General features: G+C 33.6%; 2 protein-coding genes across 2 annotated transcripts; both read left to right on the top strand.

Moving 5' to 3' along the window:
• Positions 1–3,130: 3,130 nt before the first annotated feature.
• LOC129221538 (zinc finger protein OZF-like) lies at positions 3,131–8,218 on the top strand. The gene is made up of 3 exons (XM_054856070.1): positions 3,131–3,134; positions 6,627–6,983; positions 7,842–8,218. Exons 1-3 carry the CDS (start codon positions 3,131–3,133, stop codon positions 8,216–8,218), a joined length of 738 nt encoding a protein of 245 aa, XP_054712045.1.
• Positions 8,219–29,138: 20,920 nt separating this feature from the next.
• Positions 29,139–61,402, top strand: LOC129229829 (succinate dehydrogenase [ubiquinone] cytochrome b small subunit, mitochondrial-like). Its single transcript, XM_054864206.1, has 4 exons — positions 29,139–29,297; positions 34,876–35,019; positions 40,520–40,658; positions 61,072–61,402. Exons 1-4 carry the CDS (start codon positions 29,258–29,260, stop codon positions 61,247–61,249), a joined length of 501 nt encoding a protein of 166 aa, XP_054720181.1. The 5' UTR covers positions 29,139–29,257; the 3' UTR covers positions 61,250–61,402.
• Positions 61,403–72,089: the final 10,687 nt, after the last annotated feature.

The following is a 72,089-nucleotide window of genomic DNA, read 5'->3' as shown; positions in this document are numbered from 1 at the left end:
CTAATGACTGAACCTTGCAAATAATAACTTGTACACTTATTTCCATGCCCTAAATGTAGCACTTGACATTTCCCAACATTAACAGCCATACCCCATTTTTCAGCTCACTCCGTAATATGATCTAGATCCTCTTGCAGCTGATTTGCTTGTTCTTCATTTTCTACAGTCCCCATAACTTTGACATCATCAGCAAAACAATTCATGTTCCCAGAAATATTTTTGTGAATATCGTTCATAAAAACAATGAACAAAACAGGCCCTAACACTGATCCTTGAGGAACCCCGCTTAAAACCTCACTCCAATTAGAATAATTTCCCCTTACAACTACCCTTTGTTTCCTTCCGGTCAGCCAGTTTTTTACCCAAATGAAAGTTTTCCCTCCTATTCCTATATCAGCTAATTTGCTAAGTAGAGCAACATGCGGTACCTTATCGAAAGCTTTTTGAAAATCAATGTAAACAACATCTACAGGCTTCTTATTGTCCAAAGCCATGGTAACTTTGTCATAGAAACGTAATAAATTAGTTGCACAAGATTTACCTTTCCTAAAACCGTACTGAAAACTAGTCAATAGATTATTAGTCTCTAGAAAATTTACTATCTTAATTTTCATCAATGTTTCAAAAATTTTGCAAATCACCGAAGTTAGACTCACAGGTCTATAATTTCCCGCACTCCCTTTAGACCCTTTCTTGAAGAGCGGTGTAATGTTAGCCAGCTTCCACTTCTCTGGCACTGTCCCCGAATTATAAGAAGCAGTGAAAATGTTTGCGATTACATCTGCTAATTCCTCTGCACATTCAACTAAAATTTTCGGATAAATATTATCTGGCCCCGGAGCCTTAGTCTCTTTAATTTTTTTCAAATGAAGTAAAACGTCATCCCTGGAAAATACAAAGTACTCAAGCTGTACTATAGCTTGTGTCTTGTTGGTGTCAACTGTTGAGATACAATTATCGTTAAAAACACTCGAAAAAAAGTTATTAAGAACATTAGCAATATCACTATCGTCCTGAATTAAAATTCCGTGCTCATCAACCAGTGGCCCAATATGACTATTTCGAACTTTCCCCGAATTAGCGTATGCAAAAAACCTCTTGGGATTCCTGTTTATGTTATGTGCCAGTCTTTGCTCCAACTCTCTTTTCTGAATCCGTACCAAATACTTAAATTTACGCCTTGCCTTACAATATTGGAGCCTATCTGCACTGTGACCTGTTTCTCTAAACCTATGAAAAGCAGCTTGCTTGTAATTTAGAGAGTCTTTAGTTTCCCTGGAGAACCACATTGGCCAAATTTTAGTGTTGACACCCTTTCTCCTAAAAGGAACATGATCCCTAACCGTATTCGCTAGATTTTCCTTAAACTCTGCCCACTGAAGATTCACATCGCTATTGTCCAATCCAGAAGAAAAAACTGCTTTCAAACTCTGCCGAAGTGCCACAAAGTCAGTATTTCTGAAATTGGGCACAAACCTAAAATTCTCTACTTTGTGCATATCAAATTTAATCCCAAACCTAATACTGTTGTGGTCACTATCTCCAATGTGTTCCCCTACACATAACCCCTGAACAGAGCCTTCCATGTCGCAGAAAACTAGATCTAAAATCGCGTCCTGTCGAGTACCCTGAGTTATAATTTGATCTAAGAAACAGTCACCAATTACTTTCAAAAAATCCTCTTCTCTGCTATTACTATGGTAAAAATTATTCCAATCAATTCCTGGAAAATTAAAATCTCCCATTATGATGACTGACCCCTTGCTAGAAATGTCACTAATAATACTAAACATCTGTTCGTCTTGACCCTGGCTTAAGTTGGGTGTCCTATAAATATTCCCCAAACGCAGTTTTTTGCCCTTATTACTAATCAACTCCAGCCAAATCATATCAATCTCATTAGGTTTATCATTAATTACCAATTCATTGCAAATTAAAGTGTCTCTGACATAAAATAAAACCCCACCACCTCTTTTACCTACTCTATCTTGTCTAAACAAATTATACCCAGCAATAGATAATAAATCCTCATCACTTTCGGTAACCCATGTCTCAGTAACTCCAATAATATCCAACCTCTCGTCTATAATTATGCTTTTCAATTCTTCCATCTTGTTCCTAATACTACGAGCATTTGTATAAAAACCTTAAGTAAGCCCATCTTACTTTTATTTAATGCTGCACGATTGTTTGAATCCCAAGTGTTAAAATCTTTTCTCTTATTAGCCACCCTATTTCCGTTTCTACTAAAATCCCGATAGTTAGTACCCTTTCGAATTCTGCTCCTTAAACCATGCCCCCCATTCCAACTTAGTTTTTTGATTCTGAAGCCTCTAAAACCAAACCACTAACCATTTTGACCCCTGTAGAGCTCAGATGTAGGACATACCTAGCAATCCAATCTCGTTTACATCTACTCCACACATCAATAAACCTGATACTACGCTTAACGCAAATTTCCTTGAGTACCAGGTTCATACACCTAGCCCGTTGGTTTAACCAACTCCTATGCACTCCATTTCTCTCTTTTCCCTTAAAATAAATAGTACTGTTGACTTCTCTGGGAAACTTGTATAATAATGCGTTAGTAGGATTTATTGGTAGAAAATACAAAAGTGTTGTTTTTTAAATTTCAATGGGGGTAGTTTCCAAAATTTTAGAAGTATTTTTTTCTAAAAGAGCATGCTTAAAAACATAGGATCTGACCGTTTTTTTAAATAATTTGACTGAGTTTAATATCAAAAAAAAAATATTTTAAATAGGTGTAGCTTTCATTGTTTACGTTTCTTCCGATGACATCACAAATGATGAAATGCCCTTCACAGAGCTCAATATGTAATCCACATCTTTACTCATGTGTACTGGCAACGATATGGTTGATATCAAGCGTAGAGTGCAATATTTAATTCACTTTTTGATTACTATAAAGTGGAAATGCTGTAAACGGGTGTGCCAAAGTACATCATTTGTGACGTCATAAAGACCAGGTCTTATTTTCAGAATCGGATATTTAAAAAAATTAAGCGTTGGGAAAATGAAAGTTTTTGCTCGCTCCATGTTATTTTTTTTTCGCTTATTCTATCAATTTCAGTGACTAAAAGTAGTACTTTTGACTGAAAGAAACAACACCATGGGTAATAAATGTGATTAAAGTATTTCAACATGCATTAATCAGAGAACATACATTGTATTTATCATTAATACACTCAGTAGTAGTTTGCTGCCTTTTTACTTCAAGAAAAAAAAAGGGGCCCACAAGAATTATATTCGCCACTGCGGTGACAAGTTATTCAACTCAGTGATTCATGTCTACTAGCTGCGTTGCCCGGCTTTGCACAGACCACCTCGAAGATAAAAGTTACATCAAGTGATGCGTGTTTAACACTCAGGCTTAAACAAAAAAAAGTAAAATTTTGCAGCAGATTGCGGAAAAATAACCAAAAAGTAAACGTTTTAAATCCCCCGATTACAGGAAAAGCATTTTAAAAAAAAGCAAGAATTTTACTTGTTCATGTAAGGAAAAAAAAGGGAACAGATCTTTCGTCTCAATGATTTCCTTCACGGTATAAATTTTAATAAAAGCATTATTGCGGAAAGTTGAGATGAAGCACTGAATAATAATTTGAATGGAGGAAAGTCTTCAAAAAATAAGGATTTTATGTCGAAATCTGTCGTAATTAATAGTTTTTAATTGATATCTTCACTAATTATTATCAGAAGATTATGTTAAGTAGCCAAACATAAAGACGGGAAGATTACGAATCCATTGATACCTGGTTCAATGGTCAATTCACTGTGATTCATTAGAAGAAATTTGGACATAGATGACTACATAGATACATAGTTACATACGCTCAGTTTTTAATTATATAAGATAGTTTGCCTTACCCCAAACATAACAATAAATTGTGGATCTTTATTTAGCTTCTAATATTACCACCTTTAGAAATTATGTCTATTTTTGTTATGTGTTTATATATATATTTTTTTCTTCCAGATGCAAATATTTTGCCAGTATCTTGCTACAGTGACTCTTCTTTTCTTTGCCTTGATGTCCAAAGAAGAAATAGTTCTGGTGTGGAGCAAGAAAGGTCAAGTCCCAAAATGTTCCAGTGTGAATATTGCAGAAAATCCTTTAGTCTCAACTCTTGCTTGAGGACACATTTAAGAGTTCACACTGGTGAAAGACCATTTGTTTGTAAAATTTGTGGGAAAAGATTTAGCCAGAAAGGAAATTTAGGTGCTCACTTGACTATTCATACTGGGAAAAAGAACTTCGACTGTGAGCATTGTGGAAAGCAATTCAATCGCAAAGATAGACTGCGTTATCATATATTGATGAAACATAACAAGTGAAACTTGACTAATGAATAATATTTCAATATTGTGCAAGAATGAAAAGGTTCTTAAAATGTCATAAACGTTTTAAATCTTTGTAGCTTTTTAACTTACTGTTTAAAACCTTTACAAACTTTGTTGTTTGAATCTAAATGAAGGATGACATCTGAAACTAGCACAGTTACGTAAATTTCAAAACTATTTGAACTAAATGCCTTCTCTCGGATGCTGTGCTAACAGCAAAAATGCAAACAAGGAGTAATTCATGGTAAGATATTATGCTCAGTTACTTACTCAGAATTAAAGATTAGAAATCTTTTGTCAATTTATAAGGGATGAAAACAAGAATTAACCTGACTGGATATTCTATTTTCACATCTTCTCTGAATTGAAATGTTGTCATTTAAAAGTTTTTTTCTAAACCCACATATTCAGCACAGTATTATTTTGTAATTTCAAACACTTTTAAGTCATGTTTTAAAACAGCAAACAACTGTTTTATTGCTTTCTCTCTTAATTTCTCACATGTCCTGGAGTGTTTTTTTCCCTATGGAAAATTTGAGCAAAAACAAAAAAAAAAAAAATAATAATAATTAACTGTACGGAGCAAAATTTAGTAAATAAAATGGTTGCCAGATCTATAGGGCATTGTACATTATAAGAAAATTTAGTCACCTTATAATTAATACAGACACATTAAAATGGTGAGATTTACCCATTCCCCACTGTCTCAAGGATGATTGCACTCCACAGAAAGTGTCAATTCTTTGTTATTTTCAATTCAGAAATTTCAATATATCCATGATCATCTCAACATCTATGTGTGGGATTTATATTTCTCCTCAAAAAAAGTTAAAATAAACAGATCAATGTTGCAACTTTAGTCACTGAACTGTTTTCAGGAGAAATTTTTATTAGAAAGGATACTGAAACTTCTGTGGTCTGACAATGGCAGTTACTGTGGATGCAGAGTTGCTGGTGTTATTTCTTTCTTCAAAACTGAGTTTCTCTTCACCCGGTAGATTTCAATAGCATTCAGAAGAATTATAAACTGTAAACATTTATTTATATACACATAGCTATTTACAAAACGTTACAATTCACAATACGTCAAAATACTATTATTTCTTCTCAACATGGTGAATTCCCTTGATTCAACCAAATATAAAATCCGACTCCAATCACTACGTTCCAAAGATATTAATTTTTTAAAACTCAAAATATTTCTTACTGTTGCCACACGGGCAAAACGTGCAAAGATAAACTTTTAAAAGACGGGAAATTAAAACAAAGGCTTGCCACAGCTGGGGAGTCACAAAAGATTTTTTTAATTTTTTTGTAAAATTGAACAAAAGATTAAAAATTCAAAAAAATCTAAAATTTAAAAAGAAATGGCAATTTTAAAATAGAGTGGTACCTTGTTAATTCAAACCTGCTTAAAACAAATTACTACTTAGGCCATCTACATTTGCAACCGCCTTTCTATCATATTTATGTAAAGATGACTTAATTTTAAAGCTCCCTTTGAGTTCCTTACAACATTGTTTGATTATTATATTCAAGAATCTGTCTCAAGGTTGCCTTAATAAGGGCTCCCAAAATGTACATTTCAAGCGTTATTTTAAAGAAAAATAAGTATTCAGTATATTGGTATGTTGTAGGGATGTGTCGTTCATGAACAAAAGGGTCAAAGGGAATGACTCCGTAAAATGAACAGCCCTATACAATCTCTTTAAAAATGAACGACCGTCCTTTTGAATGCTAAATAGTTTTGAACATTGTTTTGGTGTGTTCTTTTGTTCATTTTTACTTGCATTGGTCTTTGCGTCTTACTGCGCAAATAAACATAGCTTTGTTTCTCTGCTCTACTTTATAATGAAGCAATTGACATCACTTGCTCTAGAACTTTTTGTCACAATCTTGTTTACACTGGTAAGTTAATGAATTAAGATTTTTGTTTTTATAGCCTAGGTTCCAAGTTTTTTTAAAAATATTTTTAGTTTAATGAATTTATAATTTGTTAATTAAATAACTTTTTTGTGAATGGAGTTGTTCAAATGAATGAGTTAAAAGAAATGAACGATCCTCTGATGAACGAATCATTAACGACAATGGCCCATGCCTAGTATATTGTAGAAACCGATGGCAAGCCTCAGTTTAAAAAAAAAAAAAATCAATGGGTAAATAAATATGATAGCTTCTGATGAAATATTTGCAGAACATTGTTTGATAAACACTAAACATTGTTTATTTTAGTAAGATTGTTAACTTTATCCTTTTTTTTTCAGATGTAAGACAGTTAAAGGAATCATGTAAAGCATCTTCATGTGATACAGCTCTATATAAAAGTATCCATAAAAGGCAACTTGTTGTTCCAAGAGAAAATTTCTTAGGACTCAAAATATTTCGTTGTAATTACTGCGGCAAAGCTTTTGGGTCCAATTCGGCTTTACGAATTCATTCGCTGATTCATACAGGTGAAAAACCATTTGTGTGTGACATTTGTAACAAGGCCTTTAATCAAAAAAGTAACTTGGTCAAGCATTCTGCAATTCATGTTGGCATAAAAGAATTTTCTTGTCAATATTGTGGAAAAGTGTTCACTCAGAAAGATACATTAAGACTTCATATTGCAAAATTTCATGGTGATTAAACATTATCCTTACTGTGTTATGTAAATACTGTTACAAAGCAAAAGACTATTTCAGCATAAACTATTACTTAAATATATAAAATAACCATATTGTCTTTTTGTGTAATTTTATTGTGATGTAATAACTTTTTTTCTGGAAATGTTATAGGAATAATGTATTTATCTCAATAACTTGATTTGTTAAAGTTATGTCTGAGATCAATAAAAGTTGAACGCGTCGTTACAATTGATTTCAACTGACTTTGTTACTACTTTTATTTCCATGAGCAAATAGAAAAATAGACCTTGAATGTCTTTGAAACATGAGGAGAATGTTTATAATCATTGCTCATAATTTCATGTCATATCAAAATAAACCTAATGTTGATTTCCTTTGACAACTGCTCTTATGAAATTAACTGCACAATTGCCTTGTGTGGAAAATGAGTTATTTGAAATTAGGTAATAAAACTACAAAAAGGAGCTCAAAGAGCAATCATTTTGCTTGTAGACAGTGCTAACGTTTTTTTTTTCTCCTCTCATGAATGTTTGGTTTTATTTCGATTTGTCCCAATATACATAGGTTTATTTGCTTGCCTACTTCTCTCCATAAACAAAATTATTTCTTACTTATTTCTTATTTTCAGGGTTTTTTTTTTTTAATTTATTACAAAACTTATTTATTTTGTTATTGGCCATTGCTAACGTACCTTGCAAGGTGTGTTGCAAGTTCATATCTCAATCCTGAAATAAATTACCTTATTAAATATCAATAAAGGCCTTAAGCCTGCTGATATTGTGCACCTAATTTTTGTTTTAAATTTAGAAATATCTTTTGGTACTCATATATAGGATTTTTGTTTCTTTTCAGTCCTCATATCTCCATCTGTGCAAGTCTACTCTGATGAATCTTCAAATTTTAGCATCACCAGTGAAAGATATATCAGTATTTCACATAGTGCAAAGGAATTATCTCCAAAAACTTTTTGCTGTGATATTTGTGGTAAAGTATTTACAGTGAAAACTCGCTTGAAAGTTCATCGTCTTACGCATACTGGTGAAAAACCTTTCGTTTGTCAATTTTGTGGAAGAAAATTTACTCAGAAAGGAAATCTGAAAACCCATTTATCTCTTCATACGGGAGAAAAAAAATTTAACTGCTGCTATTGTAGGAAGTCATTTAATCGTAAAGATAGCTTGGTGCTACATATACATCAAGATCATAAAGAAATCAGCAAAATTGGATGATTATATAATATGCATTTTCCAAGTAGAGGTGGAGTGGATAACATTCTAGATATTGTTGACACTATTTTTACTAACTATCAAAAAAAATATTTTTCTAAATGGGTTATGAAAAATCACGGTAAATTAGAGACACCACATTGAATTTCTGTGAACTTGAACCATCCAGAAAGAAATAATAAATTCTGAACAATTGTGATTTTACTCAATTAAAATTGCAAGTAGTTTGCCTTATCATCTGATAATATACAAGCAATTTCTCAGTTGTTTAAAAAACTTTCGATTTTTAATCGGTTTAATAAATTATTACTCTTTTCAGACTCAACATTGAGCCAACTCTTCAAAAGCACTGCAGCAGAAGGGGAGGCTTAATTTTCTACATGTCTTGCACTTTCTAATCTTCAGGTCTTCACGAGGAGTGAGTTTCTTTTCAAAAGGCAAAGAGTTATCTTCAGTTATCATTACATTCTACAAAAGTATCTGTCATTCGACATCTTCTACAATCTCCACAAATCAAACAGTTGAGCAGTTACTGACATTTCGTGACTTGTAAGCATTCTTCGATGGCAACATCAGAGCCTTTTAAAGTTTCTTCAAAAACAATATTTTCCTAATCATTTTTTATTATCCTCCTCAATAGAAGTAAATATGTTAGGCAAGGCAAGGAGATAACAAGCAGTCCAGCATCACCTACCAATTCTGTTACTGGCTTGGATTAATTTTCAGGGATCGATTCAGATGCAAATTGGGTCTGCTTTGCAGCCCCTTCACAGAATTCTATATCCTAAAAGCGACATTTTTTCACAATTTTGTATCTTAAAAGTGCACCTTTTACAACTTCATTTGTCAAAATAGTTCTTTCATCACTTTTAAGCTCAATCAGTTCATCTGAAAGCAAAATATCCGTAAAAAAATTTCTTGCTTCTAAGTCATTCCCAGTTAGAGATGTAAAATTTCCGAAAATTTTGAAGTGGGAAAAAAAACGGTTTTTTATCGGGTTTTTTTTGGGAAAAAGAGGAAAAATTGATTTTTTTACAAATAAGAATAGGATCTCTTAATAGCTCTGTGTTTCTTGGAACATATAAAGGGTTGACAGAAATACACATAAAGGTAAGTTTAATTAGAAAAAGAAAAAAAAACTTTTGTTTTATAACTAAGAGCTTTCTTGGTCAAACCCCAGAAAACAGTCAAGTCGTCGTTCAACCATTATAATTGGGTAAACTGTGTCTAATCATAACAATTATATTTTCTATTTTAGACTGCCTTTGAAACTTGAAATAATAACTGTAATTTTTGACTTTTAAATATGATTGATATTGTTTGAAAGAAAAATAAGTATGACTTCCCTTCCTTACAATGTAACTTTACTGTCTAAAAGTAAAAGTTATTGAGTTTTGATTTTTTCCAATTTAGTCTAAGTCCAAATCAAAACTAAATTGGTTTTTCTTTTTATTTCTTACAGAAAACCCAAACGAAAACTGCGTAATGGTTTCTAAAGCTGAACCAAAACTTAAACTAGAGTTTTAGTTTACTCATACGGTCCTGCTAAGCACAGCAGTAAAAGTAGTCATAGCTGCACTTTTGAACAAAACTAAGTTATTATAACCAAGTTTTTCTCTGTTTCGTATTTTACTTAATAAATAAAATGTTTTGGGGTTAAGAACTATTTTTTAAAAAAATTCTGAAAAAAAAGAAAAGACATCAGAATCAAATAGATGGAAGAACCAAACATAAAATATCTCAGCTTGAGCTCAACTAAAGATTCCACTTTTGAGCTTAGCACGGCAATATACAGGGTGCAGCCAAAAAAAAAAAAAACCTTGGACAAAAGATTGCATCATCAAATGGGAATAAAGTAATTTCATTTTAATGAGTATCGTGTTTACTTTTGTTTCTCACTTTATTATAAGAAAATAATTTACAATATATCTCCTAGTTAATGTATTGTTTTTTGGTTTTCTTACAATTTTAAGCAAAAGACCTGCTATTAGTTGTTTAACCAAGTAGAACAACAGTTCGTTTTTGCTTGTTGTGTCTCGGCAAACTGTATTTGATGCGGTGTGCTGCTTTAAGTGGCTTGGAAATGTTAGAATGTTAGTCAATGTCCTGAAAGTTTCCAAAAACGAACAGTGAACATTTCAGTTAATTGTCAGGTCATCCAAAAGTGAGAAATGAAGTCTTTTTGTTTCCACGAGAGAAGTCCGTAAGATGGGAATTAGTGACCGATACGTGCAACTAAGGGCAAAAACAGCTCAAACAGAAATTTTACGAGTTTCAAAAAGTTTAGCATTCATATGGCTCCAAAGATGCCAGAAACTTTTGAGATGTTATAAATCGTTAGGCAATTCTAATTTGCAACTATAGAGCTCTAATACACTACCTTGTGTTGATTAACAATACTACCAAAACAGGTAAAACATTCCGTTAAACGTGTTTTCCTTGAAGTAAATTACAGGCTTCAGACAGTTTATGGTGTAATATAATTTCAGAGGAATAGAAAAGAAAGCTTCCTACAAACACGATAAAAAATTACTGTCATTCACTAAGCTTTAAAGCAAGTTATAAGTTACGGTATTTGTTTGTTTTACCTTTTTCATCCACCATTAGGCAGTGGCTGAAGCGCCCCCTATAGTTTATTGGAGTTGCGAATAATAATTATCTATTTATATAAAATCAATATAAATGAAACAAGATTGATAATAGATAAGCAAAGAGCTTACCTTCATTTGTTCATCTGTTGTTCACGTTGAGCCTTCTCTCTATAATCATTTTATATTTCTTTTAATTGTATAGGGTTGTCATCGTTACGTGCTTTATGTAGTCACTGCTCAATAATTTAACTAATAAAGAAGTTAAATACATTTATTAGCCAACGTTACATCACATATCTACATACTACGGTGGTTCGAGAGAGACTGACTGTTTTACAATATGGATGCAAACACGGAACAAAAATGAATAAGTTTTGGTTTGGATTTGAAAGTTTGCATTTCAGCTTACAATTTTGGTTTGTGTTTAGCAAGGTTCCTCTTCAGTTCACTTCAGAAATAACTATTGGAATGTCATTTCTAATATGAGACGGGTCACAAGTCCGTGCTGGAAGAAATACCTTTCACTGATTTGCCGTTCAACCAGCTCATAAGCCCCAGAACAATAGCATTTGGTCTGTAGACACTCCATGCACCTTAGAAAATGTTAAACATTGCCAAAATCCAAAGTCAGACTTTTCCTGTGATGAAATCAGCACAAGAGACAAAAAAAACTCTGGATTTTTGTTGATGAGATCCATAAAATGAATCAAAAAGTGTACCAGAAGAACATTTTAGAAACTGTTGTTCTTCTGTGGACCTAAGGGCATTTCAGCACAGCAATGTAGACTGGACATTTCAATTTGACTCCACACCAGTTCATACGGCCAAAAAGACGAGTGGTGCAAGGCGCATTGTTTTTGACATGTGTTCATCCTTAGAATGGACGCTCTACTCGCTAGACCTCGATCCTATTTATTATTACACTGTATGGTGTGTTTTAGTGTCAAAGGTCCTGCTTTAGAGTCAAAGCCTGTTTCAGAGTCCCTTAACTACACATAAGTATGGACTCTCTGAACCAATAAATTTATAGGGAATGGGATTGATTAAAGGACTTGCGGCCCTTGAATGAAAATTTCATAAGCAATTGCACCTCTATTACTTCGAAAGGTGGCCAGTTTGAAACCAATTAATTTATTGATTGTTAAAGGTCTTCTCATAGTATTATGTCTTGTGTTTTGTTAATTTGTTGATTTTAATAAAGTTACAAGGAAAAGTGCCAGGGGGTTTTGTAGCACCCAGCGCATTTGGTCCTCACAGTTAGCAGAAACATAATTCTGTGATTAAAGTTATGCTTTCTTGTTTTATGAGGAAGGAAAATAAATTCTTCCCTAAGGATATTGGTTTAATTGTTTTTTCAAAAAGTATTAAATGTTTTTTGATCTATTTGCAAATTATATTGTCATAGAACAACTTGCATTACCAAAGTTAGACAGTATTTTAACATACAAGGAGGGAGTGGGGGGAGGAAATAGCATCAGAATTCAAGTATGAGAAATTTCTAAGCACTTTTAGCTGAAAATTTTAATTAAAATTTTCTGAAATTTTGAAACAATTTATTTTTTTTAATTTTTCCGGAGTGGAAATAAATTCCTTTGGAAAAAACGTTTTTTTTTTTCCGAAATTTTTCGGTTTTTTCCAACTGTTTTCATCTCTATTAACAGTGAAGATTAGATTTGTGATAGCAAAATGTAATATATATACAATATTATAGGACTTTTCTCACAAGACATATGTAAAAGAAAATTGCCCAAGCAATAGAAAATGTTAACCTAAAAATGAAAACCTGGATCGACCCCTGATTTTATATGAGCCAACTGATGATTGAAATTGTTAGAAACTGTATGTTGCCCACTTCCTCCTCTAGACGGCGCTGTCGCCAAACCAGGAACTTTAATTCCTTATTAGAATTTAACTCTCACTTCTCTCTTACTGCTTATACTGTAAACATGTAGCGCTGTAGTATATGTATTAAATTTGTGTTTCTTAGTTTAGAAGAAGTTATGGTTTTAATGTGTTCGTGAATATACATCTATGGGTATCAGTCATTTAGCGGAAGATTCCTCCAACATATAATTTGGACTATAGATATACAAAACAGATGAAGAACATATGATAAGGTAAGCTGCATGCTTCCTTAACTGCATTCATTAAGATGGCTTTCTAAGAACGAGTTAATAGACATTTCATGTTTATTTAATTCTAATAGATTATGAGACTGAAAGTCTATAAATAAATGCAGCATTAACTATTTAGATAAAAATAAGTTATATTCATATATTGTTTTGCATCTAGTTGAATTATCTATAAAATGTCTCTGCTAAAAGATAACAACCCTCAAATCACTAAGCTAAATAATTCCAATTACTCCATATGGAAGTTTAGAATGGAAATGATATTGATTAAAGAAGATTTAATTGATTTAGTAGAAGGTGAACCACCCGAATCACCAGATAACAAGTACTTAAAAAGAGACCGCCAGGCGCGAGCACTAATAAATCTTTTTATTGAAGATTCTCAAGTAATTCACATTAAATATGAAACCACCGCAAGAAATACTTGGCAAAAATTAAAATCTATTCACGAAAGAGTCAATTTATCAAATAAGCTATTCTTGTTGCGAAAGTTATATGCGACGAAGATGTGCGAGGGAGGAGACATGAATAAACATGTTGCCGAAATTCTCGAATTAATTGATAAACTTAAAGCAGTAGGAAAAGACATAAAAGATGATGAAATAGCCGCTTTACTATTGGTATCTGTCCCAAAATCGTACGATAATTTAATAACCGCTTTAGAAGCAAGACCGGAAACAGAGCTAACTTCCGAGTTGATAAAAAACAAATTAATCGATGAATATAATAGAAGAAAGGAACAAGATGTGTCAGAGAATAGTTTTACGCAAGCATTCAAATCTAATATGTCATTGATGAATAAGAAGCCGAATAATGTCGGAAAATTCTGCACTTATTGCAAGAAAAATAATCATACAAGAGATACATGTTATCATCTTAAAAATAAAAATAAACTCAATCGCAAAAATAAATTTTCACAAGAAGAATCGAAAGTAAAACGCAATAACGAAAGATCTTCAGTTTGCATGAAAGTAAAAAATAAAGATCAATTGCATTCAACCGAGATGAGTAATCCGCGAAATTCCGTCTCAACGCCCACGCGTTATGAAAAAGAAACCAATAAATTAGACGGACAAGGAAGTAGTAGCTACATCGCACGCTCGGAAAAAATCCCAGCAATTAATACCGAGATATGTCTATCTTCAATGATAAACACCGCTGAATACCCATTTTACATTGATTCGGGATGCACATCGCATCTAATTAAAGAAAAGGAACTGTTTTCATCACTCGTAATTAATGATGATCCTGTTAAAGTTATAATCGCTGATGGGAGAATCCTACACTCGCAAGGAATAGGCGAAGTTAAAATTACAACGAAAACAGGAAGCGGAGTATTTGACATAACCTTGAAGAATGTATATTTTATTCCTGAACTTGAAAGCAATTTATTATCAGTTAAATGTATGACTGAAAAAGGATTTCTAGTGCATTTCGAAAGAAAAAAATGTTATGTTAGAAAAAATGGCATTATTTACTTAGAAGCAATTTCTTTAAATAATAGTCTGTACGAAGTGATTTTTAACGAAGATATTAAAGTAAACTACGTATCAAACTGCCAGAATAATAATTGTATAACTCTATGGCATAAAAGGTTAGGACATAGAAACACCCAAGCAATAAAACAGTTGGTGAAAGAAAATTTGGCCGATGGAATTCAAATTGATAGTTGTGAACAGATCAAGGACTGCCGTACTTGCATAGAAAATAAACTAAGTGAGTTCCCATATCCTAAAGAATCTAAACACAGAGAAAAAGAGTTAATGACCCTCGTCCACTCTGACTTATGCGGACCACTTCAAGATGCAAGCGTTGGTGGAAAACTTTATTTCCTCACTTTTATTGACGATTTCTCCCGCTTTACAATGATTTACCTTCTTACAAGAAAGAGTGAAGTCTTATCTAAACTGAAGGAATACATTGCAGTAACAAAGAATAAATTTGGGAAATCGATGAAGATTTTAAGAACGGACAATGGCGGAGAGTACACAGGAAAAGAATGTGAAGAATTCCTTAAAGAACAGGGAATAGAACACCAATTAACGGTACCGTACTGTCATCAGTCAAATGGGGTCAGTGAAAGAAAGAACAGATCTTTGACAGAAATGACAAGATGTCTTCTTTCAGAAGCCAAATTACCAAATCGTTTTTGGGGTGAAGCAGTCTTAACAGCCAACTACCTACAAAACAGGTTGCCAACCAAAGCTAACAAAAAGACACCGTACGAGCTATGGACCGGAAGAAAACCCGATCTATCAAACATAAGAACATTTGGATCAAAAGCCTATGCTTATGTCAACAAATCTAAACGAAGAAAATTAGATAAAACATCTGTAGAAGGAATTTTCATTGGATATGATAATCGAAGCAAAGGATACAGAATATTAACTTCTGACCAGAAGGTAATAATATCAAGAACTGTCAGATTTGTTGAAGATAATCGAGATGAGGTAGAAACACCAGTTATTTCTGCAAGGAAAGAAGAAGAGAGTACAGAAAATGATCTGGAAGAAGAAAATACAGAAACCGATGTGGAAGATGAAACTATTGAAGAGGACTCTTCAACGACACCTCTACGAAGATCCGAAAGAAGCACAAAAGGCATACCACCAGAAAGATTATGCTATTACTCCAATACTGATATCAATTATACACCAAAGAGTTGGAAAGAAGTTCAAGACTTGCCAGAAAAGCAAAGAGAAAAATGGATCCAAGCCACAAAAGAAGAAATGAAATCTTTGTATGAAAACAACACATGGGAGTTAGTCGATTTGCCAGTTGGGAAGAGAGCAATTGGATGTAAATGGACTTTCAAAACAAAATTAAACTCCAAGGGCGAAATAGAACGATGGAAATCTAGGTTAGTTGCATTAGGATATAGCCAAAAATTTGGTGAAGATTTTGAACTGACATTCGCACCAGTTGTAAAATATACAACAATTAGAGCATTTTTCTCATTAGCAGCATACAAAGGTCTGAAGATAAAGCATATTGACATCAAAACAGCATTTCTATATGGAGACTTAAAAGAAGATATCTACATGAAACAACCAGAAGGATATGTAGATCCGAAACAAAAGGATAAAGTGTGTAAACTAAAGAAAGCCATATATGGATTAAAGCAAGCAGCAAAAGCATGGAACGAAAAGATTGGAGAAGTATTACTGAAATACTCTTTTGAACAAAGTAAATGCGATCCCTGCTTATTTATTCACAAAAGCAAACAGTTGTACATAATACTTTATGTAGATGATATCCTAATTGCCGGAAAGAAAGAAAAAGAAGAAAACATGAATTGGATAACTAACATGCTGAGAAAACATTTCGAAGTAAAAGACCTAGGAGAAGCAAACTACTATCTAGGAATAAATGTTGAAAAGAAAGAAGATGGAAGCTATTGTCTAAGCCAAATGAACAAAATAGAAGAAATAATTGAGAAATTTAACTTAAGAGATTCAAAACCAACCTATACACCAATGGAAACTGGATACTTAAAGTTAGAAGGAGAAGATGACTTACTACCAGATAATACAGAATATAGACAAGCAATCGGAGCCCTACTATACATATCAAGTGTAACAAGACCCGATATATCACTAGCAGTAAACTTGCTAAGTAGAAGAAACGAAAAACCAAGACAACGAGATTGGAATGCAGTACAACGAGTCATCCGATACCTGAAAACAACAAAATATATAAAGCTAACAATTAGCAAAGATGAACCAATTCTGACTGCATATGCAGATGCAGATTGGGGAAATGATTTGACAACAAGAAAGTCGACAGGGGGAAATGTCTTCAAAATCGGAAAAAATTGCATCGCATGGAATTCCAAAAGGCAAAATTGCGTTGCTATGTCATCAACAGAAGCAGAATATATATCAGCAGCAAACGCAGCTCAAGAGTTACAATGGCTGATCAAACTCACTGATGATCTGGGACTTTCTCAGAAACTGCCCATCACATTATTTGAAGACAACATTTCCTGTATAAAATTATCACAGACAGATAGAAACAACTGTAGGACAAAAGCAATAGACGTGAAATATCATCTGTTGAGAGACCTTCAAGAAAAAGGAGTGTTAAAGGTCATATATCTACCAAGCCAAGAAATGGTTGCAGATGCCTTTACAAAGCCTCTAGCAAAACCTCTATTTGAGAAATTTCGCTTAGAACTTGGACTAATGTAGTGTTCAACACACAAGGGGGAATGTTAGAAACTGTATGTTGCCCACTTCCTCCTCTAGACGGCGCTGTCGCCAAACCAGGAACTTTAATTCCTTATTAGAATTTAACTCTCACTTCTCTCTTACTGCTTATACTGTAAACATGTAGCGCTGTAGTATATGTATTAAATTTGTGTTTCTTAGTTTAGAAGAAGTTATGGTTTTAATGTGTTCGTGAATATACATCTATGGGTATCAGTCATTTAGCGGAAGATTCCTCCAACATATAATTTGGACTATAGATATACAAAACAGATGAAGAACATATGATAAGGTAAGCTGCATGCTTCCTTAACTGCATTCATTAAGATGGCTTTCTAAGAACGAGTTAATAGACATTTCATGTTTATTTAATTCTAATAGAAATCAATGTATTGAATTTTTTGAGTTTAATATTTTTTAAATAAGTAATAATCTTTCTTTCAATTGAATAAGGCATTTTCATGTTTCTGTTGAGCTCTTTTTCACCCCAAACCAATGAAATGATGGATTTACTATACAATAACTGCTGCCCTCTTTTTTCAGATTCAAGAACTTTACCTGAAACACCATCATCAGCTATAACTTCCCTTCACTCTAATTTCCAACGTCATAATTTTGTCTCAATAGTAGAAAAAGAATCTCAGAGACTTAGGTTGAATCAGTGCAACTATTGCGGTAAACTGTTTGGTGCTAAATCTGCCTTACGAATTCATCTATTAACACATACTGGGGAAAGACCGTTTGTATGCAATATTTGTGGTAAATCATTTAATCAGAAAAGTAATCTGGCTGTGCATTCAACTATACATACTGGAAGAAAGTTTCAGTGCCAAAAGTGTGGGAGACAGTTTCTTCGTAAAGATCGATTTACATCTCATTTGTGCTGCAGAATATGATTTGTGTAAAACATGTGAATTTACACTTTGATTTAATATTTGCAATCTTCTAATTTATGCATATTTTTTGTGATATTATTCATTTATTAATTTTTATTTCTTAATATCATTGATTTCATAGAAGTTATATTTTAATTGAAAAAAAAAATACATTTTATTTAAAAAATTATGATGACTAATGAAATTTTAGCAGGGCAGGCCCATCATTTAATGGGATCAGGAAGGGGCAATTTATCCACCCTAGCTTTGAAAAATTAATATATGTTTTTGCCTATAAGTGGCTGTGGTTTTTGTTGTTTTTCGGTATAATTTGTATCGAGCATATACCCTTGGATCCATCCTAGTAAAATTCAAAATGACAGGCCTGCAACAGGTTGTGTGTATTCTTTAATTTTCAGTTCTTTTTAAGAGTGTAACGTAGAAATTAAATGCTTTGCCTGTTCAGTTTATCAGATGCCTCTTGTGTTAAACCATGAGATCATGTAATAAGGTAATGTTTGTTTCCAGTATCTTTCATCATATTTTACTTTCACAAGAGTATTTAAATTAAATTTGAACAGGTTAAAATTATTTTTCGTCTTGGACGTCGTAAAATTCCTTGTTTTAATTTTCCACATGTGAATGTCTTTAGCTTTCTTCGCTGCACATCTGAAGAATCATGTTCCAAATTCATCTCAAATTTCCATATGCACAGCAGTGCTGAACGCTCTCTTATGTCCAAAATGCTTACTGATCAAGATTGTGAGGTGAAATTTTAGGAAAATAGTCGAACCGTTCGGGAAATTAACCAAAAATATCCAACCTGCAGGAAAACTGCTCTGCCTTCTAAATAATTGCTATAATGCTAAAATACATACAAGGCACTTCCTGTGTTTTATATGTGCAAATTTTATTGATTCTATTTTTGAATGTTTTAATACTTTTCTAAGTTTAGTATTTGAATGACTGCTTTAGTATTCCTTTTAAATCTTCTGATCAATAAATTTTACGTTTCTTAGTATTATCATGCTATGTATGATCAATATTAAGCAAAGTATAGGTCGGGTTGGCTACTGCTTTGGAATTTTTTCTAGCCAAGTGAAATCAAAAATGGCAATAATTAGCCAAACCTGGCAACCCTGTTATTGATTGGTTTATTTGCAATTCCCCTATACACTCAAAACAAACATGGTACAGTAAAACCTGAAAAGTTGACCGCTTTTTTCAGCTACAGAATTCACAATCCTGTATCATATAAATCAACCTTTCTAAGTCGACCACTTGTTTAAGTTGATCACTAAAGTAATGTATCACAAGTGGTCTACTTACACAGGTTTCACTGTACAAGTTTTTTTTAAGTACCTGTCGCCGTGTCTCGTAGCATTAGCAACAAAGTCTCTCTTACTTCATTGATCTTAAAAATACTCAATTTCTATAATTCTATACCCAATATAATTATAAATATATTAAATGAATAAAACCATGTATCTTTTTTTTTATTTATTTATTTACATTAAAATGTATAGATGATTGTATACCAGGGAGTTTTCCATGATTCATTCTTTGTAATGTATGTGAAATGTTTGTTTTGTGTAAGTTTAGCAAAGTGCAATAATAAAGTACTTTCAGATGTTTTCAAACTTGTTGCTAACTTCAAATTGTTGCTGTTTTTGAAACCTACATCAGCACTTTCAAGAAAAAATCTGTTTTTAAAGATATTATCTGAAAATATACTCTTAAGTAATTCTGGCAGCTTAATTCTTATGTAATTGATGTAGTAGCCTTCAATTTAAAAATGAAACATAACCTTGGAATAGATCCTAGTGCGATTAGCAAGCTATTCCTTAATTCTCAAGTATGATTAGCATCAGGGGCTAAAATTCAGAGTAGGATTTGAAACCATCATTTCCCTGATCCCATCCTTGAAAATATTCCAGGTGTGAGACATTAGAGAGAAATTACAACCCACAATATTTTTCAATATTGGAATCAACAAAAGGTTGTAATACTCTCACAATATTTGCTTTCTCTCTGTCTTAGTAATTGATACACTTTAAACATTTGAAGAATAAACTCCCCCTTCTCTAAAAAATTGAATTTTAGCCCCTGAGCAATTTATGAACTCTGCCTAATCGATGGTCCCAATAAAATTTTATGCTGCAGTTTATCTGAAGTTAAATTTTAATGAACTTTATGTATGACATTTTTCTCTGACATTCTTCCTCTAGATTTGCTGAAATAATAAATTTTTCTTTTAGATGGAGCATCGCTGCACTCAACATTTTTGAATTTCATTCATGGCTTATGGGGAATTCCATCGGCTGAATTGGAAAATAAGGAATTAAATGATGGGAGAAATTGTAAATTTGATCTATGTGGTGAAAATACGCCATTTAACAGTTCCTCTAAGAAGCGATCAGAAAGAGCTTACCCTTGCAACGAATGCGACAAGAAATTTTACCAGAGAGGACACTTGGAAGACCATATCCGCATACACACTGGAGAAAAACCATTTTTCTGTAAACTTTGTCCAAAAAAATTTAATAAGTTTTGCCATCTGAAAACTCATTTGCGTGTTCACACTGGTGAGCAACCGTACAAATGTGATTTTTGCGGGAAAAGATTTAATAGAAAAGATAACTTAAATGCTCACTTGCGCACAAAAGGTCATCAAACCTCTCAACAATTGAGTGATTCTTCATGATAGGAACTTTTTTTTAAAAAATAATAAGACTTGGCCATTTTCCACCTTTTAATGAATTCATTCCATTTTTAGTTTGTCATTTTGTTCTTGTTTTGTGTTATTTTTTCATGTGAAAACTTTTTTTAAGTTCTTGATTATTATTGCTTTGTTGCTTGATTTCACTATTTTGTTGCTTGATTGCAAGACCAATGTTGTTGGCATTTTAGAGTGTAGACTTTAAACCAACTAACTCAATATACAGTCGGACCTCCATATATCGAAGTAGCTAATTGCCGGAAAAAATTTGATACATAGAAATTTCTATGTATAGAAACGATCTTAGTTTATCATAAAAATCTCCTAAAACATCAAAATTAAAAGTAATTTTCGCCAACTGTAATACCATTTCATGTTTTTGAGTGAAAGTTTATATAAGTTTCAGTACTTTTCTTACGACTTTCCGATTTCTTCTTGCAGAAATACTAAATTTACCAGAAATGACATTTTTTGCGCCTTCATACATTATTCTTCAGAAATTCAACTTGGCTGCAACATTAGGGAATTTTCGTTTTGACAATGCAATCAAGAGAAAAGTAAAAAATCAATCTACTTAACTTGAATAATTTTTACTGAAGCCAAAAAGACCAAAAATGACAATCGACCGACAATAAGGATAACTTGAAACTGATTTTACTGTAAAGTTGCCAATTTGAAATAAACTATAGGGAATTTAAGAACTCCAGAATGGAACAACGAGCTATCTACACAGTGCTCAACCCCAGATTGCTTGTGAGTTTCGTAGTAATTTTTAGTACACATAATTTTCTCTCCTAACCTTCATTTTTCATGAGAAAAACAGTAAAGTGGGGGGAAAATCTACAAATGTCTCAAAGTTTTTTTTGATTTATAGAGATTTTTTCGATATATAGAAACAATTTTTCTATGTAATGGACATGGAAATATGCTGGGATTTGGATATATAGAAAATTTCGATATGTGGGAGTTCAATATATGGAGGCTTGACTGTACTATCAAAAATGTTTTTTTCTTAATTGAGTTCTTATTTCAAGCTGAAACAGTCAAACCAACAGATAACACCAACTGTTGCATACCAATAGAAAAAATTTTTGTTTTTAAACCCGCTAACTACACAAGATGCCTAACATGTTTTTATTGCCCAAGTAACCTACCATGGGATTAGCTGGATTACAGTCTAAGCCATCAATTTGTTGTTGTGTATGTGTATTGTAAATGTTTAAGAGCTACTTTTAACTTGGTTTCCTATGTATCTCTTATATTTTTGTCTTCATAAAAAAAAATAATAATAATTAAATTCAAAGTTTTTAATTCATTGACTATTGAATTGGAATTTATTTTTTTATTTTATTTTATTTATTTATTTTTGCATTTTATTCCATCCATTTTCTTTATATCTGCTTCTTCCACTTATTAAAGTCTGGCAAAGTTATTTACTGCTTCAGTGTTAATGTACATTTTTCATCAAGGGAGAAAGCAATTGGATCAAATTTGCCATAGTAGCATATCCTTTACTAGCAGTATAATTCATCAATCTTGTATACACACACAGGCTGGGTGTCCCAAAAATGTTGTGACAAACTTTCAGAGGAGGTATATAACTTTGAAAGGAACAATAAATAGATTGAAACTCATAGCCGGAAGCATCGGGAAAGTGGTAGCAGAAGTATATCTGAAAGCGCACAAAAGAGTGGGTACTGAAAAAACAATAGTACAAATAGTGTATACAATGAATGAAACAGTTCATACTGTTACAACAGCATTGCCTGGTTTTTTCCACCCCAAACAAGATATCATTTTGTCTTACTTTTTTCAGTACAATAAAAATTCTTAATTAAAAATGCTGAATTTAAAATTAAATAAAATGTTGATTCTTTTTACTTAAGGAACATTTTTTAAATTAAAATAGAACACATACATTAGTGTATGACACAATTGTAAGTGAAGTATCTTTAAAAAAAAAATGGAAAAGAGAATACAAACCTTTTTATGGTATGATGTTTATTTTTAAAACAAATAAAATATTAGTATTAATTTAAAATGCATTTAATAACAATTAGGAGCTTTTGCTGTAAATTTTATCATTGTGTACAGTCAAATGAATGCATTTTCAAAATTCAATCAGGAAGTAAAAAGTATGGAAGTTTTTGAATCTGGAATCAAAATCAGTGCATGAATTAACAGGTTAGTATTTATAAAGAAAATGTTATAATGTTGCTCTCATAAGTTGAAGCTTAATCTTGACAATGTTCACTTTTTGGGGAGTTCAGGGGGGGGGGGGAAGGATGTATTACTTGTGTACAAAAGCAACCCAACTCAGTGATAGTCACCCTTCCCTCCTACTCCAATAAATCATTTCCTCAATGCAACAGTAGGATATCTTACTTTTATTCCTTGGGTTAAATGTCTTGACTGTTGCTCCAAGGCTACGAAATTATGCCCATTGACTACTGCCTTGAGTTCTTTTAACTCTACCTCTGCAATCCTCATTCCCTTTAATGATGGCTACCTTCCTGCAAGTTTGTCACAACATTTGTCAACTTGTATGAACATATATGTATATATAATGTGTGTGTATATGTATTATAATGTCCCCCCCCCCAAAAAAAAAAAGTTGATTTTTCAAGTGGCACATCCTCTTACATTTTTCCTTTTTGGTCAAAACAATTGTAAAAAAAGTTTCACATAATTTGACCAACAGCAAGCCATGCCAACTTCGCCTGAAAGTGTAACCCAGCACTGTGTACTAGGGCAAATTGAAAAAAAAAAAAAAAAAAAAAATTTTTTTTTTTTGATGTTTGAGAATTTATGTTGATAAAACGTTGCCCTATTGCCTCACATGTACCATAAAAATATTTATCAAAATTGAAAATATTTTGGGCTTCCAGCAACAGGCCTAAAATTTAATTTTGTTCCAAAAATTAATTTTTTTAAAAAATGGCTGGTAAAAAGAAGTTATACCAAGCTAAAAAATATAAACAATAAAGTTGATAATTAGTGTGAAATAGAAAATTTTCCTCTCTTGCAATATTTAAGTCTCCTACATGGTACAAAAATATGGATTTTTTCAATTTTACGGTTAATTTATCTTTTTATATTCTATTTAAATGTGCAGTAAAACCCCCCTAATACGGCCACTGACGGGACAAATTTTTTTGTCCACAATAGAGGGGTGTCCACAGGACAGGAGTTTAATAATGTTATTTGAATTGGAATCAGGGAATTAAAAAATGTCTGTATAAGAGGGGTGTCCGTTAGGAGGGATTTTACTGTATATGTAATTTTTTAAAAGATAAATTTAAACTAGTATGTTGTGGCCATCACGAAACTTTCTTCTATATCTTTCTTATAATTCTGATCCCTCCCCATGCCTAACGAGGAAGCAATATTCCCTACGAAAACAAAATTACACATGCCAAAACTTGATGATTATCCCAATTCCTGATTTATCTCAAAAGCAAAGCAAAGAATGAAAATTGAAAATTATTTTTAAAGCCTTGCTGAAAATAATTACAAACATTTATCTGTTAACAGACACAAGATGGCAACAGTTAAAAATTTTAAATCATTGAGATAATATTTCCGGTCATTTCCATACAATTAAAATCACGAGAAATACGCAGACGACAATCTATTACGATTTATCTTTCTTATTGTTGCATTAATAAAGCTCTTTTTATTCGCAAAAAAAAAAAAAAAAATCAACACCTCTTGGAGCGATTGGCGTAGAGATTGAACCAAAGTCTGTTTACATATGGATTCACATATATTCCAAATTTCAACCAGAACGTAGCATTACTTCTTGAGATAGAGCACTCACAATGGAAAAAAAGAACGGGCTATTGCGCTACCCCCTTTTTAGCTGTTGACACCAAAATAAAATCAGCTCTTATACCCACTAAGAGCTACTTGCACTTGTGACTCTAGAATAGAATAGAATAGAATATTTCGGATTATTTCCATGCAATTAAAAGCACGAGCTGAACGCAGACGACAGTCTGTTACGATTTATCTTTCTTATTGTTGCAATTAAAAAGCTATTTTTATTCACACAAATAAGAAAAAAATCAGCCCCCCCCCCCTGGAGCGATTGGCGCCAAAATTAAACCAACGCCTGTTTACATATGGATTCATAATTATTCCAAATTTCATCCAGAACGTAGCATTACTTCTTGAGATACCGCACTCACAATGGAAAAAAAGAACGTTCGATTGCGCCACCCCCTTTTTAGCTGTTGACACCAAAATAGAATCATTTCTTATACCCTCTAAGGGCTACTTGTCGATAAATTTTTGTTTTATTACGTTCATTATTTATTGAGATACAGCAGTCACAATTGACGGCAAAAAACGTTCTATAGCTCAACCCCCGTTTGAGCTATTGACACCAAAATTGAATCAGGATCTGTACCTGTTAGGGACAACATATGGACCAAATTTTGTCTGATTCCGCCAGTTACTTCCTGGGGAATAGCAATCGAGCAAAACTCAAAAAACGTCCCATTGCTCCACCCCCCTTGGAGGAATTCGCGCCAAAAACCAATGGGCACAAGTTCACATAAGGGCACATATGTGTACCAAATTTCGTTCGATTTCATGCGGTAGTTTTTGCTGTAGAGCGGCCACAAAAAACTGGTCACACACAGACGTGACACACACACACACACATACATACACACACACAGACAGACAGACATTTTCCAAAAATAGTCGAAATGGACTCAGCACACCTCAAAACGTTCGAATCCGTCAAAATTCGAAATTCGAAAATTTGCACGAATCCAATATTTTCTTCTATATATTAGATATAGAAGAAAGTAAAAATCAGTTTTTTTGAAGAAAAATGATATATTTTAGGCTTTCTGCTAGACATATAAATATATTTTAGTTTTGTTCAAGTTCTATTCTATTCTATTCAAGAGTCACAACTGACTACAACTGTATTTATGTCGAGGACTGCATACTAGTGCCTTTTATCTACCGATAGATGGCAGCACCATCACCGGATCGAACAGTTAATGAGAATTTAGAACTAGTCCAAGAGCTAATTTGTTCAAGTTATGTGAAACATTTTTTACAATTGTTTTGATCTAAAAGAAAAAATATATAGGGTGTGCGACTTGAAATATCGACTTTCTTTTTTGCGCGGGGGGGGGGGGGACACCCGGACACCCTAATATACAGGGTGATCCGGTATTCGCTGTTTGGGGAAAAATTGGAAGAGAAGTGGGGAAATCTGGATTTGTGTGTGTGTGTTTTAACTAAAGTGTCTAGAAAGAGTAGTGTGCCGACCGGCGCTTTTTTCCTCCGCGATTCCTGAAGACAAATTTTATGAAAACCGCTAGAGGGCAGTGCGGTCAAGGTGCACGTTCAATTTTGCGGTGTTTACATTAGTAGACACGGGATTTTGTTACAATTTAGTTCTGCATTTCTCTTTTTTACCTTTATTTCGTGAATATTTCATGGAACAGCGTTTAAGGCTTTTAATGGAGGCATCAAACGTTAGAAGAAGTAAAGCTTTATCTTGTTTCGTACCAGGGTGCAAAAGTGGGTACAAAACATGCAAGGAAAAAGTTTCGCTTTTTATAGCTCCAGCAGATTAAGAAAAACTAGAAGTAGAACTCGTTAATTCCCAGGTTAGATCAAGTTTTTGATAAATATTGTTCAATTTGTGCTCTGCATTTTGAAAAACATTTTATTGAAATGCATTTTAAGCATATTATAAATGGTAAGGAAGTTTGGATTCCTCGGGGAAAACCTTTTTTGAAAGATGAGGCAATTCCGACACTTCCAGCATTCCTATTCCTATCCCTATTCAGAGTCACAACTGACTACAACTGTATTTATGTCGAGGACTGCATACTAAGTGCCTTGCCTCCATTATTTTATATACCGATAGATGGCAGCACCATCACCGGATCGAACAGTTAATGAGAATTTAGAACTAGTCCAGGAGCTAATAGCTACCTGGTGCTAGCACCCCCAGAGGTATCGTTTCACTTGGAGGACATTGAGACCACGAGCATATTTAACGTCGCCCAGTCCCCTTTAATGACGACGGTGGGTCTTCGACCATCGAGGTTCGAACTCAGGACTCTCCGGCCCCGAATCCGACACTCTACCGATCGGGCTACCACGGCCCCCACTTCCAACATACTTTACTAAAAAATTACCAAAGAAAAGGTCCATCAGGAATTATGCAGATAAGAAAAATGTTCCCTGTTTGAAAAAAAAAAAAACTTTATCTTTCCGCAGATGAAACTGAAATAACCACGACGATATAAAGATCATTATTGAAGTAGACACAAAGACAAGGATGTTTTCCAAACAAAATTTTACACAATTGATTCTGAAAATTTGATACTTATATCTTAAGACAAATGTATTATTAATCGAGATGGCTTAGGGCGCAGTTTGTTGTTTATTTTAATGCTACTTGGGAGACTCAAGCCCCATTCATGTAGCCAGCATGAGTTTAAAGCAGAAAGGAGCGACTCCTGAGTCAATGAGGCCCCTAAATGAGAAAGAGCCCGACTTGGGCACAGTATATGGTAGCACCACCTCTACAGTTTATAGATCTGGAGAATAGGTTAGAAATCTCCAGCAACGCTACGCCTGGTAAACTGTTAGCGACCGACCATAAGACTTTCGGACGAACGGAATCAACGATCACGTAAGCTATATTTAAAAAAAAATTTCTTGAATTTCAGCCTTTTAAAATCTTGTACGAAATTGATAATTATTATCGTTATCGTCCCTCGTTATCGAGATAAAAGGTATTTTAAAACTGATTGAGGAGCATAACGTACTCCTCGAGCGCAGCGTCATCTGGATTTTCCTCAGATCTGACCTCACATTTTCTTCTCCGTCCATCCCACGGAGTAGGAAGAAGGAGAGAAATGTCCTACGGGTTTGCTAGTGTAAAAGTGGCAACGATTGTTCACTTTTTCCAGAGCGCGCTGTCGGCGAACCGCTCCCGTCAATCGCAGCAGATCAATGTAAATGATGCTAAGTTTCTCATTTTTTTAGAGGCAGCTATTAAAGCTAAAAAAGAAAAAAACTTCTGGAAATTGGTTGTAATAAGGGGCCAATATAGTGGACGATGTACGGCTTTCGTACACAGGAAGTTAGCGCAGTATTTTGATGGAAAAATTTATTTTATTTTTCATCACCAACTTGCCGAATTCGTCTGCTATTAATATTGCGCTGTGCGATGTTTTATTTATTACGAGTTAGAATTTTTTATTCCTGTAAATGATTGACAAAATGAGAATGCAGTACAATTATTTACGTAAATACATTTTTTTAAATTAGTTGTAAATTTCACGACATGTTTCGAGAACTAATTAAAACGAAATAATTTTTTGCTTTCACGACCTTTAACAGATAAAAATAAATGTTAATGTTCTATTTACTTAACTTCAAGCTGATATTGATTATAAAAATTTTATTCATGTATTTACTCACTGCTTAGACATAATTATTATCATTGCTTTTTATTATTATTGCATTTATTTCAACAACCAAATTCGAAAAAAAAAAAAAATCGGAAAACCTTTTTCATTTAAAAAATACATGTACAATAAGAGTAAATCTTAATTTTTGAAAACTTGATTAATTTCAGCAGAAAATCCCACAAATATCTCAAAAAAGCGTTCCAAGGTATAATTTTTTTAATGAATAAGGTTTCTCGATTTTTTTTTCCATTTGGTTGTCGAAATAAATGCAATAATAATAAAAAGCAATGATAATAATTATGTCTAAGCAGTGAGTAAATACATGAATAAAATTTTTATAATCAATATCAGCTTGAAGTTAAGTAAATAGAACATTAACATTAATTTTTATCTGTTAAAGGTCGTAAAAGCAAAAAATTATTTCGTTTTAATTAGTTCTCAAAACATGTTACGAAATTTACAAATAATTTAAAAAAATGTATTTACGTAAATAATTGTACTACATTCTCATTTTGTCAATTATTTACATTAATAGAAAAATTCCAACTCGTAATAAATAAAACATCGCACAGCGCAATATTAATAGCAGACGAATTCGGCAAGTTGGTGATGAAAAATAAAATTAATTTTTCCATCAAAATACTGTGCAAACTTCCTGTGGACGAAAGCCGTACATCGTCCACTATATTAGCCCCTTACTACAACCAATTTCCAGTAGTATTTTTCTGTTTTTGCTTTAATAGCTGCCTCTAAAAAAATGAGAAACTTAGCATCATTTACATTGATCTGCTGCGATTGTCGGGAGCGGTGCACATACAGCGCCCTCTGGAAAAAGTGAATGATCGTTGCCACTTCTACATAGTAAAGATTTATCTCCTCCCCTTTAACCTCCCTGGTCCATCCACACACTACTCTTTCTGGGCACTATAGTTTGAACATCTGTGGCAACACTGGGGCTCAATTTAACTCCTGGCTGGTGGTGTTTACATCTCGCGGTCACACGGCATGAAGTTATGAGAAAGCTGTAAAAGTATTTCTGGCGTGTTTTTTCTCTTAAATAATGACGCCCGTATTGAATATTACAAAGAACTGCTGCCGAGGTAAACATTTCCTTGACAATAATGATTTAACGTATTATCTTTAGTCATATAGTCCTTGAAGTGTTTTATGTATAAAACACCTTGAAATAAGTGAAAAAATACAATCTTTTGTGTATAAAGTAATAATTATGCTGCCGTGGGAAGGTAAAAGGCAGTATCTACATAAATGAGTTATTAATATAATTGAAGAAACGCATTTTGGATTCCGTGCTTACAATAGGAAGATGTTGGAATGCCGCTTTTTTCTTGCTTATTTTCTGTGCAAATCAAGTGGGCAAGCTTTGACAATAAATACAAATACAAATGTGACGACCAGCGACAGGCTCTGGGCCCAGTTAAGCTGGTCCTAGTCAGTTTATTAGTCCCCAATGAATATCAATGGTCCTCTTAAATCTATATACCCACTTACTCATTACAGCATCTTCCCGTAAACTATTTTAAGTGCCCACAGCCCCCCAAGTAATAATTTTTCCTAATTTCCAGATTCGGCTGAAATTTGATTAGCTTAAAACAGGGGTGGATACAGAAATAATTTTTGGAGGGGCGCCAGAAATTGAAAAGCTTATCGGGGGGGGGGGGGGTCGTGCGGTGCACAACGGCGTCAGAGTCAAAAAGTTGCCGGGCTCTACCAATTAAAAATGCTCCAAATAGAGTTGAATCATCTCCCAAAAAAAAAAAAAAAAAATTGAACTTTTCATTATATCTATAAAAGTAGCGGTGAAATTATACTGCTCATAAAAATAAACAATCCTCCTTGCTGCCTATCTCTAAGGGAAAATTATTGCCTTGTGTCTGAATATGCTATTTAAAAGAGCTATCTTTTGCACTGAAAACACATGTTGCTAATTAATTAGCATTTTTCTTCATATGTGGAGCCTTGAATTTTATTTCGGTACATCTATAATTTTACAAGGTTGAGCATACGAAGCAGCGCAAGAAATTTGCTACTCCCCATTTTGGTTCTTGCGGTGAATATGTTATAATTCGTGCAATGTGTCTTTTTGTCATTTTTAGCTGTTTTTTGTAATTCTACTGCATTATGTTATCATGCATTACATTAAAAAATACAGTAAGCACATTTGCATATTATTTACTTGTGTGTAATATGCATATATTGTAGACAATAATATGCATATATTGTAGACAATAATTTTTTACCTTTTTAGTTCCAAAAAGTAACCACTTGACCATAATTACTCAAGTCTTCCATTCCCTCTTTCTTCACCAATTTGTGTATTAAATTAAAGAAAGAGCTTTGGACAATGTGTTTGTTTTAGATAATACATTCAATGCCTTTTTAACGATTTGTACTTAAGAATTATTTGTTTTACCGGCAAGTTTCAGTTTCAGATTTTAAGGTGGAATATATATCCTCTACAATATTATCTTTCCATTTAGAAAGATAATCAGTACCCTCCTGTTCGGTGGCACAACCAGAGGGGGTAGGGGTCTACAGGGCACCCCTCTACTTGCACCACCCGTGCCCTCTTCCCTCCAGAATGCTTAGTTGAATGTTTTTCAAAAATATTTACTATTGAAGGGGGGGGGGAAACACGTCATTGGAAAACAAAGTGATTTTAATAAGGAAAACGATGTTGGGGTAAAACTTTAATCTTTTAAAAAGAAATCTTTGACTTAAAAATTCTCAATAGTTTCAGCTAAATTGGTCAGCTACTCCCCCTCCGTTCTTTTTCTTTCCTTTTTTCCTTATTTTTCTTTCTTCTAGTTCGCCTGAAAATATGAAAGTTTTCGAAATTCTACTCCGCTGAATCTCTCTCCCCCCCTCCCTCCAAAAGCAACACGGAACATCTTAAATTTCGTTTCCAGAATCTTAAGTTCGTTTCGTTTCCATCTTCAATTTCGCAAAATTTTGCGAAAGCTCCTGAATATGAAACAACATTGCATGAGACTCCGTTCGAAAATCACTTAAAATTGCGTTTTTAGAGCTTCAGTTTGGAAAGATTGCCGGCCCTGATGTTACCAAATATGATCTTACAATCACGTTTTTACGACTTCAATTTCAGAAAATATTCGAGCAAGGGCCTCCAAACCTCCTTCTTTAAATATCATCAAAAGTTAGGTTTTTCAAACATGGCTGACGAAAAATTTAAGTTTAAATAACCTCTGAACCACTTCTCCTAATAACTAAGACAACTGCTTAGATTTTTAGTAATGTAATTTGGAAAAATCCTCCAGAATTCCCTTCTTGTTCTACATTTTTTTGGTTTTTAGAAGTTCAAATTCCAAAATTTGGAGTGAAGAAAAGGGGGGAGGGAAACTAATTTCTATCTACTTTTCAAAAAAAACAAAAAAACAATCGGATAGAATCCTTGTGTTCTATCCCTTATTCTAAAGTCAATAAATATGGCCTATCATCACGTTTTAAGGCTTCATTTTCTATAAATTTCCGCAGAGCCCCTTGTACCTTTTCTTCACATAACACCACCGAAGACCGTTTAAAACTGCGTTTTTCAAACTAAAAGTGTCGAAAATTTCCCCGGGAGAACATTTGCATCCCTCTTATTAAAAGATTTATATTTTTTTCAATTTGTGCCCTCCTAAAACTATTTTCTAGTTGCATCACTGTTCCTGTTGTCATGTTTTCACAGGCATAAAAGTTTTATTAATTGTTCATCACTTACAGATTGGATAGATATTCAAAGTGGCTTTATAACTTTGATGTTAAAGTATTTTCTTCTTCCAAAAGGCATTATTAGCATATCAGAGGAGCTGCTGAACTTGGAATAATTTCGAGATAAGAAGTAAAAACTATTGCGAAATTAAATATCAACACATTATTTTTTTGTATAAATTAAATGCCAATTGTATTTTTTCCCATTTTATATTTGTCTACAAAACCTCCCTCCAGGTGTTATCTATATTTTCCTCGAACGCCAGAGCATGAAGGCGCCCAAAAGACATTTGCACGACGGCGCCAATCAGGCTTGGCTCGGCCCTGATCAGTTGTACATTTCCACAACTACTCTGTTTTGTGAAAATGCCTCGGTCAAATTTTTTTCGGAACTAATGTCTTATATTTTCAGTAAGTTACTTCCTTAAGAGGTTTTCCACCTACAGCTCAGTCAATTCCTAAGCCGGGCTGATGAGTGCTAATAAGCATGAAACTGCAGTCCTCGGCTGGAATGACCTTGCTGGTGGTGTAATTCATGTAATGTCTTTTACCTCACCCTTGGCGACTTTTTCCTGTTGGCGCCAAGAAAATGATGTATGACGACATAATGTCATACACATGGGCAGATTTTGGGGAACGAAGGGGCAATGCCCTCCAGTCTTAGGAGGACTTTATACATAGTAACAATAAGCCTTCCAAAATCTTAAAAGAAAAAAATCATGATTTATTTTCTTTTTTGAATAGTTCAGAAGCGAAAATGAAGAGAATAGCGATTGTCCTTTTCTGGGGAAAGCCGTACAATATATTACAAGTAGTAAAGTGGTCACTGGGATGCTGAAATGTGTTGAAAACGACACTTTTAACTAAGAGCTATCGGGGTTGTTTGGTTTAAACCAGTTGGTTTTTTAAAAAAACCATGCGGTTTTTTAAAAAAATGGTTTAAAAAAAAAGCCAGAAAAAAAATCCATTTTACAGGTTTACATTGATTTCCCCACACATATTGAAAAATGTAAAATTCCATTTATGCTAAGTTCCTAGTAAGTTGCAGAGATAAATACTAAAATTGCAAAGTTGCTTCTTCAAAATGTATTACAAACTTTAATCGAAAAAAAATATTAATATATTTTTTATTTCATATATGTTCCATAAAGCAGATTTCAGTCAACTTCCATCATTATGCTTAATTTGCATGATTAGTTAAGATTTACTAAGGATTGAATCTTTCATTGTAGATGCAATCCATTATATTGCTCACTCCTGTTGCAGGGGTGTGATATTTTTGCCCATTTATTTGCACTTTCCTGGAATTTTAACTTTGACTTGTAAGGTAATCAACAGTCTAACTTAATTGTTTGCACCTAAAAATTAAGATTTGTTCTGCAGGTGAACACAAATAATATTTTTTGAATCAAATTAAAAAAAAAAATTTATACTTTATATTATGATACATAATAGTTCCTTATATTATAATGTAGGAAGATTAAAAGACAAATTTTTAAATTCCCAGAACAAAATGCAAATGTATGTGTAAAAATTGATTGAGAAATATATAAATCTTCACATATAAGCTACACTCTCCATTGGTGTTTTTTTTTTTTTGATTGTGTGTGCTCAAAAGATTTTGATTGGCTATACCTGTACACCTATGCTGCTTTATGACTATTGGGTGCAGATAATTTTTAGTTTTTCCCCCCCTTTTGTTCATTGGAATTGGGATTTTGGTATTTGCTTTGCCTTAGCTAACCTGTGCAGTTTACAAAAGTTACTTACTCATATTGTTTTAAAAAGAATGTCTAATTCTGGTAGAAAAAAAGACCTAATCTGACTTTCATTTGATGAAATCAAAAAGTAAGCCAGTATTTCGTATCATAAAGGGTCTATATATACATGCATACTAATATGTTAATCAAGTCAAACATTTCAATCAATATTTCCCCGCAGAAAGCTATTTTAATTATTTAATTTAATTACAAGATTTTGTTCTAATCTCTTTAATTAATCAAGAAATTAGGTATAATGTGACTATTGAATAACTGTTAATTACATGGAACCTTAATTACCTTCCGAAAATTAATTGTTTTTCTCGCAAATAGTATTTAAACCAAAAAAACCCGGTTTAAACCAAAAGAGCCTGGTTTAAACCAAAAAAAACTGTTTTTTTTTTTTTTTTGAAAAAAACTAGTTTTTTTACCAACCCTGAGAGCTATTAGGGCAAGTATATAAGTGAAAATATCAACTGAACAAGCTATGTATTCAGCTGCAATACTTAAAATAATCAAGGATTATTTCAACAAATTAGAAACTGAAACAAAGGTTTTAAAAGGCGGATTTGCCTATAAACTAAACAAGCTATATAGCTTAGGACACCCGCTTTGTTGAAGACCCCCCCCCCCCCCCAACTCCAGAAAATTTCATGATTTGTTCCTTACCAAAAAAAAGGGGAAGGACTTGAAAAAATAAATTTCATTTTAAAGTGCTTGAAAATTTTGAAAGAGTACAGATACAAACCATAAATTTAAAAATTTATCACAAATGGGAGGGGATAGACTGTAGAGGAATAAATGCCAAAATATGTTGAATTCAGTTCCTTGCCACATCCTGCATCAAAAATAAAATTCATGGTTCTCGCGTTTTTGTAACATAGTACTTGAGGTAAATTTTTGTGACTAACATGTTTCACATCTTGCTGTTTATTTAATCCCAAATGCAGTGCCTCACAAGTCGCAGTTTCTGCTACCGGGAAATGGACAATGGCAAAATTGAGGTACCTCTTTGTTACGGTATGGTTTATCACCCCTCCCTAGCTGAAGCTATATATTTTTTAAATCTTTTGTTGTGAATTTTGAAAGAATTTCATTTGAAAAGTTAAATTTCAACACCTGTTTGGAACTGTTTTGGAATTTAAAAGTTTTTGTTATTCTAGTAATGAATCTCATATTATTTTAGGCATTTTGTTTCAAACCTTGAGCAGCAGGAGCCAAGTTTTAGGAACCCATCATCAAATTCCAAAACTTTTTCTAAAATCCAACATTTCTTCTACAAATGCTGTTATGTTGAACACCACAAAACATGTTGAAACTACACATGCAGGTAAGTAGGTATCCTAATTTTAGAGTACTTTGTTTGTGTTAATTTAATGATTTATAATATTTAGATACTATAGAACTTTGTTTATCTGGATCAATTTTGTCGAGTTTGAAAAAAATTACGTACATTTAAGTAATAATTCTATGCTAAGAAAGCAAGAACAGAAACTATAAATGTGCCAAGTATTTGCTCTTTATTTTGATTAAATATGTAACTCCTACATACGTCGTGCAATAAATTATAATCGTTTAACAAACATGTCATAGTTTGAGTACCCTTTTATTTTAAAGCATCTTGTCCCTTTTTTACTCTGAGGGAAGTACTGTCAAATCTAGTTATCGCAACACCCAGTTTTCACGGCACTACATATGTCTCTATTCTTTTTGAAAGTCCCAAACTTATGGAGTATAATCTCAATGTTAAGTTGCTCCAGCTACAATGACAGCACATGAAATACACCGCCAGCTCAGTCATTTCCAGCCGAGGACTGCAGTTTCATGCTTATTAGCACTCATTAGCCTGACATAGGAAAGTGATTGAGCTGGAGATGGAAATCCTCACTTAAGGAAGCCAAGAGTGCCAAACAAACTGGTAGCTAAAATTTCTGCTTTAGCCTTAGCTAATGGGCGATAATTTACTGAATATACCATGACAGTGTTTTATTGTAAAACTCCGATTACCATGACACTTTGTGCTGCTTACGCTTGAATTTTTTTTTTGTTGCAGTTGAAATATTTTCAGTACAATAATAAAAAAATCTGGAAAAATTTACTACAGTGCTCACCGCTTGTTAAAATCACATTCATTCTGAGGACATTTGATTTTATAAAACATCTGATTTTATAAACTGGCATGGCTTTACGCATTTCAGAAATGAAAGGTTTTGAAATTTAAATACTCTAAAAACGAAACAAAATACTTCATTTATTTTTGTTTTAAGTGTTTCAAATAAACATGAGGTACATATTTTTATTTGCATAAGGGTCTTAATAAACAGCAATACGCCAATATTTTAACAGAATTGGATTGTAAAGATTCAAAATCGTTTGAAAGTGAACAAAATGTTTTGTAACTTTCAACATTATATTTTCCTCTTTACTCTAAAGTGCATCGTATAACATCAAGCGCTTTTCTGTCATCTGTTTAAGAGGGGAAATTTGTCACCGTGATTTCCTCAGCTTCTGAGACAGATTCCTTCACTTCTTGGTGCTTTTTTTTTAATCATTTTTTTAAGTATAATGTTCAAAAATGATTTTATAAAACAGTGACAGTGATTTTATTGAAGGATGGTTTTAACATGTTTTGATATTGCAGTGATTCTGTCCTTACAGATATATTAAATAGAGGCTGTTTTTATAATCCAGTGATTTTATTAGTGGCGGGTACTGTATAGGAATTTCTGACAAACGATTAGAGACCTGGGTTGGTCTCTAATCACTTGTCAGAAATGTCCTAGTTTGTGTTGTTAAATGTTGTCAGAAATGGCTTGTCCATGCTTGCCATTTTAAGAACGGCTTGATTAAGAACGTACATACTGAAAGACAGATTTTGGCCTTGGTGACATGAGGGACTCTAGAAAGGTATGCAAAGCAAATAGATTTTGAACTAAGGAAGTAAGTAGCAATAGAAGGACAAAGACCATAGATACCTTCAGTTGGAATCAGTGGCGGATGGGGGCGGCGGGCAGCCGGGCAAATGCCCGATGGCCCTCATTAAATTTTTCAATTAAGTAGTACAAAAAAAAAAAAAAATCCATGATTTTTCTTTTTCTTTCCTTTTTTTTCCTAAAAAAAAAAACAATTTAAATAATCTCTGAAAATCATAATAATCCGGTATATTTCTGAACAACTTATAAGAAAGTTGTTGCAAGAAAAGTAATGGTTTTACTGTGTGTCTATTAGTTAAATCAGTCTATTAGATATTTTTGTTGCACAACTGTGTAGTACTTTCTAAAGCCCTAACAGCTGCCTGTAATAGTCTGTAGGGGACAATAAACGCGTAAAGGCAGGGCCGTCACCTCACCAGAGGAGGCGTAGAACCGAGGGTGCCAATTTTAATTTAGTGATGAACAAAAAAAGAAGAAAAGAAAACGTTCTCTCAGTATTTGAAGAAAAAAATAGTAGTAATAAAGTGCCAAGTGAAAATAGAATTTTTTCAGCAAAATTTTAAAAGAAAATGCGACCCTTGAATATTATTTAGGAACATCCACGGTTCTTTATTACAATTTATCTAACTAAAGGCAACTGAATTTTTTTGAGACATTCCGACAAATTTCAAACTTCTTTTTTTAACTATAAAAAGTATTCAGTTCATAGTACAAACCTATGACAAGTTTCAATTTAATACAAGAAGTAAATAAATAATCATGTCAGTTTCATATGGGCCATCAACGCTGAAGCATGTTTTAAATAGAGAAAAGGTAAAAATGCAGTAGGGGTACAAACCGTAAATAAGCCAAAACTTCATCAAGAGATTCTAGCTGGAGGCATAATATTTAAAATAAAATAAAGTTGGGAAAAGAAGACCTACGGTGTCACTGAGAAGTACCATATTAGTCCAAAAGGTTAAAAGATCATTTTAATGAATCCCAAACGCTTTAAATCAATTAAATACAAACAGCAGGTTGGAAATTAAAAATTTCAGTATGGAAAAACCAAGGAACTAAAAGGGTCTAGGAAAAGAAATACTGGAGGGTGTTGTACTTCCACAACAAATGCTGTACTTCCACAACATTTGTATCAATAATTTGATAAAAGAAGATAGGGACTTAACCAAGAATACAGAAGGGAAGGAGGTCCCTGAGCCTAACACCCTTCCTTTTACACCACCAAGGTAGCTTAAAAATGTGTTTTAAAACTTCTATTTTGAAAAAGTGCAGGGGAAGAGTTTCCAAATCGGAACTCATCTCTTACCGTTAGCAAAGATGGCCTACAATTCGTACTTAGGACTTCAGATTTGAAATGCTTCCAGGAGAGCGATCACTCAAATCCTGCAGAAATGCCTCCACCCTATCTTTAAAGATCATTTAAAATTTTGTTTTTGGGACTTCCAGTTAGAAAATTTTTAGAGGTCATCAAACCTTTCCTGCCATATGTATCACCAAAAATGGTCTGAAATTTCTTTTTTATGACTTCAATTCCGAAAAGAATTTTGGGAAGAGCCCCCGAACCCTTGATAACATCAGCGAATATCATCTACAACTACATCTTAGAATTCAAATTTCGTAAAGTTACTGAAGGGGAATCCCCGAACAACTTCCCACTAACATTACCAAGCATCGTCAAAAACTGCGTTTTAAAAGCTAATCCTGAAAATTTTCGTTGGACCGTGCCTAACAGCTCGCCAACATCACTTAAGATCGCCTTAAATTTCGTTTTATGGGCTTTAATTCCGAACTATCTTCCGAAAACTCCTCCTCCTCACGTCATTGAAAAGTCGACGAAAATAATTTTTTAAGCTTCAAATTCGAAGAATTGTCAGTCCCCTTTACGTTATCAAAGAAAACCTACAATCCCTTTCTTTAGATTTTAATTTCGAAAACATTCCTAGAGAGCCTCCTCGAACCTCCTTTCTTCCTAACATTACCTAAGATCATCCAAAATGCATTTTTAAGACAACAAATTAAAATAATTCCAAGGAGGTGGAAACTCCCATTAACGTTGTCAAAGATAGTGTAAAGGCGTTTACTAAAATTATATATTTCTGTTTTCACGTGATATTGTGAAAAAAGTTCTTCCTCTTCAACTTTTCTTGCATAGAAGACCTTCGGATACTTAAAGGAGGAGGGGGGGGGGGGCAATTTATCGGTAACAAACTTAATGAAAAAACATGGCCCTCCTCCAAAGAGCGTCAATTGTCACCTAAGTTGGCGTTTTGGGAACTTCAATTGAGAAATTTTGCCTAGAAAGAATTTCCGAACCCCTTCTCGTCTCCTCCTAGTGTTTCCAAACATAGCTTACACATACGTTTTTAAGTTCAGGTTTTGAAAATGTTCTGGGGGAATTCTTCAAATAATCTCTCCTGCAAACATCGCCCAAGGTCATCTAAAAATAGTTTAACAATAGTATTTGAAGCTATAATTTCAAAACATTTCCGGCGGGGAGAGCTCCCCTCCCCATTATCTGCATGAATATGATACTTTTTATTATGCAGGTGTTCGTATTATTAATGCTTTTCTCCACATTCGTATAAAATGCAATTCTCCTAATTTCAGTCCTCAAATTCTAATTTTGACTCTAAAACAAAAAGCTGTATGCGCTCTTTTTTACATCTAAAAAAACTAAAAGGGGAGGGGGTGCGGCTCTCCTCTTCAAGAAGCAAATCTTAAGGGGTCGGCTGTCCTGTAAATGGGGGACCGGTTAATGCTGCTCCATCCGCCACTGGTTGGAATAGTTGATCATTGAAAACTTCTTTCATGATATCATGAGAGCAAGAAATAAGATCCCTTTACTATATTCACAGAGCTCCTTAATGTATAGAAAATAATTTGAAAGTTTTCTCCCATGTTCGAAAAGGCGGGGATTAAGTGTCCGAATCTAATCAAATTTGGGTCATAAGTGAAGAGCTCTTCAATTAGTTTCACTCTTAATTACATTAATCCCCCCCCTTTTTTCTCTAAAAAATCAACTTTGTAGAAAGTAGGAGTGTTTAAATTGTTATTCAAGAAGTAACCACTCTTATTGGAACGCATTTTGAAATGAAATTTAAAAAATAGGTTACGTTTTTTCATGCGATTTTATTTGACTATTATTATGTGTTTTATTTGACATGCATATTGAATAGTGTGCTACTTTAATTTAGGGAGGTTGAGATTTGTCATCAATATTTATTGTTCTGTTTAACGTTTTATCTTATAAGTTCCAAGTAAAGACAAATCTTTTTTTTTTTAATGAAGTTCAGTATAAATATTCAGTCACCTTACTGTTATTTCAATTTTAATGAATTTTACTTTACTTCCCTTTATTTATATTTATTATAATTACTTTGTTTCCTTTGATGAAGTTATCAGAATATTCAAGTTAACTTTTATTGTTTGCTAGTTGTTTGTAGTGCTGCATTTTTATGCAGGGAAAACACAGGGAATTCCCCCCCCCCCTCCGAATTAAGTGGCAACCCTGCCCTGGCTTCACACAGTTGTAAAAAAAAAAAAAAAAAAAAAATATCTTCTGAAAGAAAAATGAAAAAAAAAAAAAAAAATATGAGTCTTGTAGATTGAAAATGATTTTGATCTGTTTCTGTTTTCAGAAAAACACAGCGAAATTTTTGAAAATGGGTAACGTAAAATCCTGAAAATGTTAGTATTATCATTATAGTAGTTTTTACGAACCAGCGGAAAATGATGTATCGCAAGTGGAATAATGTATGAAAGGACAACGTAATATCAGGGTTTCACTCTATATTCACACACTGTGTGCATAAAATAAGCAACCCTGGTATAAATAGGGTTTCTTTTTGATTTTGTTGGAATTTCTTTTCAATTTTTTATAAATATTGCAAATTCCAGATCACAATCATTCTAAAACTTGGACTGCTGAAAGATTTCTAGCTGCTGGCTTACTTGGAGTTGTTCCGTTGTCTATAGCATATCCAAATCCTGTGTTAGATTATTCTGTTGCATTGGCTTTGACTGCTCATGTTCATTGGTAAGTAAGCATGATAATGTAAAAATGTCAAGTCTGTTAATTGCATGAATGAGCCCATAGTATCATAATAAAAGCATATATTCTAATTATTGTTGAGATTAAACTCATGTGAAGAAACATCTTCAAATTACTAAAATAGTGTTACAAATTCTGTAAGTAGTAATTATTTTTGTGATTAATTTGTCGTAATCTAGCTAAATTTGGCGTTTACTAAATTATCTTTCATCTAAAATTATTGTAGCAACGTAACCTGTAAATAATTTCTTGTAATGAATATATAGCCCCCGTACATTCGGCTGAAGTATATGGCCCCTCATTTCTGAATGATAAACTTTGTTAATGGAAAGAAATAAGAAAGTGTAGAATGGTGTAGCATTTTCTGGAATAGTTGAGAGGTCTCTTTCGATGTCTTTAAAAAAAGCTGTTGCGCATGATAAAAAGTCAGTCTCGTCTGAACCGTTGGGCTGAGAGCATTTATTTTTGCTCTGTGTATTAGCTCTGTTTATTGTGAGGCATTTCGTTTTGTTTTGCGTATTTGAATGTAAATACGTGTGTAACCGTTGAGTTTATGGTGTTGATTGATATTTGCTTAATTGCTGATGATTAATTTAGAAGTTGTCAATGATCTTTCCTGTACATTAGAGTGGATCGAAAAAAACGAAATTTTGAATCTTAATTTGGAATACCTGCCAAAAGCTGTGCATGTGTAAGTACAACACACATGTAAAATATTATCAAGTTTGAACAACTGTTTGAGGGTCCTACCAAGGATTGAATTTCTCCAAAAATAGAAAAAAAGGTCAATTTTCCAAAATTTTTATGAAAATACTAGTGTTTAAAATTTTTGTTATAATAAGGTTAAAATGCATCCTTTGAACACTCTTTTCATGTATCTTCACAATTATTTACAGTCTTTGCACCATTAAGTTCGCACATAAGCCGTTAAGTTTCGGGAAATTAACCAAAATCGGACTTACTTTAAGCTTTTTTGCACATTGCAATATTTCTTCTTTTAAAGTCCAGTTTTCTTTTTTACAACGCCTGTACAGAATGCAGTTTTAAACAGAAGTGAAGTTAAACTTTATTACATTAACAGCCTAGCATCCACTAAAAACAGGTAGCTGCATTTCGAGTTCCATTCTACTTTTCCATCAGCCGAGCCACATGTATTAAGTATAAATTTATTACTCATTTTACATTAGAAGTAAACTATCAAAATGATTTAGTTGTATTAAGTAAAAAAACATATAGAGAAGTGCATTGGTTACAAAGAATTTATTTACTCACACACAGCCGCTCTGACGTAAAAGCATCAATATTTCACAAGATGAGGGACTTGAAAAGTAGTTAAAGTCACCGAAAATAGTCAGTTCGTCACATCCATTCATGAAAATCTTTGAAAGCATCTTTTGATTCAAACGATGACATGATACTTCTGATTTTTGCTCGTATGAAGCCATCTCTTGCCGATTGACTAATCACAAACAAAGAAGCTTCTGTCACCATATTAGCACAGCGTTCCACCACCTGAGTGACAACTAAATGAACGTAAAATTGGCGTTGGTGTTTTCAATCTATTGTTGAAGACTTTCATTATGTATGCCAGCTAAAACAGGAGAGGGGTGGCAGTTATTGCACATTCTTGCCGGTTGATAACATCAGAGTAGTCTGATGCATTAAAGTAAATTCTGAATTATAGAATTCTCTTATTTCTTCATGAGCAGAAGCCACTTGTCTGACCTTCAAAATCTTCACAAAGCCAGTTCTCTGATGTGCTTCGTTCCTCAGTGATCACTGTTAAGAGAATATTTTCCGGGTGGTAAAAATAGGCATTTCGTTGAATGAGAGGATCAATATTTTTTCAAATTTTCACTTACGTAACGAGATGCTGTAATAACACTAATGAGGAACAGCAAAGTTTTGTTTCAATTCCAGAAGAAGAAAAATTTGCAACTGCTATACTCCCACCAACAGAGCCATCAGCATTTTTTGGTGTTGATGTCATTTCAAAAGTGGAACAAATAAGGCTTTCTCTGCCAACGCTATCAAGAGTGTGCTACCAGTACGGCATTTCTGACAGATGTGCGATGTGCTGCAGCAATGGCTTCAGAAACAGTGCAGGATTTTGGTACTGTGTTAAATAATTCTCGCTCTAAAGTCGTTGATAGGAATAAAATTCGAAGACAGCGACAGAAGTGTCACAGGTGTCACAGATGAAGTACGTGCTTCTCTTCAAAACCTTCAAACTAGAAGTGATAGGGTTTGAAAAGTACATTTTTCGATAGCCGAAAAGACAAAATGAAATGGTTGGAGATAGATACCATAGAAGAACCATAGGCGAGGAATCCATGGTTGAAAAGTCCAATTCTCTTTAATTGGGTCATTTGACGCCAACTTCTGGAACAGGAAATCATGTCGCGACAGCATTGATTTTTGAACTGAAAATTTGTTTAAGCCTTAAGGATCGTTTAGCTTTTGGCTGTGATGGCACTGCCACAAATACCAGAAAAAAGAACGGTGCAATAGCGGCCATAGAGAATAAAATTGGACATCCTGTCCCATGGTTAATCTGTGAACTGCATACAAGCAGTCTTTGCGTCACCTGTTCACATTATTTGATGGTGAAACTGCTGGTCCATGTGAATTTTCGCAGGACCAATAGGTAAATTGCTAGACATGTGCGACAATTTACCACTGGTCCAGTTTGAAGAAATTACGCTCCTTGTCGTAAGTGCTGCGCTGTTGATATAATAAAGTATAATTTCATTTTCATTTAAAACTGCTTTCTGTACAGTCATTGCAAAAAAATTGGACTTTAAAAGAAAAAGTATTGCAATGTGCAAAAAGGCTTAAATAAAGTCACTTTTTGGAAATTTCACAAAATTTTACGAACTTGTGTGCGAACCTAAAATTGCAAAGAATGGAAACAAATTTTGAAGATACATGAAAAGTGTGTTAAAAGGTGTTGGGCTAAATGCCTTTATTTTTGTTTCTTGAAGGATTTCACCAATATTGTTTAAAAAAAAAAAATTGTAACTTACCTTTTGCCATTCCGGGAAAAACCTTGCAAATCCCATCCACCTGCCACTGACGCTCAAATGTTTGAGTTTGAATCGGAAGTGTTCGGAAAAATATGTGGCACGCTATGATTGGTTGCCGTCATTCGGTAGAAGTCGGTAAACTTCCGACAAAGCACATGTCGATCACATAAGATAACCTGTTGAGGTGTTGGGTGCTGAATGTCGAATTAAATAAGAGTTGTGCAACCTGCAAGCTGTGTTTTCCTGGGTTGAGCTGTTCTTGCAATATGCAAATAAGGTAATGTCACATTGTTACGAGCATGGTCGGATCTGGCCATAAATACTCGGACCGGCCGTAGCTCGATCTCTCTCTCACTTGCCTTCTCGTTTTGTGTTGTTTGTGTATGTGTTCGTCCATGTCCTCATAAAGTTTTTGCTACTGGCCTCTCGGGAGGTCGGATTTTTCCGAATGATTCATCATTGATGCCCCCAGTTTTCGGAAGCGCGTGCTGTTATGATGTTCATAAAAATGAAAAGTTATAGTCCAACTTAAGTGGGTTGTTTGGTCTTCAATGCAAAGAAAAGGATAGAGTACATCTTCGATATTTTCCTGGATATGGTGAATTTGACTCCTGAGGTATGAACTGACCTGCGTGCAATTATGGGGAAATTGCGATGCCAACCTTCTACCTGTGTGGAATTCACTGTGGAAAGCCGACAGAACTTTTGACATCTGCATGGACTTATTGTAAGATCTTTTTGACCTAGCATTATTTAATATTTTTTGAGGACTAAACTATTGTAATGTAATTATTTTATAATACATGTTAAATAAATGTTTTCAATGTTAAAAAGTGATTCATGTTTTATTTTCTTCGGGCAGACCACTCCCTCAAAATTCAGTTGGAAATGAATAGCCTAATTTTCAGCTTAGCTGTAGGCTATTAACTCTATAACATCTAATTATATCCAACAGGTGGTAGCAGAGTGTGATTGACCTGCCCGGAGAAAATTGAATCATTTTTTATTATGGAGAAAGATTATAGAAATGTTGAGAAGTTGGGCTCCCATAATTGGGCTACCTGGTCCAAAGACATAAAAATGGTGCTCATAGAAAGGGATTTATGGGAGGTTACCCAAAAGAAACAAGAAGGGGAATTAACTAGTGCTGACAGAAAAAGATGTGGCCAAGCTTTAGCCATCATCTATTTAAATTTAGAAAAAGACATAAAAAGGTTAATTGATAATTTGGAAGATCCTAGTGAAGCTTGGAAAGACCTTAAGACAAATTTTGAACCCCCATTTTTGGCCAGAGTAGCCGTACTATGGGAATCCTACTTCTCTTGCAAAATGCAAGAAGGTGAAACGGTGGGATTATTCGCTGCAAGGTTGGGGGGAATTTTTAACCAATTAGTCGAAAATGGATATATTATGGAAGAAAAAATCAGAACTTTTCAATTGATACGGCATTTACCTTCAAGTTTCAGCAGTATTGTTCAAGCCATCTACAGATGGGAAGAAGAGAGATTTACTTTCTCTAAAGTAAAAGACGAACTACTGGCTGAGGAAGGCAGTTTTAGGTATTTGGCCGAAGAGCCTAATGTAGAAAATTCGGCAATGTTTTCAAAACCCGGAAACTCCGGAATGGCAAATGGTAGGAGTAAATTTCTTGTTAAAAATAAAGTTTGCTACATTTGTAAAAAGAAAGGGCATATTGCGTCGAAGTGTTGGAGCCGTAACAAAGTAAAACAGGATAAGAATTTTAAATTCAAAACCAAAGAAGACCCTCAGGCAGGAATGTTTTGTTCCGTAGATGAAAACGAAATTTCTGCAAACACTACCTACCCAAAATGTGAGGATACATGGCTATTGGATAGCGGCAGTACATCTCATTTTTGTCAAGATAAGTCATTGTTTGCCGAACTAGAGCCTGTACAAAACACAAAAATGGAGGTAGCCGTAGGAAACGTGAAGAGCCAAGTAGAGGGCATTGGGAAAGTAATTTTTAAAATTGAATCAGATGGAAAATTAGTTACCATCACCCTCAATAATGTTTTCTATGCTCCAACACTGCGACGCAACCTAATTTCTGGTTCTTGTATAGACAGACAGGGCTATAAGCTTAAATGGTTGCCCGGAAAGATCTGTGTTTTTAATCAAGAGAATGTTAAACTATTTACAGCAAATTTAATAAATAAACTTTATCATGTTAAACCAAATTTTTATATTGATTGTGAAAATGTTAATTATACAAAAGTTTTTAAGACCAAGGACCCGTCTGAAGGGGCCAATATGTTCAGTGTTGACATGGAAAAATGGCATAGGAGGTTTTGCCATATAAATATGGAAAGTATCACCAAAACGAGTAAACTTGGTGCAGTCCAGGGACTAGAGATTAAGAAGGGGCAAAAACCCAATTGTGACCCTTGTCAATTGGGAAAAATGAGGAAGTGCTCGTTTAAATCTATGCCTGAAAGACATACTAACTCTGCACTTCAATTGCTCTACATGGACCTGATGGGACCCCTTCAGACCGAGTCCTTGGGGGGAAAGAAGTATATTTTTATAATTATAGATGATTTCTCAAGAAAATCATATGTTTTCTTTTTAAGAGCAAAAAGTGAGGCATTTAATGTTTTTGTCAATTTTCAAAAAAAGGACTGAAAGATTCCTGAACTCAAAAATTTTGGCTATCCGTTCCGATAACGGAACAGAATTTGTTAACAAAGATTTTGAGAACTATCTCACCAATCAGGGAATAAAGATAGAGCGGACCAACTCCTACACCCCACAAATGAACGGGGTTGTAGAAAGATACAATTTAACCATAATGAATGTTGTGAGGTATATGCTCAATGATTCTGGATTGGGGGATGAGTTTTGGGCTGAAGCCGCTCTTTGTTTTAATTACGTAAGGAATCGGACAGTAATAGGCAATATGGACAAAACCCCTTTTGAACTGTTTTCTGGTCGTAAACCTTCAGTGAGACACCTACGTATTTTTGGGTGTACTGCCTATGTAGGTCAGCCTAAGTCTAAACTAAAAAAGTTAGATATGAGGACTACCAAGGGGATCATGGTCGGATACGCCTTACGTACCAAAAGGTACAGAATCTGGGATCCTGAAACCAGAACAGTCACAGAGACTATTAACGTAAAGTTCAATGAAAATGAAAAATAGGGGGAATTAAAAGTCCAAAATAAAAATGAGAGAAAATTTAACTTTATCAGGCCTATGAGTGAAGTTCAACTTGAACCAGGAAAGCATTGAGGAGACTCCCTGTGAAAAAATTAAATGGGTTAGAGAAGCCAAAAAGAGAAAGACCGGGGATAGGACTGATATTTATTATACAATTGCCGGTAAAAATAAAGTAAGATTAAATTCACTAAAACAGGTTTTAAAATATTGTAGTGAAAATAAAATAGAATATAAACCAAAACTTTTTGACTTTTCAACTAAAAATCCAACAGTAGGGGAAATCTGTGACGAGAGTGAAAGTTCGGGAGAAGGTGAAGAAGCAAGTTTAGTGGAAATTTCTATACCGAATTCGTATAGGCAATGTATCGCTACCCCCTAGGTGGACAACTGGAAACTGGCCATGGAATCTGAATTAGATGTCATTAAGCAAAGAGAGGTGTGGGACCTTGTACCTCCACCAGAGGGGAAACCAATTTTGGGAAATAGGTGGGTCTACGACCTCAAGGTAAATGACGGGTGAAATTGTAAGATACAAGGCCAGATTGGTTGTGAGGGGGGACCGTTAGTCAATTGAATCATATTCTGAAGTTTTTAGCCCAGTTATTGAGTTTTCGCTTGTGAGAGTTTTCTTTTCTATTTTTATATGTCTTTTAAAATGGTGTCACTCACAAATTGATGTAAAAAATGCTTACCTATATGCTGATTTAGAGGAACAAATCTACATGAGACAACCAGATGGTTTTGTCAGTAAAAGCCACCCTAATTTTGTCTGTAAATTGAAGAAGTCTCTCTATGGACTACACCAGTCCGGAAGAAAGTGGTTTTTAGAAATAGACAGTGTTCTTTGTGGTTTTGGTTTTAAAAAATTAAAAGGATGTAAGTGTGTATATCACAGAGACAAAGACACTTTTCTTCTTATCTATGTAGATGATATAATAATTCTAGCAAAAAATGAAAATTTAATTAAAAAGGTAATTAATGAAATTAAAAGTATGTATGATATAAAAGAGATGGGGAAAACCAGAAAGCTACTGGGGATTGAATTTGTGGAAGATAAAAATAAACTTTTTATTCACCAAAGCTCTTACATTTCGAAGGTCTTGGGGTTATTCTCAGATTACTATGTGCCAAATTCAACCCTCCCAATCTCAAAGGGTACAGTTTTGTCGAAAGACGACTGCCCGAAAACTGAGGAAGAAAAAAGGGAAGCAGAAAAGCTCCCACACAGAAATTTGTTGGGTTGTATAGCATACATAGCGGGAAAGACCCGGCCTGACATCTCTTATGCGGTGAATATTTTTTTCCAATTTCAAGCAAATCCCGGAAGGAAGCATTGGGATTTTCTATTAAGATTGCTAGGATATTTAAAGTATACAATATCATACAAACTAAATTTAAGCTCAATCAGTAGTGTAGATCTACGGGGATTTTCCGACTCCGATTACGTCGCTAATCGAGAAGATAGTCTCAATGGGGGGATCAATTTTGTGTATTGATCTGGTCCTAATTAATTGGAGGACATTTAAACATAAATGTGTTGCGTTATCCACAATGGAAGCAGAATATATTTCACTTGGTCAAACTGCAAAAGAAATGGTCTGGCTGAAGAGGATAATTGCAGAAATAAGTGAATGAAATATTGAAAACCTCCAGCTTAGGGATACAGTCATTTATTGTGATAACACTGCAACAATTGATTTTTTTAAGTCTCCCATTGAGAATTCCCGTACAAAACACATTGATGTAAGGTACCATTTTTTAAGAAATTTAATTGAGCAAAAGATTTTTTTGATTAAATATGTGAGGACGAATGTAAACATCGCGGACATTTTCACTAAACCCCTATCTAAGAATTGTTTAAATAAGCTTTGTAAAATTATATTTAATTGGGATTAACTTAAAAGAAGGGGGTGTATCAAATTTTTGAACTATTTTTCAAATGTACCTTTTGTAAATATAATGTGAATGTAGTTAAGTGTTTTTAATGTATATAATGTGGCTTTTGATGAAATTCCTTCAAGAGGGGGGAACTTGTTGGGCTAAATGCCTTTATTTTTGTTTCTTGAAGGATTTCACCAATATTGTTTAAAAAAAAAAAAATTTGTAACTTACCTTTTGCCATTCCGGGAAAAACCTTGCACGGGAAATCCCATCCACCTGCCACCGACACTCAAATGTTTGAGTTTGAAGTGTTCGGAAAAATATGTGGCACGCTATGTGTTGGGAAATTTGTCTTTACCTTAAGTTCATAGAACTAAATGAAAAGGTTTACAGAACCCCAACATCAAAAAGCCGTGCAGTCTGCCAGTAAGAAATAAAACATACTCAAAGTAATTTTAAATAAATAACATTTATTAAAATATCACAGTATACAACAATAAACATTTGTTAAATACCAAAAATAATTTAGAGTGTACAAAACCCCCCAACAATCACAGAAATTTCAAAGTTAAATTATTAAATAAACACTTTTAGAAAAAACGCGAAACATTTTAGAAAAAATTGTAAAAATGTCACCTTCCAGCGCTAAATGCGCATGTTTACATTGCTGAAGACTTCTTGACCAAGTGTAATCAAAGAAAACAGTTCCATCATTCACCGGCCGATAGGCTTGCTTAGTTCTAGCAGAACCTCTTCAAATACTGGAAAGCAAACTTGTGCATCCACAGGAATCACATCGGAACTTTCTGGAACTCTGGTAGGAACGTCTAGGAAATCCAATCATGAAGGTCACTCTGAAGGACATCGATGATTTCAAACTGATGACTGTCCCACACCACCACAGGAGCACCGGTAAATCAATCCAGGTATTGGCCAAGGTTAAGTGTTATGCCTAATGGCAATGAACTTCATCTCCTGCGAACTTCTTCAGCAATGTTGACATTTTTTCCCTCCATTAGCCGGAGTAATTTAGAACATTCTTAAATCTTAAATACAACGCTTAACACTGAATAAACTTATCTCAAGCCCAGCTTGAATTCAAAAACGTTGCATCATCAACGGCTCGAGCGCGCCGCAACATCAATCAACAACCTAGCATGGTTGCCAAACCTTCAAGGACCAATCCCTGATTGGTCAACAAAAAATGGCAAGACGCCAATGGGGAGTAAACACAAAACAAAAGTGAGCACTGAAAATATTTCAATCAACCTATTTATACGTTCTATGACCGCGATACGTCATCCCATGACACACCCTACTTTGCATTGGAGATATACATCTCAACTATTCCTGATTGAGTGATTCAACAATCTTTCTATTCATTTTTTCGGCTCAAAGTAGCCAAAAACATCTCAACCATCGGGTGTTACGTCATAGGATGATTCCGATGTTGCACGATCATGCCCGAATCAATTTCAGTTATCCGCCGCTGGGACACAAGACGCGGAGTGGCAAAAACATATCGGAGGTAAGTTTCAAAAAAAACTTTAACATTTGTAATTGAATTAAAAGCGCTCCAAGATACTGAATAAAGGCTTTTAAGCCCAACATGTTCCCCCCTCTTGGAGACCTTTTATTAATTACATACATGAAACAATTTAAATACTATATACAATATAAACATACACATGAGCTTACAATTTGAAAAAATTTATTTTTTACATTCCACCCCCCAATTAAAAATAATTCTGCATAAGGAGTTTAGACTATATTTAGATAATGGCTTCGTGAAAATGTCAGCTATGTTTACATTCGTCCTAACATATTCAATAGAAAACAATTTTTGTTCAATTAAATTTCTCAGAAAATGATATCTGATATCTATGTGTTTAGTTCTCGAGTTTTCAATTGGGGATTTCGAAAAATCAATAGTTGCAATGTTATCACAAAAAATTACAGTTTCTTTTAGTTGAAAACCTTCAATTCCTAAGTTGTTGATCTCATCAATTATTCTTTTCAACCAAACTATTTCTTTAGCCGTTTCTCCCAATGAGATGTATTCGGCTTCCATGGTTGATAATGAGACACATTTGTGTTTAAAGGTTCTCCAACTTATCGGAACTTTATCAATACAAACTATTGAACCCCCCATTGATACTCTATCCTCACGATTTGCAGCATAATCAGAATCTGAAAAACCTCTAATTCTGATACTGTTAATAGCACTTAAATTAAATTTATAGTTACAGGTGTATTTCAAATAGCCTAATAATCTTAAAAGAAAATCCCAGTGTTTCTTACCAGGATTAGCCTGGAATTGTGAAAATATATTAACTGCATATGAAATGTCGGGACGAGTTTTTCCGGCAATGTATGCCAAGCACCCTAGCAAATTCCGGTACGGGAGTTTCTCCATCTCTTTGATTTCGTACTCGGTCTTAGGACAATCATCCTTGGACAAAACCGTACCTCTTGAAATTGAAAGGGTAGATATAGGCACATTATACTCAGAAAAAAGGTTTAAAATTTTGGAAATATAAGAAATCTGGTGAATGAAAATTTTATCATCATTCTCAATAAATTCAATTCCCAACAATTTTCTTGTTTTCCCCAGTTCTTTAATATCATATACAGTTTTAATTTCATCAATTACATTTTTAACTAAATTTTTATTCTTGGCAAAAATCAAAATATCATCCACATATATTAACAGGAAAATTTCACTGTTCCTCACGTAAACACAATTACATCCTATTATTCTTTTAAATTGGAATCGCTGGAGAACACCATCAATTTCATGAAACCAATTTCTCCCGGACTGGTGTAGTCCATATAAGGATTTCTTAAGTTTACATACATAGTTAGGATGAATTTTACTTATAAAACCTTCTGGCTGCCTCATAAAAATATTTTCTTCCAGGTCAGCATATAAATATGCATTCTTTATATCAATTTGAAAATGACACCATTTTAATAAAGATACAAAAATTGTGAAAAATAGTCTTACTAAAGAAAATTCCACCACCGGGCTGAAGACCTCAGAATAAGACTCGCCAGGGACCTGGCGATTTCCGCCTGCAACAAGCCTTGCCTTATATCTTACAATCTCATCACGATCATTTTTCTTCAAATCATACACCCACCAGTTCCCCAGAATGGGCTGATTCTTAGGTGGAGGTACAAGTTCCCACACACCTCTCTGTTTGATGACTTCTAGTTCATCTTCCATAGCAAGTCTCCAGTTCTTCAGCTCGGGGGTGGATAAACATTGTTTATAGGAATTGGGAATTAATACTTCAACCAAACTAGCCTCAGGGACTTCTTCCTCACTTTCATCAGAAGTAACAATTTCTTCCTGGGGTTGATCCCCATTAGAAACTTCCCCACTTACAGGATTTTTGGAAGAAAAGTCAAAAAATTTGGGGTCATATTCTATTTTGTGGTCATCACAATATTTTAATACTTCCTTTGGGGATCTCAATCGAACTTTCTTATTCCCCGCAATTGTGTAATAATAGATATCTTTTTTCTTCCCCGTTTTTCTCTTCTTCACTTCCCTAATCCATTTAACCTTATTACAAGGAGTTCCCTGAGTACTTTCCTTAATTCTTTGATCCAACTCAATTTCACTTATAGGTTTGATAAAATTAAAATTTCTTTCTGATTTGGATCTATTTAACGATTCCCCCCATTTGACATTCTCATTAAAGTTAACATTCATGGTTTCTGTTATAGTTCTGGTGTTAGGATCCCAAATCCGGTATCCTCGAGTCCGAATGGCATATCCCACCATTATCCCCTTTTTAGCTCTCATATCTAATTTCCTTAATTTAGACTTTGGTAATCCTATGTAGGCTAAACAGCCAAATACTTTCAAATGTCTAACAGAAGGCTTATTCCCACAAAAAAGCTCAAACGGGGTTTTCTTTTCATTTCCGACTACAGTCCTGTTTCTTACGTAATTAAAGCACATAGCTGCTTCTGCCCAAAATTCCTCTCCTAGCCCGGAATCTCTTAACATTGCTCTAACACCATTCATAATCGTGAGATTATACCTCTCCACAACGCCATTTTGCTGAGGCGTATAAGTGTTAGTCCTCTCAATTTTTATCCCCTGGCTAGTGAGATAACTTTCAAATTTATCATTAACGAATTCTCTCCCGTTGTCGGAACGAACAGCTTTAATTTTCCTATCAAGAAACCTCTCATTTCTTTTCTGAAAATTCAAAAAAACATTGAATGCCTCGTCTTTACTCTTTAAGAAAAATACGAAAGATTTGCGAGAAAAATCATCAATTAAACAATAAATGTATCTTTTCCCCCCTAAGGATTCAGTCTGAAAAGGACCGGCCAGATCCATGTGAATTAGATCAAGAGGAACTTTTGACCTACGCTCAGGAACAGACCTAAAAGAGCATTTTCTCTTTTTACCCAATTTACAAGGTTCACATTCAAATCTGGGCCCCATTTTAATTTCAAGACCTTGGGTGGCTCCTAACTTACTTGTTAAATTAATAGTGTCCATATTTGTATGAGCAAAACGTTTATGCCACAGCTCCATGTCTACATTCACAGCATTGGCCCTTTCAAAGTGATTCTTAACAGTAGGGGTATCAACATAATTGGTATTTTCACAATTTACATAAAAGCTTGGTTTAACATAATAAAGTTTATTAATTAAGACTGCAGTAAACAATTTAACATTTTCTTTATTAAAGACACAAATTTTACCCGGATACCATCTTATTTTAAAACCTTGTCGGTCAATACATGATCCGGAAAGTAAATTGCGGCGCAATGTTGGAGCATAGAATACATTATTTAAAGTTATTGTTATCAGCTTCCTATCTGACTCTATTTTGAAAATTACCCTACCTATTCCTTCTACTTTACTTTTAATATTACCAACTGCCACCTCCATTTGGGTATTTTGAACAGGTTTTAATTCTGTGAACAAATTTTTGTCCCGGCAAAAATGTGCCGTACTTCCTGAATCAAAAAGCCAGGAATTTTCACATTTAGGAATAGTAGTGTTAGCCGAGATTTCGTCAGATTCTTCCACTGAACAAAACATGCCAGCAGCTTGAGCGTCTGATTTAGATTTATTATTTACTTTTTTATTTTGACTATCTTTATTCCTGCTCCAACACCGCGAGGCAATATGACCCTTTTTCTTACAATAATGACAAATTTTGTTTTTAAAAAAAGGTTTACTCCTTTCATTTGCCACTCCGTGTCTGTTGGGTTTAGAAAAAACATTCATTGCCGAATTTGATGTATCAGGTTCTTTAGTCAAATATTTGATTCTACCCTCCTCGGCTAATAACTCATCTTTTACTTTGGAGAAGGTAAACATACTTGCGTCCCACCGGTAAATAGCCTGGACAATACTGTCAAAGTTGGAGGGCAGATACCTAATCAATTGAAAAGTCCGAATCTTTTCTTCCATTATATAACCATTATCAACAAGTTGTTTATGGATTCCCCCCAACCTGGCAGCGAATAACCCAATTGATTCGTTTTCCTTTAGTTTACATGAAAAGTAGGACTCCCACAATGTCGCCATCCTGGCCAGAGATGGGGGTTCAAAATTACCTTTCAGTGTATTCCAAGCTTCGCTTGGGTCTTCTATATCGTCTATCAGCCTTTTTACTTCGCCTTCCAAGTTTAAATAAATTATTGCCAAAGCTTGACCACATTTCTTCCGGTCAAGTGCAGGAATGTTTTCCCCCTCTAATTTCTTTTGGGTTACTTCCCATAGGTCTCTTTCAATAAGGACCATCTTAATATCTCTGGACCAGGTGGCCCAATTATGGGATCCCAACTTTTCTATATTTCTATAATCTTTATCCATTATCAAAAAATATTTTATTTCCCACGGGCAGACTCAACCACGCACTCTGCTACCACTTGTTGGGAAATTTGTCTTTACCTTAAGTTCATAGAACTAAATGAAAAGGTTTACAGAACCCCAACATCAAAAAGCCGTGCAGTCTGCCAGTAAGAAATAAAACATACTCAAAGTAATTTTAAATAAATAACATTTATTAAAATATCACAGTATACAACAATAAACATTTGTTAAATACCAAAAATAATTTAGAGTGTACAAAACCCCCCAACAATCACAGAAATTTCAAAGTTAAATTATTAAATAAACACTTTTAGAAAAAACGCGAAACATTTTAGAAAAAATTGTAAAAATGTCACCTTCTAGCGCTAAATGCGCATGTTTACATTGCTGAAGACTTCTTGACCAAGTGTAATCAAAGAAAACAGTTCCATCATTCACCGGCCGATAGGCTTGCTTAGTTCTAGCAGAACCTCTTCAAATACCGGAAAGCAAACTTGTGCATCCACAGGAATCACATCGGAACTTTCTGGAACTCTGGTAGGAACGTCTAGGAAATCCAATCATGAAGGTCACTCTGAAGGACATCGATGATTTCAAACTGATGACTGTCCCACACCACCACAGGAGCACCGGTAAATCAATCCAGGTATTGGCCAAGGTTAAGTGTTATGCCTAATGGCAATGAACTTCATCTCCTGCGAACTTCTTCAGCAATGTTGACATTTTTTCCCTCCATTAGCCGGAGTAATTTAGAACATTCTTAAATCTTAAATACAACGCTTAACACTGAATAAACTTATCTCAAGCCCAGCTTGAATTCAAAAACGTTGCATCATCAACGGCTCGAGCGCGCCGCAACATCAATCAACAACCTAGCATGGTTGCCAAACCTTCAAAGACCAATCCCTGATTGGTCAACAAAAAATGGCAAGACGCCAATGGGGAGTAAACACAAAACAAAAGTGAGCACTGAAAATATTTCAATCAACCTATTTATACGTTCTATGACCGCGATACGTCATCCCATGACACACCCTACTTTGCATTGGAGATATACATCTCAACTATTCCTGATTGAGTGATTCAACAATCTTTCTATTCGTTTTTTCGGCTCAAAGTAGCCAAAAACATCTCAACCATCGGGTGTTACGTCATAGGATGATTCCGATGTTGCACGATCATGCCCGAATCAATTTCAGTTATCCGCCGCTGGGACACAAGACGCGGAGTGGCAAAAACATATCGGAGGTAAGTTTCAAAAAAAACTTTAACATTTGTAATTGAATTAAAAGCGCTCCAAGATACTGAATAAAGGCTTTTAAGCCCAACACTATGATTGGTTGCCGTCATTCGGCAGAAGTCGGTAAACTTCCGACAAAGCACATGTCGATCACATAAGATAACCTGTTGAGGTGTTGGGTGCTGAATGTCGAATTAAATAAGAGTTGTGCAACCTGCAAGCTGTGTTTTCCTGGGTTGAGCTGTTCTTGCAATATGCAAATAAGGTAACGTCACATTGTTACGAGCACGGTCGGATCTGGCCATAAATACTCGGACCGGCCGTAGCTCGATCTCTCTCTCACTTGCCTTCTCGTTTTGTGTTGTTTGTGTATGTGTTCGTCCATGTCCTCATAAAGTTTTTGCTACTGGCCTCTTAGGGGAGGTCGGATTTTTCCGAATGATTCGTCATTGATGCCCCCAGTTTTTGGAAGCGCGTGCTGTTATGATGTTCATAAAAATGAAAAGTTATAGTCCAACTTAAGTGGGTTGTTTGGTCTTCAATGCAAAAAAAAGGATGGAGTCCATCTTCGATATTTTCCTGGATATGGTGAATTTGACTCCTGAGGTATGAACTGACCTGCGTGCAATTATGGGGAAATTGCGATGCCGTCCTTCTACCTGTGTGGAATTCATTGTGGAAAGCCGACAGCACTTTTGACATCTGCATGGACTTATTGTAAGATCTTTTTGACCTAGCATAATTTAATATTTTTTGAGGACTAAACTATTGTAATGTAATTATTTTATAATACATGTTAAATAAATGTTTTCAATGTTAAAAGTGATTCATGTTTTATTTTCTTCGGGCAGACCACTCCCTCAAAATTCAGTTGGAAATGAGTTGCCTAATTTTCAGCTTAGCTGTAGGCTATTAACTCTATAACATCTAATTATATCCAACAAAAGGAAACATTTTAATGGTATTAGAACAAAAATTTTGAACCTTATTATTTTCATAAAATTTTTGGAAAATTGACCTCTTTTCCTATTTTTGAAGAAATTCAGGCCTTGGTAGGACCCTCAAGGAGTTGTTCAAACTTGATAATATTTTACATGTGTATTGTTCTTACACATGCACAGCTTTTGGTGGGTATTCCAAAATAAGATTCGAAATTTCATTTTTTTCGATCCACCCTACTGTACATATTGTAAATAAATCTTCTCTGTTTTTCTCAAGAACTGTGTTGTCCTTTCAAGAAAATTGAAGTTGCACGGAACCTTTAAAAATATTTAAACACCCTGAGTTGTAAGGTGTCAAGACAAGTATTGTTTTTTGCAGATTTGCAGTTTTTGGGATAGGGTTAAAAGTATTTATTCACTTGCATTTTTCAAGGCTTCATGTTGAGAAATGCATTTTTGACATCAAAGCAAACGACAAAAGCGTTGACTTTCGTGGTTTGCGTTCAGGCCAAGTGTAAATATTTTTTCTGATTATAGATATGACAGGATAAAGGTTGATGGTAAAGCCTCCTTCAGTTGATGAAATAAATCCTCACAGTCTTAGGACCATTCAAATTTGTGCTTGCTCTCCATATCAATAAATTTATGCAGAGGTCTTGCAGTGGTGGAAAAACCTTTCCCAGGGCCGCCAAGAGCCAAGGCAGGCCCTTTGTCCCTGTGGTTGCCGGCCCATAAAACTTATAAAATTTATACTACTAACTTGGACTCCAAGTTGATCTCCCTCAAGGGCTGAGCCCCTAGTTCTGACTAGTTTGACATGGTCTCTCTTCTGCCATGACCAGGGTTGCTATTTTGTCCACTTTTTTGTAAAAAGTCCAGAACGCCGAAAGAAATTGGACAAAATGGACGAAATGAAAAATCAACTGATTATCCACACATAGTTATTGTTATGGTGTAATAAAAGTTGTGTATAATTCAAAAACAATATGTATTATGAATTAATCATTTAATTAAAATAGAATGATTATTAACTTTAGAACTTAATAAATCCAAAAAAAAAAAATTTAATTCGCCATAGGTGCAACTAATTTTAGGTCATAATTTACTTAAAGTAATAAAATTTAACAATGTGAATTAGTGATGTGCATGATTACACAATTATATATTACAATAGTAAAAATTAAATTTAATGGGAAAGTAGCAAGAAATGCTTAGAGTCATACATACAAAACAAAGATTTAGAGACTAAAAGCATTTTACTTTTTTTTTTTGTGTGTGTTTTTATTGATGTCACTCCATTAGTAAAATATTTATGTACTCTGCATGTTTTTATGAATATGTTAATGTCAAACAAATTACTACTTTTTAGGGTTGTGGGTACTCAGAACAGTGTACTGGAAGAGGCAATAATGAGCAAGGGGGTAGATAGCTTTAAAATGGCCATTAATCTTCATTGGCTACTAATAAATTGACTAGAAACAGCCTAGCTGTGTTCAGAGCCTGTTGCTGATCATCATACTACAAAACCAGATTACAAAAACAGATTTCACTTCATGTCAACATTTCCTTTATTAATATCAAGTAGTGTCTTTTTTTTAAACTATGATCTTAATGTTTTGAGAGACTCCAACCTTTAAAAAATTTTTGTTTCTATTTTTTAATTTTGTAAATGCATTTATTATGGGCAATAAACCTCTACATCACAGATAAACATCTTAAAATGCACAGTTGATGTGTTTGTTTCTATAAATGCTATTACATGCATTATAACTTATTAACATTCATTTGATTTATATACACATTTACATAAACATCAACTGATCTTAATTTTTTCATTTTCACTTTAAAAATATTTTCCAATCGATTTTTTATACATATTTATGTATGCTGTTTTTATATTTAAATAGTACTTGAATAAGAAGAATTTATATAATCATTTATTATTTTCAAACTTCAAATTTTTAACTAAAATCTTTCAGTTTGCCGAAAAGTGGACAAAATCACATTTTGTCCGGGGCGGTTTTTTTCGGGGTGGACAAAACAGGGCAACCCTGGCCCTGAACCCTTCCCACTTTCCTTAGTAGGTGCAGATGCCTAGTAATCTTGGTTGCAAACATTTCCAGGACAATTCCAATTCTCAGGGGTGTACACCCCCTCCCCCAACTTCAATGGTGCAAAATCCCCCTTCCTCTCCCCATTTTTTCTCAACCTTCTTTCCCTTTTTTATTTTTTATGTTTCTTTTTTTATTCCTTTATTTTTTTTAAAAATATTTCTCGTATTTATTTTTTTAAATATTTTTTATTTATTTATTTGTTTTTAATTATTATTATTTTATTTGAAAAGTTCTGTGTTTTGCCAATGACTACACACACACAAACTAAATAAATAAATAAAATATAAACAAAACTAAATAACTTAAATTAATAAATATATTTAAGTAAATAATTTTAAAATATTAAAAAATCCCCCCCCCCCCCAAAATTTTGATGCCGCAACTTGCGCCATAATGCCCCTTGTGGGCATCCCTGCCAATTATTAACTGCTGATATTTTTTTCCGGATCAGCCTGTATGCTGTCCTGCAACCTGTAGTTAAGAAATATTTAACACTTATAATAAGTTATACTTTTATGAGGATTGACTTCAAATTGGTTTCCTTAAATTTAGCAGAACCTTCCTTCCTTTTTAAAATTAGTCAAGTATTCATCAAAACTGCATCCGAGTCCTTCCATATCAAATCGATCAAAAAAGTAAGATTTTCAAGCTGACCCCTTCTGATTTTTCTAAAATTTTATACATAGGTAGTGTTTGGTAATAAAAGTAAAAACCCAAATTTTTAGAATTTTAATACTAATATTCTTTGATTGGGCGTCATTACAAAAAATCAAATGTTGGTAGACGAAGTAGCTTTTGAACACACATAACTTTTGTTCTAATTGCACTACATGTAAAAACTTGATACCATTTTACAGCTCTTAAAACGTGCTTTAAGATGATATATTGCATGATACAAAAATGCAGTCTTAAAGTTTGAAGGTTTTTCAAAATTACCTTTGACCTTGAATATTTCTGTTAGTTATTTTAAAAGTTATTATTTTAAAAATCTGAATAAATATACATGTTACAAAAACTATTGTGTTCTTTAATTGTGCCAAGTTTCATGTTGGGAAAATAATGTTTGGGAATTTAAAGAATCAACAAATTAAATATAAATTAATTTGTGATAATTAAATATCTAGGAGAATTTGGCCTGCAATGCTATTTTATTTTCAATACCCATGGGAGTGCTGCCCTTGTTTGTTCTTGATAGTTTTTAGTAACTGTGACAAAGCATACTCACTGTCAATGTCCAGCTTTGCTGGTTACTTTTTTTATGTATGCTAATGTTAAAAATTCAGATTCATATAGATATGTAGATGAAAATTGCCTTGAAAACCTAAAAAAGAAAAGGTAAAAAATATACATGTGAGCACAAAATTGATTAATTTTTTGCGTATTTTAATTTAATTTTATTGTTTATACATTAAACCTCTCCTGAAATTCTTCTACACCTCCCCAGAAGGTGTTCCTGGTCCCCAGGTCTATACTGCCGTGCTAAGCACAAAAGTCGTATCTACACTTTTGGTCAAAATTGAGTTATTGTCACCAGGTGATTCTTTGTCACATATTTTACCCAAATACAATGTTTTATGGTCATTTGTGGATGGAAAATATATTTTTTAAAAAATCAGAAAAAATTTCATCTGAATCAAAATACGTGGAGGCATACAACTTTAAACAGGAATTTCTCATTTTGAACTCAGCTGCAGATACCACTTTTGCGCTTAGCACGGCAATATAGGGTTCCACAAGGTGTCGTTTGCGCAAGTTTGCCTTCAAAATCATGAGCCACATGTGATCCAATGTTGGTAGTATTGGCTCCTGTAATGATGATCATTTTGCAGGTTGCAGGGAGCCATTTGTATATCCGTAATTAAATGAAGAGACCATCATTATTGCCACCACTCCTTGAGGAGATATGTAGCATTCAATCTGTATGCAAATTTTGATTTATCCTGTTTTCTACTTGAATGAGCTTTCTCTTTTTCCTCCTTTGTTAATCTTATGTCTGTATATTATGATGAAAGTATATAACTATTTTGTAAAATCATTTGGAAATAATGTGTGTGTTTCATTGACAATATTTATGTGACTAAAATTTAGAAAGTTGAAAATATATTTTTTACTCCATTGCTCAGTCCAAGCATGCATTAAAGTTTAAATAATTTGTATTTTATAGGGGTTTTGAAGCAATAGCTGAGGATTACGCCCGTCCACAAATGGTAGGAGCTGCATTATCAAAAGCTGCAATGGCTTTAGTGTATGCTTTATCTGTTTTTACTTTAGGTGGGTTGTTTTACTTCAATTATAGTGATGTCGGTTTGGGTCAAGCAATAAGGTTATTGTGGAAACTGTAGCTCCAAAATAAGAATTTGAGAACCAAGACACTAGAAAGTTTGTAGTGAAATGTTAATCTGGTCTACATGTCATGTACTTTAAAATGTTTCTTCTTCTGTACATTTTGCAAGGATTGTCGCATTTAAAATAGCAATAAAAGTATGATTTCTGGATGCGTATGAAGAATTTTTGTGATTTAAAAAAAGCTACCTCCCCCCCCTCTTTTATTTTCAAAAATTTGCAATGTTTCGAATGAAAGAAAAAAAAAAACTCGAATGAACTTACATCCAATCTAACTATATTTTCGATAATGTAACTTGATTATTTTTTTTAAAGTGGGATATGCAAAGTGTTGGTGTAGTTTTTTCAAAAAAAGCAAACTTTAAAGACTCCTAAAATTTGGAGGAAATGTTAAATTTATTCTGTGAGCCAGAGGTACCCTCTCCCCCAAGAGAAGGTGCACCCCCGTTAAATGCTGTAAACTAGCCCTCAGAATGAGAGCCCTCCCCCCCCTCTAAGAAAAGAGAAAAATACCCCTTAAAAAATACTCGCCCTAAGAATTTTGACTGTGCAATCTGTGTCATTAAGCCCTCCTCCCCCTGTCTCCCTTATGGGCACCCCTGAAGCAACTAAACCAGGGTTGGCAAGGTTTTGGACACTACGGTAAAAACCCTGGTTTTTACCGTCCTGTCCAAAACCCTTGTGTCCAAAACTATGTTTTTAGAAAAATTGTATTTTGTGAAAAAACATTAAAAACAGAATAAAATGTATTAAAGTAATGCTTTAGATTGAACATTTATTCAATGAGAACATTCAACTTATTTGTGCAGCTGATTTTAATCTAGTTACATAGAAGTTGAAATCCTGATTACAATTTCAATTTGTATGCATGAGTCTATTTTATTTTTTATTTATTATTTTTTTGATAATAGTAACCAAATTTCCCCATGTTTATGCATGTGTGCAAATGAAAGCAGGATTGGCAAGGTTTTTTACCATCCTGTTCAAAACCCTTGTGTTCGAAAGTATCCAAAACTATTTTTTGAGAAACTATATTTTGTGAGAAAATATCAAAAAGAGAACAAAATGTGTCAAAACTATTTTTTGGACTATTTAATACATTTATTCAATGTGGTTATTCACTCAGGTATAAATATATATATATATAGTGTATAACTTATTTATGCAGCTGATTTTAATCTAGTTACGTAGAAATTAAATTCTTCATTAAAAATTTCAATTTGTATGCAGAAGTTTTTTTTTTTCATTAACCAAATTTTTAGACATTTATGCATGTATGCAAAAGAAAGTGTTCAAAATATAGTTCAATAATTGACTTAAATGCAATAAATTACAAATATTTGTAGTTACAGAATGTATTGTATTAAAAATATGAACTAAAAAAAGAATAGCACAAGAGTTTTATGTTTTAAGTGTTTAATCATCAATTTTTTGTTCTTTAATCTATGATTACAAAAGTAATTTTCATTAAAACCTTATGTAGAAATTATTTGCAAAAACCATTAAAAAAATTAAGCTTTTTTTTTCACCTCAATATTTATTGCACATTTAATAACATTCCTTTGAGTTATAAATGGAACTGAAATTAGTTGTCTTGGTAGTGTTGTGTATTTCTTTTCATAAATCTACCAACTGTTACGTAAGGAAGTTTTTATGTACTAGTTACTGGCATTTTTTTAAGTAAAATTTTTTTAAAATGAACATTTGGAGAAAAATATTATCAAATATGCATTAATTAAACCTCATTAATATCTATATTTATGTATTACGAATATTGCATTAAAACTAATTGATTAGATTACACCCCTTTAGCTTTAGCATAGTTTTGGACAGTTTCGGACACTTTTGGATAGTTTTAGACTGTTTTGGATGGTAAAAACCACCTGTCCTGTCCTAAACCAGTTTTGGACAGTCCAAAACCCAACCCTGAACTAAACATTTACATTAAAACATGATTTTTTTTTTATACAGATTGGATTATATTTTATGTTTACAGGAATAAAGTTTTAATCTAGTTACTTCATAAAATAATGAATATTGACCTATGCAGTTGATTTCTATGGAGATTAAGGTGTTTTATGGAATAAAATACATGCTTCAATTTTAAAAGCCATTCTTAACTACAACCAAAAAAAAAAAAAAAATGATGAAAGTGTTACTTTTTCAAAGTCCACAAGGAGTCTTTTCATCAGTAACCAGAAAATAGGTAGCAGGGCATTGCAAAAAGAAAAGAATAGGTAGGCATTAATGTAACAGGAAGGAATGGAGAAACAGCCAGTATGGGCAGACTGGGTGAGCTCAATCAGTCGCTGAGAAAAATTTTCACTAGGAGAAAGATCCCAAGTGTCATCGACAATGAGACTTGCTTCACATGAAAGTACATACCAAATTGATGAGAGGTTCAGCAGATATCGTTTGTTAATTAAAAATAAGACAAGTTTGTCCATCTTTTACTTGAAACTCAGTGGTATCAAGTAATCAATGTCAATATTCAATGATGATGTGGATGATGATTTATTCCTCCTGTCTAGCTGCAGGCTAGATCAGATCCATAAGCACAAGTAATATTCAGTAATGATTATGTTAGAAGATATATCCACAATAACTTGATATTTGTGTTAACTAATTGTGCAATTATAAAAAATGATATTTAGAACATTAAAATATATTAAAACATAAGAAACATTACATTTTCTTTTAGCTTAAGAAGTGAGTATATATTCAATGTTCAAGATGAAGTTTCACCTTTAAGGTCATAATAGTCATTAAGTCATATAAAATATTGATATTCGTGACATGAAGAACTTAAGGTATGAAACATTATTAGTTTTCTAAGTTAACTAAAAAAAAGACGTCAAACTTTCTTGCATTATTTTTAGCTGAAGGAAATTGAACTTGTATTTCGGATTCAACCAATTTTTAAGAACATGAAACATTCTTACATCTTGTTTGTTAGCCATTTTAATGCTCTTCCTAATGAATTTGAAAATAAGATTTTGTTTTACAAACATGGGAACAACTCTTGTCAGCTAGTTTTGTAAATTCCAGTGTTTTTAATAAGAGAATCATATGATTTTATTAAGTGAAGGAAAAACCAGAACAATCTACATGAAGATGATTAATTTGTTACTTAGATCTAGGGAAGGAAGCTTATGCATACAGTAGAACCTCTATTAGCCGAGGTTTCTGGTAACCGAGCCGATAATAAAGTCCATTTTTTTGTAAATAGGTTAGCACTGGGAAAGACAAGGTGTTTTGTTTCTCTGCCTGTGCTGCATGCTATTCTGCTTTTAAAAGCTCTAACTTCAAAGAAACATTAGACAGATTAGGAAACAACAGATGCAGAATGTTGTCAAACAATTGCATCCCTTCTAGTAATAAAAATATTTCCCGGAAATACAGTGGATTCTCAAAAATTCGAGGTAATTGGGTTCACCTTACCTCAAATTACTGAAAACTCGGATTATCCAGAAACTTCTTGCAGATTTAAAATTTACACTACTCAGAAAATATAAAGAGGAGCATCTTTTACTTCCTTATATAAAGGAAAGGAACTATTGTCTTCATGAAAAATTTATCACTCAAACTTCAACATAAATTTCCTTTTAATTGCATCTAAATGAATGTTAACTTAATTCTTTGTCAATATCCGTATGCATTTATGTGTGCAAGGCAACCAAAACATAATCAATATCTCAATGTATTTTTATTATAAACTGTACTTAGTCAATAAATTTTACAGCAGCAAAATATTTCTATGTTCAGATTTTAATGAAAATTAAATTTTTAGCTTCTAAAGTAATGTAACTTAAAAGTATAAATGATGCTCCTCGTATTAAGGGGAGCTCCAAACTTTTAAGACTCGAATTTTTGAGAGACTACTGTTTGTGCTTTTTTTTTTTTTACAGGCATATTCCCATACTTAACTTGGGTTATTGTAAAAATATTCAATTGACTTTTTAAAACTTACTACAAGTTAGTTTCCTATAATATTTTAGTTTTGGAAAACATTACTTTGAATATGTTCATTTTCATCTTTTAAAAATTTCCCATTGCATTTTTAATTAAATTTACGATCTTGACAAGTTTTTATACTGAGTTTCTATTTAGCAAGATGTCTAACATCTGAGGAACTAGCTGCCCCAATAAGCTCAGATAATCCAGGTTCTACTTTATTTGAGAATTGATTAATTTTTCGTATTTTGTTTTCTACGATATTAATCTACAAAAAGAACTAATAAAAGTACATGAATAGTGTATATTAACAATTATAGCTTTAATGTTAATAAGTTTTTTCGTATCCAAGTCCCTACTCTTTTTTTTTTTTTTGTGTAAAGTCTCGATACTAAGAATATATAATTAAAATTACTCCAACACCATTATGTGACAAAATCTATTTAATATCACATTTTTTACAAACATTATAACTTTCCAAAGTACAATAAATAATCGTAACACACATCTTTTAAAATCATACATTTTAAATAAAAGAACTGCTGCACGAATCCTAAATGAAAGGGCAAAATAAAAAAAGTTGGCACCAATATATATATATATATATATATATATATATATATATATATATATTTTACTTTTGACACAATGAAGCATGCAAGTAAAAATGTCCTTTAAAAATTAATCTTAAAACAAGTTTATACATAGTAATATTTTCAGTTCAGCATAATAATATATATATATATATATTAAGCTCATACACATAAGTAGTGGGCCATCACATGTTAAATTAGTCATGTTATTCTAATGCAATATTGTTCCCCAGTGCTTTTTAATACAAGCATATGTTACTAATTACATAAATGTACAAACATCTTCACAAAACAATTGTTTAAGTGCATATTAACATTTTAAAAAGAAAAGAAAATGCTATTACTAATTTCATGCAGAAATGCTAGTTTTAAACGTTGTGCTTATTTCTTGAAGACCAAATTGAACACTGCAAAGTTGGAATAAGAGTGAACATGGCCGTAGCCAAAATTCCTGTTAGGGAGGGGCAAGCATAGGCGCAAAAAGATAGTGGTTTTCTAGTTGTCCCTCCCCATAGTACGACCTCAGAAATTGCTTAAAATTATTGTCCTCATCACCCTGAAAAAACATTTTATGATATTTTTGGTCAGATGAGGGCAAAAAAAAGTGGTTATGTGGCTCTCTGTCAGATTTTTTTCAAAATTGAAGTCCAAAAATTGCAATTTAAAATTTCCTTTGGTGACATTTGGAAAGAGCGTGAGCGGCAGAGGATCTCTTCTAAGGGTCCTCCCTTTCCAGCTACGCCCATGAGAGTGAATGACAGTAACAACTTTCATACTATATTAAAATGCATTTGACTATTGAAGACACAAGTTTTACTTCCAAGCACCTTTTGGCATAATCTATAAGCATTTATTCATGATGGCTTATTCTGTAATTCATCATGGCTTCATTATATTGACCAAGTTTTAAAAAAAGCTGAACTTGAGAAGAGCATGGTTTACGCTAGTAGTTCTATAACTTTTATTATGCTACAACCTTCTTTGCAAACCAAAGTCAAGTCTACTACAAAGAGACCTTTTTTAATTTTTGCAAGTTCTTCTTTTTAGATGATTTTAGCTGTTCAAATGGACCTTTATGTTTTCAAATGTAAAGCGACATTTCAAATAATGTTTCTTTGTAGCTCAATGTATAGCTGAGAGAGTGGCTAATCTCTAATGGATAGTCAAAAAGGTTAGTACTATTATGTTGACAAGATTTTTAATATTAGATTATAATGTGATGCAGCTCACCTCAGGTTATTTTCAGTTCCTTGCTCGATATTTTGATTTAATGTATGCTAATGCAGAGAATTCAGATTGATACGGATACATAGATTGAAACTGTATTAAAAATTTCAAAGAAAAAGTTAGATTGTCAAAAATATTTAATTTAACCAATGTCAAAAATATTTTATGTTTTAAATAATTCAGGTCCCCTAGCAAGATCTCAAGTAGAGAACTGCTGTTTTAGGCTATTTCAAATCATCGATAATCTTGAAATTATGGAAAATTACAACTTCAGTGTGGTTGCCAGTATGTGGAGTAGTTGGTAGTTTAGGCATTGGGTAGTTTAGATAAGGCATTGTTTACTTGCAATGTGGTGAATAGTTTCAAGCAGACACTTGATTTTGATTGGAGATTGATACTTTACTGGGAATAACCTAGTCTGGGTCAAATCCTGTTACTGGTGGTCTTTTTTACATTAATTATTCCAATAGCATCAGTGATTGTAATACAAACAGATTACATGAAGAAACAGTAATGGCAAGGCTAAGAAAAAAGGTTACTTCCAAAAATCTTATTATAAAGATGATTACATAAAATTCGCATTATTTCATAATTATCTAATTACAATTAATTCATTCCATTACATGAAAAATATTAACCCTTTATTGTTTAATGGAAAAATTATCTCTTTGAAAACTGATAAAAATAGTAAATGATTATCTTTGCATAAAACCATTGTAACATGGCACAGGTTTGTAGAGCAAACTGTGCCTAGGTGTTTCGGAGCTATATTATTTTTGTCACGGAGTCCTATTCTCAAATACTGCAGCTGAGTATGTGTATTCTTGTCAAAATTTTAAACTTTGGCTTTTAACCCAGATATATTCGAGTATATGGAACTGTGATGAAGTATTACCTTTTTTTAAAATGAATTTTTTGTTCTTGAAAAATGATTTGTATATGCTGCAAGTATGACCATAAGATTACGCATGCAACATGTGCAAATCGTTATTTTTCAAATAAAAGAACTTTTTTGAAAGTTGATACTTTATATAATCATACATAATGTTTCCTTATATTAGAGTTTATCGAAATTAAAAGCCAAGGTTTAAAACTCCCGGAATGGAGTGCAAATATACGCGAAGAAATGGCCTAATTGTGCAAATGGATTGGGCATGATTTTTCTTCTACAAGTCAAGTTTCTTCTAAAAAAAATCCTTGTCTTAATTTTTCAGTTCATTATCCATGTCTTAATTTTAGCTTCAAAACATTTATTGATATTCAACTAAAAGCTTCCATTCTGTGTTAGCTGCAAATGCACTTATACTAACTCTCTAAAATGCAAACATAGGCGTTTTAGTCCAGTCAATAGATACATTTTACCTTGCAAAAAATGGGGTCAAAGATTTTATTTTTTTTAATTTGTACATATTGGTGCCGACATGGAAAAACCAAGTTATCCAACACGAAAGACCCCGGGAGAACTTTTGGGGGCCGAAAAACCACCAGAATTCATGACTTTTTTTGTTTTTTCCAAAATATCTCCGAAATGGTTCAACTTAGAAAAAAGTTTTAAATGTTAAGTTTAAAGAACATAAAATTTCCTACAACTTTTGTATTTACAACTTTTTTGTAGCACAAATAACAAGCTTGCTATAGCTCTTTGAAAATAGGCAGTTTTCCTCCACTCCGAAAAAAAAAGCTTTCACACTGAAAGCAAGGCGTTATAATTATTAGAACTTCAATAGAAACTTTAATTTCAGAGAGTTTATCGACAGTTCGAGTTTCTTGCTACCCATCCCCCCCCCCCCCCCCCCGCTGGACACAGTAGCAATTCTGGCTGACAGATTAGTTTCCACTAGACTCCAAAAACAAACGATGTATTATGAAACTGAAATACATATATATGCATTCATTTAAAGCACATACGACAATGCAATAATAATTTTACAAAAAACCTTCCCCACTGCTCACGAACTAACTTTTCTGATCTGACAGAGGTAGTCTTCATCAGACTCCAATAATAGATGATATATTGTTGTTTGTAACCGGATTACACAATATATACATTCATTTGAGGGATATAATTCGTACATTCTAGTCTAATTATTGCAAACAAAGATGCGATTTTTAAATATTGATGTGAAGGAATGAATATTAGGCAGCTAATAAGCAAACAATCAACACAGTCATGCATCCTATGCTCTGATACAATAATAATAATGAACCCTCCCCCACCGCTCACGAACTAATATTTCTAGTCTGACAGAGGTAGTCTTCAGTCAGACTCCAATAACATATGATTTATATTGCAGTTTGTAATTGAATTACAAAATCTTCTCATTTATTTAAAGCACATAATTCGTACCATCTATTCTATTACAAGCGAAAATGCAATATTCGAATATAAATGTGAATGAATAAATATTAGGGTGATAATAAGCAAACAATAGACATAAAAATGAATAAATAAAGGTACAATAGTAATACGTAATGAACACTTTGAAAAACTTCTGCAGAAACTGACTTTTTGAGGCATGAAAAACCCAAAAGAATTACCTTACAAAATGAAAACCCAATTGTAGAAGATTAATACATACATCTAAATTACAGAGAGATTCATTCGACCTTAAAGCAAATAGAGAAATAACAACAAAATACGCTGTTTATCTTCTTCGAAGCCGTTTTGAAGGTTCAGGTTCTCCCAGTTCAGAATCTGTAGGGGGTAGAAAGAAGCTGTGGTCCTTTAATTGTTCATCTCCTTGTTGCGGTAATTCCAAAAGCTCCTGGAACAAATTATCTTCTTCAGCAGTCTCATCCAAAGATGAAATTTCTGCAACATTTTCACAATTTGTGCCACTGCAGTGTTTGCACGTGCTGGAGCATTTTAAACCTGCCTTGTGACAAGAACAGGCTCCAGTACAATTTTTCTTGCAGGTACAAGGTACACTCTTCAAAAGATTCTGAGTAACTGAATCTCTTTTTGTGTCAACATGCATTAGACCTTGCGTCATGCGTTCCCAACCCCATTTCTCTGGATCAGTTATGTTGCCCAATCAACTTTGAATTTGGTGGTAGAACCGATATGAGTGATAACGTCCAGCATGTCCCCCCCCCCTCCCCGCACGTTCGAGGTAGCCCTGCAAGATTTATCTTAGCCCTGTATACTAGTTTTATAAAAAAGATTAAATTGCAAAGTATCCAAAGATAGGTTTAAATACTTTATGTCACCTATGTATAATATTTGCAAAATGTTTTCTCCAGCTGCAGCTAAGGAAGGCAACAGGATGACAGATTGGGTCCATAACTACTTCAGTACTTCCTTAATTTCAGGAGTTTTTTTTTTTTTTTTGACTATTTTGTACAACTTAATTTTGCCTTGGCCAAAGATTGCCGAAGTCGTATCACACCCACTAGACGCATGGATGAAAAGAATATTGCTGGGGTCAAACTTAAAAGATTTAGTGGGGAAAAAAACAAATCACAAGCATTCCCTCTTCCAGGTTTTAAAAAGAACAAGTTGCTGAAAGGCTGTCTTAAAGCTGTCATCAGTCCTCTCGCTCACTATAACAACCTTTTCAATTTCTTTTGCCTTTGAAAGAGCAGTAAGTGAGTGAGTCGGCATCATCTTGAGTCTGCCTGACTTCAATGCCACACTCTTCGAAATATGTCTCAAGAAATAGAATAAGACAATTCTTTTTGTTATAATTTGCCAGAAATCTTTCTTAAGGAATTTAGTTAACATGTTAGGTTCAACCATTACTTCAAGGGAAGAGATTGATTGCTCATTGATTTAGCATTTGTGACAGGCAGTGTGAATTGTCACTTCTTTTAAGAACTTCAAAAAACGTTGATGTTCTTCATTTTGCCGTTTTGCGCTGCATCTTTTAAGATTTTCTGTTCCCTTCTCCTTCACAGTCTTTATTTCGCATTCATGCAAACTGATTTCGCAAATAATAATGATAATAAAAAAAAAAACATCTTGGTCAGGCGTAATCATTTCTAGGAAAAAAATTGTAATTCAGAACACACAAATTGATAAAACATACTCTCGCTCAAACCCTAAAGTGACCAACATGAGTAGCTATTGAGTCGATTCATCTCATTTGGAGAAAAAAAAGGGGGGGATGGAATGGGGGTGTTTTGTTTAAATTAAAGGGAACAGAGGCATTTACCCTCAGCTGTGAAAGACAAATGATTTCCAAGGTCAGACTGCCAGCGTTTCTCCTTTTTAACTCCGTTATCCGATGCGCTTTCACGCACTTCGTTGGAGGGGTTCAGAAAAAGTGAGACTTTCAAGAAGCTGTAACTCGCTTGCTTTTCATGCTACAAAAATGTTGTAATGACAAAAGTTGAAGGAAATTTAATCCTCTTTAACATTTGTATTGGAAGTTTTTTTGTAATTTTAACCATTTTTGAGATATTTTGAAAATACTACAAAAAGTCACAAATTTTTGGGGGTTTTCGGCCCCCAAAAGTTCTCCCGAGGTCTTTCGTGTTGGATAACTTGGTTTTTTCATATTGGCACTAGTATACACAAATTCAAAAAATAAAATCTTTGACCCCATTTTTTGTAAGGCAAGCCCGTTTCTTTCTACCTGTCGACTGGACTATTATTAAGAGTATGCAAAGAAGGCCAACCACACAACAATTAAAATGTCCACTTTTAAATAAAAATGTCTTCATTAAATTTTAATAACTTTGTTTTACTGTTCTCAAGATTTTTTTTTTAATGCAATGCTGTTAATCAGTGGTGTTTTTAGCGCAGGTTTCACCTCCCCCCCCCCCCCCCAAAAAAAATATGTTTTAATGATTTATGTAAAGTGTGCATACAATTTTCAGCAACTATTTTTTTTTGTGGTGTTCCGAAAGTTTGCCTCAAAAGTACAAACTATAAACGCATTTTATGTGAAATTTTTCCTCGAATATTGTGCTCCATTTTTGTCATAGATTAAATGTTGTTTAAGATATGTTTGAGGGAAATTTTCAAAATTGAAGTATTTGCATCCTTCTGAAACTCTTAAATTTTTTTTATCAAGGCCCCCCCCCCCTCCTCTTCTCCCGATAGTGAGGCTACTCAATGAAC

Source organism: Uloborus diversus, chromosome 1 (genome assembly GCF_026930045.1).
Source record: "Uloborus diversus isolate 005 chromosome 1, Udiv.v.3.1, whole genome shotgun sequence".
In the NCBI taxonomy this organism is placed as follows: Eukaryota; Metazoa; Arthropoda; class Arachnida; order Araneae; family Uloboridae; genus Uloborus; species Uloborus diversus.
This window is presented reverse-complemented; position numbering and strand designations above follow the sequence as displayed.

What these genes read in the sequence shown, in the direction of transcription:
- LOC129221538 (XM_054856070.1), top strand. An exon ending in TCATATTGCAAAATTTCATG is followed by an intron (nt 6,984 to 7,841) that starts GTGATTAAACAT and finishes GTTTCTTTTCAG; the next exon opens with TCCTCATATCTCCATCTGTG.
- LOC129229829 (XM_054864206.1), top strand. Translation starts at nt 29,258, where the DNA reads ATGACGCCCGTATTGAATATTACAAAGAACTGCTGCCGAG. An exon ending in TACAAAGAACTGCTGCCGAG is followed by an intron (nt 29,298 to 34,875) that starts GTAAACATTTCC and finishes ATATTATTTTAG; the next exon opens with GCATTTTGTTTCAAACCTTG. An exon ending in TGTTGAAACTACACATGCAG is followed by an intron (nt 35,020 to 40,519) that starts GTAAGTAGGTAT and finishes TGCAAATTCCAG; the next exon opens with ATCACAATCATTCTAAAACT.